This window comes from Notechis scutatus, chromosome Z (genome assembly GCF_049901735.1).
Source record: "Notechis scutatus isolate UNSWTSFEM ecotype Mainland chromosome Z, rNotScu1.2, whole genome shotgun sequence".
Taxonomy (NCBI): domain Eukaryota; kingdom Metazoa; phylum Chordata; class Lepidosauria; order Squamata; family Elapidae; genus Notechis; species Notechis scutatus.
In genome coordinates, this window is record NC_142025.1 from 42,341,927 (window position 1) to 42,414,015 (window position 72,089).

The following is a 72,089-nucleotide window of genomic DNA, read 5'->3' on the forward strand; positions in this document are numbered from 1 at the left end:
TTGAGAAAGCATTTTGTTTTTCAAATTATAAAATATGGTTCTCGGTGATGACAAAGTCCCTATACATGACCTTGGAAAAGACAAACTGTCTGGATACAAAAGAATGACCACTGGATATATAAAAGCATATCCATCATGAATTTTCAGTCTCAGGATCATTGAATAAGTCTTCAGCAAACAGATTGTGTATGCCATCTTTTAGCTAAAACTCTGCCCTATGTGGCCATTCATCTTTACATCACCATGAATCCAGAGGTGGTATTCAGCAGGTTATCACTAGTTCTCGAGAACTGGTAGTGGAAATTTTGAGTAGTTCGGTGAACTGGCAAATACCACCTCTGACTGGAGATTTTACAGTATCCTTCCCCTGCCACGCCCACAAAGTCACGCCCACAGAAGATGGTAGTAAAAAAAATTGAATCCCACCATTGCATGAATCTTATCCCATTTGCTTCTTCCATGGTAGAATAGCAGTCTATATCTACAATTCCAGATGGGAAATTTAAGAATGAAGACAAAATACAGTATGTGATTAATGCAATGGATAGATTGTGCCAGAGTGGGAGGAGTTATGAGCACCTGGGGTGGCTAAACCCATGTCCTTATGTCTATTTGTTTTGACAAGTGTCAGAGCAGTATTAGGGTTTCTAGACAACTGTTTCTTTTGGATTCATAAACAATGAACACTCTAGTGAAAAAGGAACTTTAAGCTTTATTATTAAACATATTTTAAAACATACCATAACATAGCGTACAAACCAAGCAAGACAATACCTAAATCTCTTTCAAGCTGTGAAGAGCTCCTGGTTCTGTGCAGAAGCTGTCTGCCTAAAAACCAGTATAAAATAAAAAGCATATTTTTTTATTAAAATCTGGCACTATGGCTTAATGGCCCTACTTCTATGAGACTACATTACAAGACCTAACTTTGACCGGTAGCACATGACTCTGGGATGGTAACCAAATGTCTAAGACTTTCACAGATAACAAAAGCTTTGCAGCTATGTGAAGATTCCCACCAACATTTCCTTTATTCAACAAGCAAGAGTGAAAAGCCATCTTTTTAACTTTCCTTAATATGAAGGAGAAATGTCCTTAAACTTCTTGAAATATAATGATCTTCCACATTGCCATTACATTACTTCATTTGGATCAGCTCACTGTACCATTAATATGATTGCTAAGCAAAAAATGGAAATATGAGATTCCAGATCATACTCTTTAAACAGCATTAGCTGGATGAAATTATATTATATTAAAATTTAACAAATATATGCATAAATATAAGTAAGGCAATCTTCTATAACAGTATATTTTTGACACTGGAACATGTGCAGAGGAAAACATACATACATACATACATACATACATACATACATACATACATACATACATATCCAGATTTCTGTGTGACATTTCTATGAATGACTACATTCCCTTGATGTTTCCATTGGAAATGGGTGTATTATATTGAAGTTTAAGTGAGTGACAAAATTCATGGGAAACTTCACCTCCTACTTGGTAACAGTTTGTGGTTGCTTAGCAACCAGTTGGAGAAATGTTAAATCTTCAAAACAAGCACATATCTAGATCAATTTGGTGTTAAAGCCTCTCACATATTCCTTTTGAGCAGGCAAGCCTACTCTTGTTTTTCCTTTACATTGCCATGATGTATCCTCAGGTTTTCTTGGTTTGTCACAAAAATATCCACCAAGTCTGCAGATTTCCTTATTACTTCACTTTGAATGCTGAAAATATGTAAAGATGTGCTGTGCATTTCAAGGCCAAAAGGTCTTGGGAACAGCATATTAACAGGATAGCTAAGAGTGAAGATTTTTTCATCTCAAAATATTTTTCAAAAATTTAAAAATATGTACTTGCTTACAATCTTCCAGCATTCATATTAATCTGAACTATTCTGAGGAATGTTTGTATTTTCACAATAAATCTATAATTAACTTGTGTGAAATTAATATTTTAGTGCTTTGTTCAATTACTGTGGTGATAGCTATGGTGAAAGTAGCATACCCGTTTATTTAGTCAACTATTTAGTCAAAGGTATTGAAAATTTCAGAATAACTCAACTACTAACTTGGCTAATTCCAGGTTAAGCCCAAGCTCTTTAGCATGCCCTGACCCCAGCTATACCAACCTTCTGCATTGTTACTACCACTCTGTTTATTTTCTGGCTTAAAGTTATCCATTAGGCATGACAGTGACATGACAGCTTGTTCTATGGCCACCATTTCATATATAGGAACAATAATACCTATGAATTCAGGCACCAAGTTCAGAGCACTTTATAAGAACTCATTCCTCGAGACACCAGGGAACGTGAACAGAAATGTCCAAATGCCATCTTATTTGGTCTCGAAGACACCAACGAATCAGACGACATCACCAAAGTTCATGATATCATAAGTAACTCAAATACAACAAACTTCTCTCCTGAAGATATCATTGAAATAACCAGAGATGGCCCTGGGTGCAAATACAATGACAGCTCTGTGGCCCCAAGATTTTATAGAGTTGTATGCAAAAATGAATCCAGCAAACGCATATTCATTCATACAATAAATGCCATTGCAAAAACCAATCCCAACCACAAAAAAACTTCACTCAAGACCAGACTTATCCATACTGCAAAGAATCCGCTCCCATGAACTCCGCGCAGAACTCAAAAACCGTCTAGACAATGGAGAAAAGGACCTATACTTTGACTACAGAGCGGATTGCATCAAAAGAAAGTCACACAACCCACAACTCCGCATCCAACCCCACCCCATCCAATCGAACATCACTCAAAACTAGGCATGCATGCCCCTAACTACCTCTATTCCAACCACAATTGGCCTTAAATGCAAACTACTCAACGCAAGAAACCTTGTAAATAAAATACTTGAATTTCTCCTCTTACTAAATACGGCTAAATTCGACATTATATTTGTCTGTGAAACATGGCTCAATGCATCTCTCCCTGACTCCATTACCACAGACTATCATGTTTACTGATCAGATCGTGAAATCCGTAGAGGAGGTGATGTTGCTATCTTCTATAAAAAGTCCCAACATCCAAAAAAACATCCAAGTTACCCAGGAGTTTGCTATTCCTGAGACCATCGTCTGTGAACTGTCCTTAAATATCACATTTTGGTTCTTACTATGTTACAGAGCCCCTGATTATGACATCGAACATGCAAACAAGCTAAATACACTACTAACATGGGCAGCATCCTGCCCACACACTTTTATCTTTCTTGGTGACTTCAATCTACCTCATATTAACTGGACCCTTAACAAATGTACAACTGAACCCACACATGCAACCTTCTACAATGCAGTAACAAATCTGGGACTAGAACAACTAGTAACCAACAACACTAGACGTAACAACTGCCTCGATCTCATCTTCTGCAATAGTTTGAATTCAATTTACGGAATACAAATTAAAGAACCCTTTTCCAACAGTGACCACAACATGATTGTCCACACAAATTGTCCACTTTTGTCCACACAAAAATCATCACAATGATGGAATCCCCAATTATAACTTCAAAAAAGACAACTATGATCTTATAAACAACGATCTCTCATCCCTTGATTGGCAATTTCTATTCTCTGGATGCAATACTATAGAAGACCATTACAACATATTTTTACTTGAATTCAAAAGAGTCATCAAACTATATGTACCATTAACAACTCCCAAAACCAGAAAAAACAAATTACCCATAACAATAAGGAAACTTCAATCCAAAAAGAAATCACTTGGGTGGAAAAACAAATCTGGTCATGTTGCCAACTTCAAAAGCTGATACAAAAATTTATGCCACCAAATAAAAACCGAATGCACCAATTATCACATTAAACGAGACGAAAACCTTCTACGCACCAATTCCACCCGTGCTTTCTACAATTTTGTAAACAAACTAAAAGACTCAAGGTCCATCCCACCCCTGAAAGGACCTAATGGTAAAGAATGCAGTGACGACACCATTAAAGCCAACGTCTTTAACACATTCTTTAGCTCAGTATTTGTAAACATGCCCAGTATTTCCTAGTCGAACCACAGACAACTACAATGATCTAATACATATCAATTTTACAGAAGACAATGTTGAAAAAGCACTACGCAATCTAAAACCATCTCTATCTATTGGACCAGATGGAATATGTGCCTACTTCTTAAAAAAGCTATCCACTGCCATAGCCAAACCTCTAAACATAATCTTTGAAAAATCTTTCAGGACCAGCTCCTTGCCAAAACTATGGTCACAAGCATGGGTCATCCCCATCTTCAAAAAGGGAGACCCCAGCCTAGTTGAAAATTACAGACCAATTTCTTGGAGGGCGGAGCTTGCGTTGCAGCGGTACAGCATGCGATCTTTAAGCTCTAAGATCGCTGCTGATATCTCCATTGCAGGACAGTCCCAATAGACCTAAACCGTCCCGTAGAGACGGTGACAGAGGAGGGCATATCCTGTTGATCCCAGGGACATCACAAAGTCCCTGGTAGATCCAGGAGAAGCCCTTTTTTCCCGCGGTGGAGAGGCAGCCATTAAAGCTGCTGAAGCTGGGACAGCTCCGGAAAGGAAGAAAGCTGGAAAGAAAGTGTGTCAGTTTGGTGAGATAATTTTCTACTTATTTTTTTATGGAGAGAACACCCTAAAAGACTAAAAATTAAATTTAAAAGTGAAGATAAAAGTGCTTAAGCAGCGAGATTAAGCAAAAATTAAACCTGAAGGTTTTTTATTTCTTCTTATTGGAACTTTGGATTTTGTTAAAACTTTTCAACTTTTAAACTGGACTGGTCTTTAGCCTTTTTAATTTTTATTTTTTCCTTTCAAAATAACTCTTTGGAAAAGTTTTTTTTTCTCGTTTTTTCTTTTTAATTATTTTAGATTCTTTTTATTTTTTTATTCCTGATTTTAATATTAGAGGGGAAGGGAAAGGAAAGGGAAATAAGTAGCGCTGCCACCTGGAGGCTTGGATACATTGTTTTCCTTTCTTTCTTTCTTGTTAATACATTTGCTGTTACATTCAAGGACTCTGTGCTTTTCATTGAAAAGATAGTGGGAAGAGCATGTAGATTGTCTGCAGGTGCTCTTCTGTGGAACTACTGATAGCTGGAGTCTGGATTTGAAATTGAAGAAAGAAGATTGAAGTGACCTTAAAAAGAGAACTGGATTTTTTTTTTTTTATTTAGTAAAGAGCCTCGAACATATAGTGGCAGTGCTTTGCTTATTGACAGAATTGCATTTTCTCTTCCCCCAGTTGGATTTTTATATTTGGACTTGAGTCCTTTGATGCAAGACTAAGACTACTTTTCCCCCTCCCTCCTCCCTTTGTTTTACCTTTTTAGCAAGGGGAATATACAGATTTCTGTCTTTTTAAATTTTTTCTTAATTTTTTTTATTTTTTCATCCTTTTTCCATTTTATATATTTTTCTTTTTTTCCCCTTTTTTCCTACATAATTGGAACCAATTGGATTAAGGTATTCAAGTGCCTGAAGATTTTTTCCCTTCCCTTTTTTATTTTTATCTTTTGCTTTTATTTGATTTTTTTTTTTTTTTTTTTACTGGAGTGGCAATTGGCTGCTCTTGCTTTTTCTTTTCAATTTTTCTATTGTACTCTAAGATGAGCAGAAAAATACCAGCCTCAGCTTCTTCAATCCCGACTTCTTCTTCCTCACCATCTGGAGGACAACGATCAATACAGGTGATGTTACAACAAGAGAAGGAGAAAGAAGTGACACTGCAGATGGTTATGCAAGGAATTCAAAAGATACAAGTAAAAACAGATAATATTGAAAAGAGAATGTAGAATATTGAGCAAAGAATGGAAAAGACAGATGAAAAAATTGAAAATATTCAACAGATGATGATGCAATACGAGGACAGAATTAAGAAAATTGAAGAACAAGATGTACAAAGAGATAAGAAGATTGGAGATATGGATACCCGATTTGAGTGAAGTGGAAAGAGATAAGGGCAGATCTCTTCAATCATTGAGATGGGAAATTGATAGATCAGAATTCTATCTTAGATTTCAAGATATAGAAGAAGAAAAGGGTGAAAACCTTGCTGAAATGATGACAGAAATCCCGGCAGAAGCATTAGAGGTAACTAAAGAGAAGATGATGGATGGAATGGATGAGGTTTTTCATGTTTATACAAGATATGCAATGAGAAATAAACTGCCAAGAGAAGTTCATATCAGACTTACTAAGAAAATAATTAAATCACAAATACTGCGGCAAGAGAAAAAACACTAAAGTACAAAGATAAAGAAATAGTGGTACTGAAAAAGGTACCGAGAAGAGTGAGAGAGATAAGAAGAGAATATTTATTTTTGACCAAAGAGTTACTTAAGAGAGGAATAAATTACAGATGGCTGATACCTGAAGGTCTCATGTTTACCTGGCAGGAACAAAGACACAGAATTGATACAATTGAAAAAGCTGAGTTATTCTATCTGGAATATTTTAGAGAAAGGGAGGAAGATACAAGAAAAGAAGAGTCGTTAATTGAATTTCAAGAGGAATGTATAGCAGTAATTGAAAAAGAAGGAACCAAGATCTACTAGAGCAACAAATCCTTCTTATAAAGTCTAAAATGGATGAGAAAAAACTGATTACAATTAATATAAATGGGCTTAATTCAGCTATTAAAAGAAGAAAGGTATTTCATAAATTAGAGAAATTAAAATTTGATATAATCTGCCTACAAGAAGTAAATATTAAAAAACGTGATTATATTTTGAAACAACAAAAATTAGAGAAATTATTTACAGCGTTGACACAGTGTAAAAAGAGAGGAGTGGTGTTATACATTAGCGATACAATCCCTGCGGAACAAATATATACAGATGATGATGGAAGGATTTTGATGGTGGAGATAATGGACAATAATCTAAAGACATTTTTAATAGCAATTTATGCTCCAAATGATAATCAAGAAGATTTTTACAGGAAATTACATAAGAAAATAGTTGAACTGGACATCTGTCTGATGGGAGATTTTAATGGAATAATAAATGACAAATTGGATTATAAAACACAAAAAACAGCAAAGAAAACTAGAAAGACATTGCCAAAATCCTTCTTTCGAATGGTAGATGAGGTAAACTTAAAAGATGCACGGAGAGAGAGAAATGCGGAAAATAAACAATATACCTTTTATTCAAATAGACAGGCATCATGGTCTAGAATAGATATGATTTGGATGTCAACAGAATTGCTTTCTAACATACAAGACATTGAAATAGAAGCAAGTACCTGGGCAGATCACAATCCAATAACACTTGTATGGAAAAAACAAAAAAGGAGATCTAGATGAACTTTAAATAATACGATATTAAAGGAAAAAGACTTTAAACAGAAAATTGAGAGAGAATTGACTTTTTTCTTTAAATAAAATACAAAAGAGGATACATCATTACAGAACCTCTGGGACAAGATGAAGGCTTATACAAGAGATTTGATAATGGACTATACAAGGAAAAGAAATATAAAACAGAAAAAAATCCTTAAAATATTGGAAGATGACTACAAGAAGTTGGAAAAAGAACTACAGAAATTTCCACAAAAAAAGGACATTAAAATTAAAATGGACATAACTAAGCATAAAATGGGGCTAATGGAAAAAGAAGAAATAGCACAAAAAATTAAAAATGCTAAGCAGAACTATTTTGAAGATGCAAACAAACCAGGCAGATGGCTACCATATAAACTGAGAAAGGAAAGAGACTCGAGAAGAACAAATCAATTGATAAATGAACAAGGACGTGTATGCTATGGAAATGCGGAGAAGAAAAAAAATATTCAAGATTACTATGGAAAACTGTACCATCAAGAGAATGCTCAGGAAGAAAGAATTCAACAATACTTACAGGAAGCAAATTTGCCCCAGATACCCAAAGATATTGAAACAATGTTAGAAAGTAATATAACAATGATGGAATTAACAGAAGCTTTAAAAAAGCAAAACATTGGAAAAGCACCAGGTCCAGACGGTTTGCCAGTGAAATTTTATAAGACATTCTAGGAAACATTGAATCTTCACTTATTAGAAATTATGAATGAAGTTATGACAAAGAAGAGAATACCCGAAACATGGTCAGAAGCATATATCACACTTGTACCGAAGGAGGACACAGACCCACAGCAAGTTAAAAATTACAGACCTATATCACTATTAAATTCAGATTATAAAAATGTTTTGCTTCAATTCTGGCAAAAAGACTGAAAAGATACTTAAACAATTTTATTCATCCTGAACAAAATGGATTTCTGCCGAAGAGACAGATTAAAGATAATATGAGAATAATTTTAGATACACTGGAATACTATGAGGCACATCCTGAAAAACAAATAGCTCTGATGTTTATAGATGCACAAAAAGCCTTTGATAATGTGAATTGGTGTTTTATGCTGTTACAATTGGACCAAATGGGCTTTGGTAAAAAATTTACTCAAGCCATCGAAACGATATATCATAAACAAACTGCAAAGTTTATGATAAATGGAGAGTTAACAGACTTTATAGATATAAGGGACCAGACAAGGCTGTCCACTGTCGCCTCTGTTGTTTGTGTTAACACTGGAAGTGCTGAATAGGAACATCAGAGAAGAAAAAGAAATAAAAGGAATGAAAATTAAAAAAGAAGAGTATAAATTACAAGCTTTTGCAGATGACCTGGTATTTATATTAGAGGATCCATTGGAGTCTGCACCCAAACTGATAGAAAAGATAGAAGAGTATGGGAAAGTAGCAGGTTTGAAAATAAATAAAGATAAAACAAAGATTTTAGCAAAGAACATGTTAGTAAGACGAAAGAAAGAATTGGAGGAAGTTTTGGGGATCCAGGTCACAAACAAGGTTAAGTATTTAGGGATACATACAACACCAAGATGTAGCACACTTAAGGAGGACAATGATCTTAAACTTAAACAACAGATTGCGACAGATTTTATAAAATGGGAAAATTTACAATTATCACTGATTGGGAGAATATCTACAATTAAGATGAATGTATTGCCTAGAATCTTATACTTATCCAGACAATTCCAATCAGATTAGGGAAAGAATTTTTTGAAGATTTAAACAAAATAGTGCTAAAATACATTTGGCAGGGGAAGAAAGCGAGAATAAAACTTAAATTGTAACAAGATGCAAGAATAAGAGGAGGATTTGCTTTGCCCAATTGAGAATTATACTACCAAGCGACGAGTCTGATGTGGGTAAAGGAGTGGATAACACTAAGGAATACTAGACTTTTGAATTTAGAAGGAAATGACCTGCTGTTAGGGTGGCATGCCTTCCTCTGGTATAAGGGAACTAAAACACAGGAGTATTTTAGAAGACATTATATTTGAGAAGCATTGTTTCTAAACTGGGAGAAGTTAAAAAAGCAATATTATTTAAAAATTCCGCTATGGTTATCTACTATTGAAGCTTTTTCCTATCCAATAATATATAAAAGGAATAAACAGTTAGATATGGTGAGATATTGAATGAAAAGGGTGAACTTAAATCTATGCAAGAGTTGGAAAAACAAGGTGTAAAAATGAATTGGTTTTCATATTTGCAAATACAATCTAGATTTGATAAAGATGCTAAAACAGAAGGTATCTATGATAAATTGACTGATTTAGATAAAATTTTGACAGGTACTGATGAAAAAGTAATAAAAAAACTTTATGGACATTTACTAGAGTTTAAATTAGAGGAAGAACAAGTAAAAGAAACAATGATTGTGTGTGGGGGGGAATTCGGATATGGGATTGATTTAGATAAATGGCAAAAATTGTGGTCTCAAAATTATAAAATGACAATGTCAACTGCATATAAAGAAATTTTGTATAAGATGTTTTACAGGTGGCACTTACCCCCGACGAGAATTGCGAGGATGATCAAGAATAAATTGGATAAATGTTGGAAATGTCATCAGATACCTGGTCCATATTACCACATGTGGTGGACATGCTTGGATGCAAAAAGATATTGGACTATAATCCACACATGGTTGGAAAAAATGAAAACAACACATAGACTTTAAACCTGAGATATTTTTATTGGGAATTATACCAGAAATATATTGTAAAGAATTGAAATATTTGATTGTAAATATTTTAACAGAGGCTAGAATTGTATTTGCTAAGAATTGGAAAAATGAAAAAATACCTATGCAGGAGGAAATTAGTTAAAAAATCATGGACTGTGCCAAAATGAGTAAATTGACATTTGAAATTAGAGAACAAGAGGATAAACAATTTTATATGATATGGGATTTATTTTATCAATGGTTAGATAAAAAGACATGGTAAAGAAATAGATTAGCAAGCCTTACAATTAAAGTTAATAGGCTGATAAAGAATACAATATAAAATATATAACCATTGGAACAATGTATAAGATTAAATCATAATGAAAATTAGAATATCTCATATAAAATGATGGAAAAATAGTCAAATGAATGTTTAATAACTGATATTATATAAGTACAAGCTAGACCGATAAGGTGAGAATTTATATAACTTGTGAGTAATGGTAAAAAAAGGATAGCATGAAAGATTGTAACCAACTGACACACTGTATGTATATAATTGAAAGAGGGCTTTATGGTTTTATGTTTTGTTTGTATCTTTGTTGTAAAAAATAAAAACTTTGTAAAAAAGAAAAAGAAAATTACAGACCAATCTCTTTATGCTGCGTCACCTGTAAAGTCATGGGATCAATTATTAACCAATCCATCCTCCTCCACTTAGAAACAAACAACCTACTCTCTAATAATTTCTAATTATTATTATTAATTATTATGTAATTTCTAATAATTTCTCTCTAACAATTTGGTTTCAGGAAAAAACTATCATGTAATCTGCAACTCTTACACTGCAAAAACATATGGACTACACAACTTGATCAGGGCCAAGCAATAGACGCAAGCTACATAGACTTCTGTAAAGCCTTTCATTCAGTGGTACACGACAAACTACTCTACAAACCTACAACTACGCTGCCTTCAGTCCAATCTAAGTATAGTATATAAAATCATACATTGCAGTGTCCTACCTGTCAATGAATACTTCAGCTTCAGCCATAACAACAAGAGCACACAATAGATACAAATTCAAGGTTAATCGCACCAAACTTGATTGCAGGAAATACAACTTCAGCAACAGATTGGTCAATGTCTGGAATACTCTACCTGACTCTGTGGTTTCTTCCCCAAACCCCAAAAACTTTAACCTTAGACTGTCTACTATTGACCTCACCCCTTTCCTAAGAGGTCTGTAGGGGGCGTGCATAAGCGCACCAACATGCCTACCGTCCCTGTCCTATTGTTTCTTTTTTTATTTTTCTTATATGTATCCATGTATTCATAACTATGTTTTTACTTATACCTATGATCTTGTAAACAATTGACAAAAATAAATAAATAAATTTTACTTAGCAGCCTCGTGAAATAGATAGATCAGAGGTGATGAGAGATGATGAGAAGAGTGAGGGGTGGAGATTGTCTGTTCCTTTTAAACTTTTGAGCAATTTCAGATTTCAGTCCTAATTGCTTTCCTATAATGCCTTTCCTATTTTCTGTCCTAGATCTGCAGTGTAGACAAGAAAGGAAAAATAACTCCACAGAATCATCCTTTATTGAGATAGTTTATAGTAACAGATTGTCACTTTTAGCAACTGTTTGCAGTTACAATTATGATGAAAAAAATAACTAAAAGAAAATATTGAAAATAAGACCATGTTAATAACAATAGCACTTTATAATAGTACTTACTTATATACCTCTTCACAGTACTTTACAGCCTTCTCTAAGCAGTTTACAAAGTCAGCATATTGCCCCCAACAATCTGGGTCCTCATTTTACCAACCTCGGTAGGAGGGAAGGCTGAGTCAACCTTGAGCTGGTGAGATTTGAACTGCTAAATTGCAGTCAGACAGCAGACAGCAGAAGTAGCCTGCAGTACTACATTCTAACCAGTGCGCCACCAAAGCTCTTAAACTAAGTTGTGATGTCAGGATGTCAGCCAGCCAATACTTTACTTTACTTTTGGTCTAACATGCTTTTGCATCTAATGGTTTCTGGAAGTCTTCTCCGTGATGATTTTTCACAAGATTTTAACTTCCTGACTTTCTCACAAGCCTTCTGATTGGATTTTATCTTTTTGTATTATGGACCAGTGTTACAGTCACTCGTATTCTTTCTTTGAGATATGTTGTTTCTTTTAAATTCTTTTCTCATTCTAAACTGGCCACAGTTGTGGATTTGGATGGCTTCAGAATTAAAACAATAAGTTAAACAATCTCAGTCTCTGTAGTACTTTTCTGTGACAGTGCAATGTGTGCCAAATGTGTTTTCCTGGGACTTTTTAATTAACAGTAAAATAAAATCCCCCCCCCCCCGGATCTTTGTACTTTAAATGTGTTCCTGAAATATGCTGAAATGGATTAATTTTGTAATTAATTAACAAAACTTAGTTTGTACTAGTGGTTATGCTGCTGGCATAGAAACCAGGAGACTGAATTCTAGTCTCATCTTAGGTATAGAAGCTGGCTGGGGACTTGGCAAATTACTCTCTCTTAGCCCACCCCTCCCCATTATTGTTGTAGGAAAAATAGGAGACAAATAATAATTATATATTATTATTTCACCCTGTCCTGTCCTGTCTCATTTTTTCTATGTTGTCTGTCTGTCTATCTCTCAGCTCCCTATCCCTCCCCTGAGGTATAAGAGGCAGTGAAGTGAAAACATAGGCAGATTTGCAAGATTCTGTTATGGATAATCCTTTTTGAATACTGGAAACTTGGTTATTAAGAGAAGTAGTCACTAACTTTATTAGATACATTGCTTTATTATAATCAAACTATATTTTTATGATTACTTGTACTTTTCAAGCTTATTTATTATTTTAAAAGCACACCCCCTCACAAACACTCAAACCTATACCTGAAAGATTGAACTGCCTTTATACAAAATTACAAACCTTTTTGAATTTTCCATTTAATATACTGAATAGGAAGGTTATTAAATAAATTCAGCAATTGGTCAGGAGCCAGTCAGGGATTGGGGGGTGGGAGAGATTAATGTAAAACAGGGAGTTCATCCTATTCTACCACTTTTCTTAACCTTCCTCCTGAAGCAGGGATTCTGCAGGAAGAAAATCTAAGGATATCAAAGTAATGGGGAGGAAGATAGTGACAGAAGCAGGATACAAGCGGTGTAGAATCTTAAAAGAAAACAACAAACCACCTTTGCACTGGGGTGGAAACAAATAGGAGACCAATACATTTGTCCAAATGAAAGATGCATGAGAATATTACTCCAAGTTTGTCAATAAATGGACTATCACAATATTAATTATTGTATTTAATGTATACCAGTATGTCCTTTTTGGGATGCAGAAGGGAAAATACATTTCCTCTTCACTGGTAATAACAGCAATGGTCTTGTGTGTTCTTGTGTGTTCAAACATTGAAGCTTTGATTTACATTCTAACCTACCTATGGATTAAAATGAATAAATTGTGGCCTGGATGCAATTAACAGCTGCCTAAATATCCTTTGATTGGTTAGTTTCTGTTTCTGGTTTGTTTGTTTTTGCTAAAATAAGGGCTTAACTCCAGGGTAAATATGCTCATTTAGTTTTAAAATTTCCACCATTACCCCAAAAGGACCAGTATTTCAGCCCTACCTACTGAAGTTATAAAGCTTGAAACTATCCGCGAATTGTCCCTTAATAGAAAGACCAAAATGCTGTCTATCCCATTCTAAAATAAGAAGTAATTCAATATACAGCTTGTAAGATGAAATTCTAAACTAAATGTACAAAGTTCTTTCTGTTGTATATTCCAATTGGTATTGATGTCTCAGGAAATATTGTGATCTTTCTCTAGTTGACGAAATAGGGTATCTGGATCCTGTTTATCTAATTGGTAAAGAACAATAAAGTCCCACTAAAATGGCAAATAACTAAAATTGACTTAGGTAAGAACAACTTATTTAGCTAACACTCAAAGTTAAAAGAAAATTGAAAACTGAATTACTTAGTAATTTTCAGGAGACATGCACTTTTTGACATTTTAATGGAAACTAATGTTATATTCAGCTATTTTAATCATTGTCACTTCTATTGTAATCTTGCACCAAATCATTTTTAAACTAGGAATTCAAAGTGAAAATATTGTTTTTGAGAAAGGTCAAAATAATATACAGTATATCGGGAAGATTGGAAATAGGTGATTACTTTTTTTAAAGCTGGGGAAAAATCTTCTTTCCATTTACAGCAGTTGAGAGGTTTTTAATAGATGTTTGGATGATAAAGGACTCAGACCAGACAAATGAGTTTTCATTTCTTTTTTTCCATGATCTCTATATAATATATTGGGCAAAAAACCTTCCACATCAATTGAATGTCAAAACAGATCCCAAGACATGAAACACATGGGAAAATATTGCTGCCATTCTCCAGGATACCATCCACCAAACAGTGAGTACATACAAATCAACAACCTCCTGAAATTTGTGACCAGATCATGCTTCTGGGTGTGGCATTAGATGCAAAATGGTGACACTAAATGCACTAATTATTTATTGCACCCATAAACCTGGGTTATATAAATCAGAATCATACTGGTGTCTAAAAGTGAAAATATGCATTATGTTTGTCATGTAGTGAGATTTAGCTATCCTTTCTTAATTAATATCAATAATTAATTACAAGGCAGAGATTTTTATTCCAAAAACATGCACCTTCTTGATCCTCATTCACATTTTAAACAAAACCTATAACTAGTTTGCAGCTTTCTTTAAAAAAAATTTTTAGGAACTCGTCCTAAATCTTCAGACCATGTTCAGTCAGCATGGGGTGTTTTTAATTGGAATGCAATAAAGAAATAGAGTTAAATCTTGGATAAACTATTGTCAAAGTAAAAATGCTTTTTTTTTCTGCCTGTTTTTAATTTACCATGTTCATCATGACAAGTACTTTAGTGTGACTCTTTCAGTGAGCTTTCATGGCTGAAGATGGACTTCAGAAGGTCTGGGTGCTCCAATACTCATGGCTTTTAAGAGGAAACCGGCCAGCCACTTGTCTAAAATAATATAGGGTGTCCAGCTTGAGCAGTGGGTTGGACTAGAAAACCTCCAGGTTCCCTTCCAACTCTGTTATTCTGAATCTAGATCTTCTGGGCCAAAGTCATCACTATAGTTACCCTAGTTCTTATCAAACCCTACCAGGTATCCTCCATCTAAAAATTATGTGTAGCATTATTTATATAAACAGAGATCAACTTCTTTTTACTTCCAGTTACCACTTATAAAACCTGATTGTTTCATCTACACTGAATTCATATTTGATTTGTTTAAAAATGGAAGCATATTTTTAAAAATATCCAGAGCATAACTATTTTTAAACAAGGAGAGTCTTATTGGGTTCTGGAGAACTGTGCATATTAAATAAAAGCAAGGTCCACCTATTCAGTTTAACTTCTCTTCTTAAAACTGTTGGATGCAGAATTTCTTTGGTTTGTTTTTTTTTTAGTTAAGAAGCAGCTGGTCTGTGTATGCAGATTTTCTTCTCGCATTGAACCATCTTTTTCCCAGCAGTCTGGAGCTTGCTTGGCTTGTTATATCCCAATTAAATCTCAAGGGAAGACATAGCAAGAGAACTTTTATTAGAACACAAAGCAAGAGCAGCATGGGAGGCGGAAGAATGATACAAAGGTGCATCACAGTAAGAGTAACAATGCCATCAGCTACCTTAGTGCTTTAAAATGAAATAGAAAAAACAAAAATTCTTTTGCAGGAAAGAAATATTGGGCAAAAGAAGGCAGATTTTAGTATTTAAAAGTAAGTTCAAAAGCAGAATTTGATATGATCTTCAAGACACTTGAATTAAACAATAAATTATGTTAAATACATACAACTATATTCTATTTTTTAAAAAGCAAAACAACTATTAAACTTTAAACTTGCATCAATATGCAATTCAAAGTTCTTCCCTTTCTGATGTTCCGACTATTCACAAAATACATTCTTAGTACAAAGCCATTTTAATTCATTTCCTGCATATAGTAAATTTAACATAGCTGAAATGTTCCAAAATATTGAACTATTCTGCACACTTAGTGCAGGCTGTACATAATATATAAATGCCACTAGTTATTTCTGATCATTTGTTATGCATATCTTTACCATCTTCCATTATTCTTTAGAATAAAACCATTTTTGGGGGGAAATACAAAAAGAAAAAGAAAGAAACACCATAAAATGAAATTCAGAAAATTTGTTAATGTTTGCAGTCTCCATCATCTAAAATACTGAACTGTCTCTTTGGTTTGGTGGCCTCTTTCATTAGTTCATTTAGCTGTCCAATTTGCTCATCTCGAAGGGCATTAAATTTCTCCTTTGTGAGATGTGCTCCAAAATCAGGCTGATCAGTGGTGTTTTGCACATGTTGATTAGCCTGCTGCTGAAGCATCATTGCGTAGTTCTAGGAAGAGGAGGAAAAAAAAAAACAAATGAGTAAAGTTGATGACAATTTGGTGGAAGGCATACTTTTTCAAGCTAGAAACTGTAGGGATGATGGATGATCTTATCATATAGAGAAAGGTTTTTTTTTTTAAGTACTTCAGTATTTTAAAAAAATAGAAATGTAAAATCAATCCAAAGAAATATAGACTTCATCTTTTTTTATTTAAAATCATAAGCTAATCATACTTCCATACCTTAAAGAAGAATGGAGAGATAGTTTCTGAAGCATCCCCAAACTTTTATTTAATCAACACGACCAAGATATATTAGGTAGATCAAATGAATCTGACTGCCAACCAATACCAGGTAAAAAGATCTTGCTGTAGAAAAATTAGTGTTTGAGCATCTTCTTTTGTAACCTGACCCAGAAATTCAAGTCCAATTTTTTAAAGCTAATGCTAGAAATGTGAACTACTTTGTCATCCTAGTTTGTAACAACAATAAGCATTTAAGAGCCCCACTATGCTTAAGGGGTATTTTTTTACAAAAGCCCCTAGTCTTTAATTTTTCTGAGCAAGTATACATCTGTTTCTGTCTTTGTGGACCAGGGCTTAAAGAAGCTCTGGTATTATTTTTATTCTACCCTTTTTATTTTAAGGTCAAAATCTATTACTTTAACCCTGTAATATATAACAGGAATCTCTAAAGCAATTATTTACACATTCAGAAGCTTGACTGGCAAATTTCAACCTCATTTGATTTGAGAATTAATTATATTTGGAGATCATCTTCACTCAAGAGCACTAGTAGCTTTACTGTCTCATTTGCTAGCCAATATTTTTTTCACTTCTGCATCAACTCAACCTGATAGGAACTTTCATACAATCACCAATTTCAAAGATTTTCAAAATATTAACTGAAAAAGTTAAGAAATACAGTCTTTAGAATTAAGAAAGCTAATAAAAACTGATAGTATTTTTACATTTCAGTTTGAACTCTTGACTGCTGTACTCTGCAGCAATGAATCACTGAACCACTTCAGGCTGCATTTGAAAGTGAAATACCTCTGTTAAACATCTTCTCTCTTCTTCATGCTTTTTGATACATTTTTTTTCTACTAAATTTGAATTAAAAATACCTGTGTTCAAATCACTTATTTGCTATATCAAATCTAACTGGCTCAATAGCAGTAACTGAGAGAAGGAACTTGGAGTCCTAGTGGACAATCACTTAAATATGAGCCAGCAGTGTACTGCAGCTACCAACAAAGCTAATACAGCCTTAGGCAGCATTAATAGAGGGATAGGATCAAGATCATGTGAAATGTTAATACAAATTTCTAGAGCCTTGATAAAACCACACTTAGAATTCTGCATCCAATTTTGGTCACCACAATATTAAGAAAATGTTGAGACTCTAGAAAGAATGCAGGGAAGAACAACAATAGATGATTAGAGGATTTGGAAGCTAAAACAAATGAACAGTTGTGGGAATTGGGTATGTCTCGATTAATGAAAAAAAAGGACTAGGGATGACAAGATAGAGTCTTCTAATACCTAAGGGATTGCCACAAAGAAGAGAGGTCAACATATTCCCCAAAGCACCTGAACACAGGACAAGAAGCAATGAATGGACATTAATCAAGGAGAGAATCGACCTAGAAATCAGGAGAAATTTTCTGACAGAACAATTCATTTAATGGAATGGATTGCCTTCAGAAGTTGTGGGCAACCACTTGTCTGAAATGGTTTAAGATCTCCTGCTTGAGCAGGGTCTTGGATTAGAAGACCTTCAATGTCCCTTCCAACTCTGTTATTTTGTTAAATCATCACAAATAAGACTAGAAAAATCCTTTAAAATAAGTAGTTTAAAAAACATTGGGGTGCCTGCAAGAACACCTCCTTTGGGATTATTAAAATAGCAGTATATTTTTTTAAACTCCTGGAACCGTTTCAGAATCTACTATCAGCTGTTTCTGTGCATGAGTGAACATACAGTCTGGATGTGGGGAAGTACCAAGAGAAATTAAAAATTGAAGAGGTCCTGCATGCATCATGCATATAAAATCAGCAGATGCGGTTCTGTTGCACTAACATGAGAAAAAGAAGAAAGTCACTTACTTTCATTATTCAAGAAAGTGTTTCACCTGTGCTTCCACATGTTCAAAATCATATTTCAAACAAATTGAATAGTACTTGTTATTGATCTTTGGCTTTTATCCAGGTAGAAGTAGACCATAGTGTTAAACTTGCATTTAGTAGATTGATCCCTTAAAGCGCTTTTTTTCTTTGGGTTATGAGCATGCAGCAATTCAAGGAGGCAATACACTTAAAATATTGATCCAGCTAGGTATCACATCCTTAAAAATAGTGGAATCAGAGACTGGATAATTCACATAGAAGGAAATCTATTTCTTATCTTCTCTCTTTGTCTTCTCCAAAATAATTTATTATAAAAACAATATTTGGTATGTTATTATCTGCATTTCTATAAGACAGTTAAAGGCATTCTATACAAAAAGCATTTCTGCCCTTGTAGATCTGGAGTAATTTAAAATATTACCCACACATTTTTATATTATATTTTTTTTCAGAAATTGTTCTTTACAGAGGTAGTACATTACTCCCTTTTTGTTGAAAATCCCAGACAATTCAGATCTGGTATTTTTGTACATTTATCAGATAAGGAAAAGATGTTATCATAATGTGGCAAATTTTATGTAATAGCTTCCAGTGTCAGAAAGGAGATAAAAACGATTGAAAATATGATTGTAGTCCATGCTAATGGGATATCACTTTTTATCAGAGTGTAAAGAGCGTAAGAAGACAGATGTAAGGAGTTTTGTTAATATAATTAATATTACAATCAAAGGCCAATCTGGTAATATGGTTGGCCTTTAGCTAGTGCAGATTTTGTTTTGTACAGATCAAGCGATCTTGAGAATCATCAATCATACATGTGAAATATGCATATGGTAAAGTATAGTAAGTATTTTGTAAGCAAAGATTAATGTTGATGCGTAGTGAGAAGGAGCAAACTGTAACGTGACATCTCAGATTCAACTCCACTGTACTAAAAATGTATGAAAGCAATCTGAGAGCACTTATTTCCCCCATAGCAACTGTCTACTTCAGACTTGAAGAAATGTAGGTCTAATAAGAACCAATGAAAATGATGAGTGAGTCTCATCAACCCAGCTGCTCAACAGAAGCACTTTTAAGGCAGGGACCAGCTTTGTTAGCAAAGAAATCCCATCATATTACATGTCATCTCATGTTCTAAATCAACTCAGGTAGTGGCAAAACAAGCCCTATCAATGAAACATGATCTTCACTTTGAATATCATTATCCTAATTCATCTTGCTTTTTGAAAATGCTATGTTCAAGGTTCGAGCAGCCTAGAGATCCAAAGTTAAACTACTTTATTTCTTTTGTATAAAATTTATCCATTCCAATTCCTATTAATGTGTGTCTACAATACAGTTGTTCTAATTTTGATAGTAACAATAAACCTTGGTTCACAGCTAAACTTAAGCAGCTACGTTGTTCCAAAGAGGAAGCCTACAGAAAAGGTGACAGAATGCCATACAATCAGGCCAGAAATATATTTGCCAGAGAAATCAGAGGAGCAAAAAGAAGCTATTCTGAAAAGTTAAGGAATCAGTTCTCAACAAATGAACCAGCAAACATGTGGAAAACTCTTGCAAACATCACCGGCTACAGTAAACCTCCTTCCCAGGCAGAAGGAAATCAACAACTAGCAGATGACCTGAATGTGTTTTACTGCAGGTTTGAAAGGAAACTACAGCCATCTATCTCCACAACCCCCATTTCAAACACATCAATAACAGCCAAGCCTCCACAATTGACCCCAACCCATTGGGTTCACAACCTCTGGTGATCACAGAAAAAGAAGTGCAAGATCTATTACACAGACAAAAGCCAGGAAAAGCACCAGGGCCAGACAAGATAACTCCTTGCTTAAAAGTCTGTGCTGACCAACTGGCCCCCATCTTCACCCGAATCTTCAATAAATCACTACAGATGTGCTGTTCCTTCTTGTGTCAAACTCTCTACTATCATCCCAGTGCCAAAGAAACCCTCCACCAGGGAAGTGAATGACACAGACCAGTTGCTCTAATATCTGTAGTTATGAAAATCTTTGAAAGGCTAGTGCTGTCCCACCAGAAAACCATCACGGATCTGCTGTTAGATCCCATGCTATTTGCATACCGAGCAAATAGATCAACATATGATGCTGTTAATATGGCTCTGCACTACATCCTACAACACCTTAAATCTCTACTTATGCAAGGGCCTCTTTGTAGGCTTCAGTTCAGCATTCAGTACCATCATTCCAGACATTCTTCTAATTAAACTAAATCTGCTAGAGGTACCTGAACACACTTGTAAATGGATCATAAGTTTTCTAACAGACAGGAAGCAGCAGGTGAAGCTAGGCAGAATCACATCTGATACCTGTACAATCAGCACAGCCCCCTCTCCTAAGGCTGTGTGCTTTCTCCACTTCTTTTCTCCCTATATACCAATGACTGCATCTCAAATGATCCATCTGCTAAAATACTGAAGTTTGGAAATGATATAACAGTGATTGGTCTCATTTGAGACAACGACAAATCTGCATACAGACGGGAGGTTGTACAACTTGCCTCGTGGTGCAATCAGAACAATCTTGAACTAAACACACTCAAAACCGTAGAAATGGTGGTAGACTTTAGGAGAAACCCTCCTATACTACCACCTCTTACAATACTAGACAACACAGTATCAGTAGTAGAAACCTTGATATTTCTAGGTTCTATCATATCACAAGATCTAAAATGGACACTTAACATCAAAAACGTCATCAAAAAAGCACAACAAGGAACGTTCTTTCTGCGCCAACTCAGAAAGCTCAAACTGCCCAAGGAGCTGCTGATCCAGTTCTACAGAGGAATTACTGAGTCTGTCATCTGCACCTCTGAAACTGTCTGGTTTGGTTCTGCAACCCAACAAGACAGACACAGACTTCAGAGGATAACTAGGACTGCAGAAAAAACAATTACTACCAACCTGCCTTCTATTGAGGACCTGTATACTGCACGAGTCAAAAAGAGGGCTGTGAAAATATTTACAGACCCCTCACATCCTGGACATAAAATGTTTCAACTCCTACCCTCAAAATGATTCTATAGAGCACTGCACACCAGAACAACTAGATACAAGGACAGTTTTTTCCCGAACGCCAACATTCTGCTAAACAAGTAATTCCCTCAACACTGTCCAACTATTTACAAATTCTGCATTACTACTACTATTAATCTTCTCATCACTCCTTATCACCCATCCCCTCCCACTTGTGACTGTATGATTGTAAGGTTGTTGCTTGTATCCTTACGATTTATATTGACTGTTTCCTAGTATGATTTGATTGCTTATTGTACCCTATGATGATTATTAAGTGTTGTACCTTATGATTCCTGACTCTTGACAAATATATCTTTTCTTTTATGTACCCTGAGAGAGCATACGCACCAAGATAAATTCCTTGTGTGTCTAATCACACTATTCTATTCTATTCTATTCTATTCTATTCTATTCTATTCTATTCTATTCTATTCTATTTATACTGCTGTTTATTTTGTTAGACAAATACATTGGATTTTATGTATGTTTTACAACTGGTATAATCAATTTCATTTTGGCCTGACATTAGCATGTGAATTTCATTGAAATATCTGAAGTATGGAAAGGATGCTTTTCAAAGGCTCATATGGCAGAGACCTTTCAAGCTTCACCAAATTAGCTTTGCATTACATGCATTAAAAAAGGACCACAAACTCTTTATTTTTATTTGTTTTTCTAATGTAGTTTAGAAGCAAGAACTTTTGCATATTAAGTCTAACAGATTTATATACACAAGCATTGCTTTGTGATTGTCAAAATGAAGAATAAAGCCCTTTGAAAGTGTTTGCAATTTTATAATTGATGTTATTGTAGAACAGGGCTGAAAGAAACATTGCTAGATAGATTAGAAAATGTATGTCGGAAGGGTGAATCTAAAGGAAACTTTTTATCATCTTTGATGGTTTTTTAATAAAGCAAAGAAATACTGGGCTCATTCATGTCATAATGCAGATTTTTAAAACAAGCATAAAATTGAAACCTGAAATTTTTCTTTTAGAATTATTAGATAAGGAGTTGGGGAAAAGATTTGGAGCTTTGTTATTGTATATACATGTCAACTGCAACAAGAATTCTATATGCACAGAAATGGAAAGATATATCAATTCCCACAACAGAAGAATAGATGGAAAAAATGATGGAGCTAGTAGAAATGGGAAAATTGATTGTTTTAATTAGAGAAAAGAACATATCCAGCCTTGTTTTAACTTGGAAACCATTTCTGGATTTTGTGCTCAAGACAGCAAAAAAAATGAACGCTTAATACTGGGCTTTGCTGATTAATATAGTTTCTTGTTATAGAAATGGTTAATATTTGTTAAATCGGTAAAGTAAAAAGTCGAGGTGATAATTTTATTCTGTATTTTACTGCACTGAAAAATGTTGGAAGTGGATGCTTTTATTCCCCTCCACCCCCAATATCTAGAGCTTTCTCTCTGTCTATCCCATTTTCTATCATCTTTATTTACATTTATATTTAATATTATAATTTTAATTACAAATTTAAAAATAGATTGGAAAGAGAATGAGTCAATCATCCAAAGTGATCACTGTTATTATGGGAAATGAAATCCAACATAGTTGGATGGTTTCAGATTGGAGAGAGCTCAAATCACTACATATGGCAATGGCACTGAAGTTTCTATATCAGAACTAGGCCTATTTTTATTTACATTGGTACCAAACATTGCATACAAAGGTATTATATAACTGAGGTACTATGTTGATGGTAAAGACCCAGAATCACAAATGGGCAGTATACAACTTTGATCATTAAATAACATTATTATATTTGAAAGCTGCCCCATGCCCAACTTCTAAAACAAGGTATCTGAAGGCCCATTTCAATTGATACTGCTTATATACACTTAGCCCAGGTAGGAAGAACACTGAAGATTTAATTACCGTATTTATCGGCGTATAACACGCACTTTTTTCCCCCTGAAAATAGGGGGCAAATGATGTATGCGTGTTATACGCCGATATAATGTTTAAGAAGCCAGCGGAGGCCGGGCGGTGCGAGCAGAGGGCAAGCGGAGGCCGGGCGGTGCGAGCGGAGGGCAAGCGGAGGCCGGGCGGTGCGAGCGGAGGGCAAGCGGAGGCCGGGCGGTGCGAGCGGAGGCCGGGCGGTGCGAGCGGAGGGCAAGCGGAGGCCGGGCGGTGCGAGCGGAGGCCGGGCGGTGCGAGCGGAGGGCAAGCGGAGGCCGGGCGGTGCGAGCGGAGGCCGGGCGGTGCGAGCGGAGGGCAAGCGGAGGCCGGGCGGTGCGAGCGGAGGCCGGGCGGTGCGAGCGGAGGGCAAGCGGAGGCCGGGCGGTGCGAGCGGAGGCCGGGCGGTGCGAGCGGAGGGCAAGCGGAGGCCGGGCGGTGCTTCAAAGTTTTTATTTAGAAATTTAAATTTTTTTCCTGAAATTTCCCTCTTAAAATGAAGATGCGTGTTATACGCCTGTGCGTGTTATACGCCGATAAATACGGTACTAGCAAAGTAAGAGAAAGCCGGAGGAAGCAGTTTCAATAGTATACTGCTAAGTGCAATCACAGCTGGCACAGGCATTAAATTCAGGTAATCCTAGACTTACAACCACTCATTTAGTAAGTATTCAAAGTTATGGCACTGAAAAAAATGACATGACAATTTTTCACGCTTATGATCATCTCCATCATCAAATGATCAAAATTTGGACATTTGGCAACTGGCATGTATTTATGATGTTGTAGAGTCCCGGGTTCATATGATTACCTTTTGCAATCTTCTGACAAGCAAAGTCAGTGATGGGAGCCAGATTTACTTAATGACCATACAATTCACTTACCAATTACACTGATTTGCTTAACAACTGTAGAAAGAAAGGCTGTAAAATGGGTTGCTCACTTAGCAACTGTTTTGCTTGCAATGGAAATTTTGGGCTCAACTGTGGTCGTAAGTCAAAGACTGTCTGCACATGTGTACCAATTCTGATATATTTATAAACATACAAAAATATTATTTCTCATCCAACATTATAACTTTCTAGCTGCACAGTACAAAAAATTACACATTACTATTTCTAGGCAACATTTTCAAATCATGCATTTATTTGATACTATTGTCAGTATCTCTAAAATCTTTATTTCCCTGAAGGATTTGATCCTGTTATGTTTTATTGTCATAAAGATTCACTGCCAGAAGGGAAAGAAACATCAAAGCATGAAAAATGACCACAGCTTCAAGGATAGCTAATTCAATGGCAATACTAAGATTTTGTTTAAGACACAGTGCAAAAATAAAAACAATGCTCAGCCTGCAAAAATACAGAGTGTTCCATTTATTCTCACAATATGTAAAAACAAGGAAATTTTTCAAACCAACAAGTCTAAATTGTAGTTAATACCGTTTTTGAAAAAAGTTATATACAGCGCTGAAATATCATCTACAAGAATGGCAACCTCTGTTTCTGAATTCAGGTCTTTATGCTGCCAATCAGTGCAGATAGTCTTTGACTTACAACAGTTCAGTTAGTGAATGTTTGAAGTTACAATGCCACTGAAAAAAGTGACATGATCATTTTTCACACTTATGACCATTGCAGCATCCCTGTGATCATGTGATCAAAATTCAGACACTTGTTAACTGATTCATATTTGATGGTTGCAGTATCCCAGGGTCATGTAAACAGCTTTTGTGACTTTCAGACAAGCAAAATCAATGGGGAAGTCAAATTCATTTAACAAGTGTGTTACTAACTATCAACTGAAATGATTCACTTAACAAATGAAGCAAGAAATGTCATAAAATTGGCAAAACTCACTTAACAAAAGTCTCACTTAGTAACAGAATTTTTCAGCTAATTGTAAGTCAAGGGCTACCTGTATATCACAGTATATTGATGATAAAGGTGGTGAATGTATGGTATTAATCTACGCTTTATTTGGGTGTTGTCTGCTGGAGAGGATATATTATGGTCTTTTTGCTTACTTCTTAGTTTTACTGCCTTTTGGTGATGTATATATGTGGTTTATCTCTGTGTATCTATTGATGGTCAATTTGTCTGAATGCCAAGCTTCCAGTATTTCCCTAGCTTGGGTTTAGCTTTTGGGTAGTCACAGTTTCCCAATTAAAACTATGGTTGAGTCTGTCCATGTTTTGGGATATTAAGGAGTTTTCATTGTATCTTCTGACAGCTAAGTTGGTGTTCAACTCTGCTAGTCTTCTACCTAGTGGTTGTTTTGGCCTCTTACACTGTAGATGCTCCTGGGTCCAATTGTTCCACATCACTGTTGGTCTTAGGGAGACAGTAGACTATTTTTCAATAGACTTGCATTCTCATTTTTGGCCATGTCCTTTGCTGATGAGGATACCCATGAAGGGTAATGTATTATTTCCTTCTATTGTTGTGAATATTGTTCCTTTGAAGATGTTATTGATTATTTCATGTATCTTCTCAGGTTGTTCCTTTTTTATGATGATGGATGTATTGGATCCATACTTTCTTTGTATATGTGGAAGTACTTACAATTTCCAGATGCTACATTACAATATTTGCTATAAGCTCTGAGAGTAGAGATCGATGTTCCTCTGACTTGTTGGCGTATTTGTCCATCAAACTGAAATAGACAATTAGGCAGAGGCTGATAAGGGCTGATGATACTATTTTCATGTCAGTGTATTTGGTTGGGTCAACTTTATTGTGTAGTACTGCTGTCATGAATTTTTTGCTACTTCTGGATCTATGGACATAAAAATGTTTTGACACTGAATGAAACCATAATTTAATATTCTTCTATTTTTAAATATTTGTTTTGTTTTGGAGGAACTATATTGGCAGGTTGATAGAATACTCATTCCTTTCTGTGAAATATTCAAGCTTTTTGTAAGGTGTTTGGCTATGTTGTATGCTGGGATTCCTAGCAATGAAACAAAGACAAAGGAGTACATCAGACTTGTATATTTTGAGGTATGGACTGGGATATTGACAGGAGCTGGGTAGTGGATGTACATTCACCACTGTTGTACTTTTGTGATCTGATCTTTGTTACCTAGGCGGTTCTCTTGATTATCTAGTTTCTATATTGGCTTGGTGTTTATTTGGATGCAGTTCTCTTTGTCCTCTAGTAGATGTAGACCGTCTTTGAATGTGTTGTGATTAACTATTTGTCTTCTGGAAGGACAGTGATGGTTTGGTCTTTTTTAGTTTCATTTTAGTTTTTTGAGGGATGCTTTCTCCACTGCTTTGATTTTATATTCTTCTGGTCTGCAGTATGATTGCCTGACAAATATTTTCTTGGATTTCTATGGCACGTTCTGTGGTTTCAAATGCTGCTTTTAAGGCTACAAAGAATTCTAGCTGCTTAGCATTGTCTATGTTATAGCTTAGGAAGCCAAGGAAAAGCCAAGGGAAATAATAAAAACCATAAAAATGCAAAAAAGTTAAAATATTTTGGACATGTGATGCTACACCCACGAAAATACAGCATAGTTCACTTAATATTTCAAAGAAAGATTGAAGGCAAACAAGGTCCAGACAGAAGAACATCATCATGGCTTCAAAATCTAAATCTGGTTTGAAAATTCAACAGCACTTTTTCATGCAGCTGTTGATAAAAATAGGATCGCCAACATGATCGCCAACATCAAATGACAGATGTGGCACAAGAAGAAGAAGTTATAGCTGAGGCCTTTCTGGGGAATATTGGGTTCAGTGGATAGTAGGTACCTAGTCATATTGATTTTCCATTTATATTCAGGTATCTCTTTGTTTCCCGGGATTTAGTTTAAACAATTTGCTTTGGAGTTTTGTTTTTCTTTTTTTAGCTTATCTTAGAGACATATATTAGTGAATGCTGTCATGTTGGAATCCAGATACAATACAAAACTGAATTTCCCACAGGAGTCTTCATTTGAACCTCCTTAGCAAATGCTGATCACTGTCCTGTTTATAAGTCATGAATACATAGCCATCCCAGTTTCGTTGCTATGCTGATAACTAAAGCTTTGTCAAAAATAATAATAATAAATGGTACATGATTAATGAAGCTAGCAGGAGAAAAGCTACTATTATTCAAAAAGCAATGGAATATATATTCTGATATTTTTTATCTTTAAATTGTTTAGCCAAGCACTCTTTATCTATCCCTAGATAAATGACATGGCATTCTTCAGAATTTCCTTAGTAAAGGAACCAAATAACAATTTCCAGAGGATACCATGTTGTGGCAAGCATATTAAAAGCATGTTGTGGCATCTTAAGGAAAAATGGAATGAATAAAAATATATCTTATTTGTTTCTGAATAATGCATTAGCATCTAGGTACTCATTCAAATACTACAGAAATCCTGTACTGCTGAAATTTATGGAGGAATAAATCATCTTATTTTGGAAAGCAAATATTCTTCTAAAGCCATTGTCCTGTGCATATTTTTCACACATGATTTTCAAGGAGTAGTAGAAACACTCACAGAGGTAATTTTAATGTAAATTGTGGTTCATTTATATTCAGAATTCCATTTACTATACCTAGATTTCAATACATATTTTTAGGGTTAAACCATTTTTTCTTTTTCTTTTGATAGCAAAGCTTTAAAATCCTCTTTAAGCTCTTCACAGAAATCAAACAATGTGGCAGCCAGCCTTGCTTTCTTAAAAATCATGCTATTCTGGTAATCAGAAATAAAGGATGGCTTAAAATGAATACACTGTTTTAGAAATAAATATGGAAACTCAAGCACCCTTTTCTATTTTTGTTGCCAGGGCAACATTTCTATCCCATAATAACAACCTCTGTATCCTGAGTTGAAAAAGTTAAGTAATGCTTAATTTTTCGATTAGGAAACAAATGCAAATCTTTTGGTTATTTGAACAACAAGCCTTGTGGTGCGACCAGAACAATCTTGAACTAAACACACTCAAAACCGTACAAATGGTGGTAGATTTTAGGAGAAACCCTCCTATACTACCATCTCTTACAATACTAGATAACATGGTATCAACAGTAGAACCTTCAAGTTTCTACAGTAGGTTCTATCATATCTCAAGACTTAAAATCAAGACCTAACATCAAAAACGTCATCAAAAAAGCACCACAAAGAATGTTATTTCTGTGCCAACTCAGAAAGCTCAAACTGCCCAAGGAGCTGCTGATACAGTTCTACAGAGGAATTATTGAGTCTATCATCTGCACCTCTATAACTGTCTGGTTTGGTTCTGCAACCCAACAAGACAGACATAGACTTCAGGGATAATTAGGACTGCAGAAAAAACAATTACTACCAACCCTGCCTTCAATCGAGGCCCTGTATACTGCATGAGTCAAAAGGAGGGCTGTGAAAATATCTACAGACCTCTCACATCCAGGATATAAATTGTTTCAACTTCTACCCTCAAAATGATACTATAGTGCATTGCACACCAGAACAACTAGACACAAGGACAGCTTTTCCCCGCATGGCATCACTCTATTGAACAACTAATTCCCACAACATTGTCAAACTATTTACTAAGACTGTATCACTATTATTCTTCTCATTCCTATTACCTATCTCCTTCTACTTATGACTATAACCTTGTTGCTTATATCTTTACAATTTATATTGCTTTAATTAGTTTCCTAGTATGATTTGATTGCTTATTTAGTATCCTATGACTAAGTGTTGTATCTAATGATTCTTAATGAATGTATTTTTATGTACACTGAGAGCTTATGCATAGAAGATAAATTCCTTGTGTTCAATCACACTTGGTCAATAAAGAATTCTATTGTGTTCTGTTCTATTCTATTCGGGAAAGAAATATAGACAAATACAACCAATGTTCTCAAATTATTATATACTATATAATATTATATACTATATATATATAATTATATACTAGATATGCACAGCAAAAGACTGAATCTCTCAATAAAATTTTTTGTTTATCTACAGGTAAAATAGCTCTCCTTAAACCAGCAATCTCTTGTTTTGGATGATGCCAATGCTTTGTAATTGAGCTATCTTTGCAACTAAGTGCAGTAATAGCCTAAATGTATCTTCCACACTCCTCAAAAATACTTTGCCTAGGTTCTTTTAAGAAAAATTTCCAGAGATTTTATCAACTTCATCTTAAATTTTTGTTACATATTATGTAACAAAATTTTTGTTTACATACTATGAAAAAAAAAAATTTAATCCATTTTGAAGGGCTACCAATGTCAGTTATGGATATAACAGATACTCTTGCACATACAGCTATTGTGTAACTGAGCTCTGGTTAACAAAAAGCGAATGGGGGCTGATATAATAATCATAGTACAAGGTGCTATGTGATCTATATTGCTTCCAAATTGTTTCTAGGTCCAGTTCAAATTGTACCAATTCAAATAGCTGCCCAGCTATTATTATTCATACATAAATTGTTCTGCCATTAAACTGCCATTGTCATTAATGCTGATTGAGGAAATTTGCAATGCTCTGCATTAGATTTCAATTTTCTTAAAAGTTAAAAAATGAATTATTGTTCTTTATCTTTCTTGTCATTGTGGAACACTCCAAAGCAATTCATTGCATAATAAATACTAAGATTACCCTGTATGGAGGTCTTCTTTTGCTAACTTTTCAAACTACTGCCTAAATAGGAAAGAATAAGCCTGACAAAAGTAGTTTAGAAAAGCATTTAGATATGCAGGTCAGATTCCACAGAAAGCAGACTTGCATTTGGAGAAAGCTATATAAATGTGACGGCTCCTGAGAATATGACTGCATGAGGCAGGAAAGAACAGAGTACGGCATCTGATAAAACAGGATAAAAACAACTGAACAATATATAACAATAACTGGAGGCCAGTTGCATCACTGGATACAAAAACTAATTTTAGCATGTTTGCTTTGGAGATAAAGCTCACTTTTTGTAGGTTAAAGGAACCTAGGACAAAGACAAGAGCAAAAATATTGTTCTAAATATGTGGATGGTAAATGGTAGATTTTTTTATTTGATTGTTCAGTCTTAACATAATCATCAGAATTTACCTACATGTGACATACCATATACTACGGAACAATCTTTGTCTCTGCCAGTCCCATCTGGTCAGGCCAGAAAAGCATGTTGCAGACCCCAGTTAAACAACTTTGAGAGGTGGAGTCCTGGAAGAGAGCTTTCTCTGTCATTGTCCCCAACCTGTGGAATAATCTGCCCCCTGGAGATGAGGGATATCTCCCATCTCCTGGCCTTCTAAAAAGGAGTCAAGCATGGCTCTGTGGCTTCATGTGAGGAGCCACACAACCATGGGTCTATCTGGTGCCCTGAAAAACCTCCCTTCACCTTTTAAATTAATTTTAATAGTGTTTTAGCATCCTTGCCTCTTTCTAACTTGTTAAATTTTTATACACTGTTTTATCTAAAGCCCAGAATCTATCTCAAAGGAAGATGGTCAATTCAAATCTGTGAAAAATACATACCAGCAAAAATGCATACATATATACTCCTAGTTTCAAATGATAAACATACCAAATTGATTTATTGTTATAATATATATTAGCTAATAGCCAGCTATCTCCATTCTCATGCCTTCCAGATACTTTGGACTTAAAGCTCCAATATCCCATGTGCAGGATAAACTTGTTTTTTACTTGGATCATTTATATTTCTTTTTCTTTTTCAGATTTAAAGAAATACTTAAACAATATTTCTGAAATTTACTCCATTAACTAAGTGATTTGAAACATTGTAAAGATATTAAATTAAAAATGCATTTTCTTGAGCTGTATAAAATAATTAAGATAGATTAATTTTAAAATTAATCTATTAATTTAACTTTCATACATTTGTTAAATAAAAATTATGATTTCATATATTATGTATATATCTAAAACTATTCATATAGGCATTCTTACCTCATTTAATTATTTTATTTAAAGAACTTTCAATTATAACATAGCAGTACATCATCTATTCTTATGTTATTCACTCATTTCAAAAATAACCACTGATTTTGATGTACGGTACATATTTTATTGTCAAACTTTTCAAAGATCCCAATTCATTAAAAGTAATATAAATAAAATATATTATAAAATGTATTATCAATAATAATATGTAGGTATTTTAAACATTCTAACCTTATAGTTAACATACCAGAAATAGAAATATTTTTCTTAAGAAATATCATTGATATTTGAATGAAAAAAGGTGTACAGAAAAGGTTAAAATCAAAACTGTTAAAGTCTTCTCTACAGAACTATAAGAAGAGATTCACATATGAACAGCGATTCACTTATGAACAGTTAAATTAACTACTGTATTGCTCAGGCGTATAACACAGCAATTCTCTCAGACTGATGCTTTGCAACTGGACCAGACTAGATAAGGTTGAGGAGGATCAAACCTTGCCCTCTTATGCCTATGTAGAGATTTCATCCTAATTCCCCACTTTACTTCTCCCCTGCTTGGCCAGTTTCTTACTGAGCCATCAACACCCATTACAATTTTCAAGATAAAGGAAATTATTTTAGAATGGTGGTCCCATTATCTTAAATTTTTATAGCTGTTTCATTCTACTTGCACATCCCAATTTAGAGATGGGGAGAAAGATTGCTTTATCTCTTGTCATTTCACATAAAATTTTGTTGGATGCATTTTGTGTGAAGTCTCAGTTGAACATACTCCAGAATCAATATTCTTAGTTATTTATATTCTAAATAACTTAAGAACATGATGCTGGTAAGAATGTAAAATTAACAAGAAGATGAATAAATGATGGATAAATAAGTATAAGACTTGCTAAATGGTTATTTAATAAAATTGAATGATGAATGATTCAAGATTGAGGAAAATAAATTCTTATTCATGCGAAAAACAGTTAAAAACAGGTTCAGTACTGTCCAAACACAGTGGCTGATTCTATTTATTAATTCAAGTAATTCACATTATCTCTTAAAGCCTCCATCCAGTATGTGAATACAGACAATATGCTTATATCAAGAATGGCCAGAGAACCTAGTTTATCTATAATCAAAAGGCACTGCACCTTGATCATTAGAGTACCTTTCCTCAACTTGGTATCCTCTTATGTGTTTGAGCTATAATTCTCAGGAGAGTTCAGAGATTTTAAAAAATTCAACAGGTTCCCCCCAAAAGAAGCAAAATAATTAGTCCCTTATCCATTCTTATATAAAAGTATATAAGGAACTATGCAGTTAGAAAACTTGGCCTTTAAAAAAAATTCAGTTCCATTCTCTGCCATTTGCTATTTTTGAGTTGTTTCCATTAAGCAGCCTGTATACTGAATAAACAAACAAAATTTAAAATCCCTAATGAATATGATGTAAGTAGAATGGCTAAGCCTTTATGTTTTATGTCAAGGAGCCCTGATTCAATTAGTGGCCTTTCCATTTGAAAGGATAAGGTAATGGAAAAGATACACTACCTAGCATTTTATCAAGCCATTGACCTGCTAATAGGCAGTGTCCTATGTTGATAATATTTAAGATATTTTTTCCAGTCAATACTCTAATATTTATTTCCTGCTTATATTCACGGGAGTCTTTAAACTATTTGGTGATGTCTGGTTTTTGTACCACTACAGCAATAAACAATTTTGTAATGAATCAGTTCACAGAGCCAGGCTAATGCATTTTACCATAAACCTTGTGACTACTTACTGCCTAAACAGAAACTAATCAAAATTTTTTTTCAAAAAGTCCTGAAGCAAGTATTTGGTGCCATCATGTGGGTCATTTCAGAAAATGCAACCTTATATTAAAAAGACAATAAAATTGCCATGAAATGCCAATTTTCATTCTGCAACTAGCAGATCCAACATGAACTGACAAAATGATTGGTTAGATTTTAGTGGCATGACTATTTTGACTGGAAGTAAAAATCCATTTTATTGTTCTGAAGTTGTTATGTGGAACAGTTTGCCTCCAGAAGTTGTAGATTTCCCAACACTGGAAGTTTTTAATATGAGATTGGATAACCATTTGTTTGAAATGGCAGGAGTCTGCAACCTTAAACACTCAAAGAACCATTTGGACCCATTTCCCATAGAAAAAAAAAAAACACCAGAAACCACAAAACCTGGATGGGCATGGCCAACTCGATGTCACTCACTGCCACCCATTCACATGACCCCTAGCCTGCCTATCCAGCCACAAAACCCTTCTCTCTCACTCTGTGTCTCTCTCTCCCCTCTCTGTATCTCTCTCCCCCCCTCTGTTTCTCTCTCCCTTTCTTCCCCCTCTCTGTATCGCTCTCTCTCTCCCTTTCCTTATCTTATCCCCTCTCTCTCTTTCTCTCTCTCTCTGTATCTCTTTCCAATCCCTCTCCCCCCTCTCTGTCCCCTCCCCCCTCTCTCAGAAAGCCATGGCTGGGAAGTCCTGGGATTGCAGTCACTGAGTGAAGGAATCATTTGGGGATTCTGCTTAACAACCACTTCACTCAATGAATGATATTCTGGTCCAATTAGGTTTGTAAGCTGAGGACTATCTGCATCACTTTAGAAAAATGAAGAATTTCACCTCAAACCACCCAACTCTTCCTAAAATATTGATATGCAACTCCTGACCATCATAAGATTACCCCTTATTAGCTCCCTTCCCAAACTTGTTTTTACCATTATTCAACCAGGTACATAAATTTATGGTGGACATGACATATAAGCCAAGCCATTGTAGTTATTTAAAAAGCCATGATTCAGCAAAAAATTGTGTCATGAAGATAAAAAGACTCAAGCCAAATCAATGCCTGTAGGTAATATTAATTAACAAGCATTATAGTCTTCCCAGGGTATTAAAGAAATCTTCCCCATTACCCATGAATTCTAAATCCTTATGTATTACAATGACCAAATCAATGTAGATAGTGAAGGGACAGAGATATAGGGAGAATGAAATAAATTTATATAATAGCTGCATATCCATCTAAAATAGTACAATTGTACATTAAAAAAGAGATCCAACCTGTTCAGTTAGGTTGAGCCCTGGTTTCTCTCCATGATCCAGCTGTCTGCCAAGGCATTTCACTATCGTAACTTCTTAAAGAGAACCAAAGGGTCATTGTGAATAACAGCCGTTGTTTAAATGTTTAACCGTCCAGTGATTTCACCATTTCAATATTAATCAGAGTTTCAAAGAATCATCTGTAAATTCCACAAAGCATGCAAGAATCCTTTTAAGATCTCTACCTCTTCAGACATCCAAAGCCAAACCCTATTTCGTAGTTACTTGTTTATGACAACTGACTTTTGTCAACCCTTGTCCTAATTAGAAAGATAAAGGTAAAGGTTCCCCTGTCCAATCATGTCTGAGTATAGGGGGCAGTACTCATCTCCATTTCTTAGCCAAGGCAGCCATCATTGTCCAAAGATGCTTCTGTGGACATGAGGCCAGCATAACTAGATGCCAAGGCACACAGAATGCTGTTACTTTCCCACCAAAATGGTACTTGTTTAGCTAGTTACATTGACATGCTTTTGAACTGCTAAGTTTGTTGAACCTGGGGAAAGTAATGGAAGCTTATTCTGTCACACAGCACTCAGGTCTTGAACCCAGATGGTAGCTTTCTACTAACAAACTGAGCATCTTTAATCCTTGAGCTATTATAGCCAACCTGTGTGGCCAGATCCGGAGACGTGACAAACTAGCTAGCAGGAAGCAGCAAGACGGCAGTGGACGAAGAGGTGGCGATCGCATGAGGTTGGAAGCTTTATTTGGATTACAATTTATTTGGATCACAATTGAGATAGACGATCATTTGAAAAAACAATCAAGCGGACTAAGAAAACCCAGGGTGAAAGGAGGGAGAGGAAATAAGCAGCAACGTTCTAACCTACCATCCCTAATGCTGGGACAATAGTGAAATTAATAGTGAAAATAAGAAAATAAAAGGAATCTCAACAGAAAATCGGAGTGTGGTGTGAGAGCCGAGAAGTTATTTTCAGAAGGTTCTGTTTCCTTTTGACAGGTTGAAATGAATTTGTTAAAATTAAGTGAACTGAAAAAAAACGATCTGACAAGAACCTAAATGGAAAGAAGAGTGACTGTGCAATTCTTAAAGATGGCCATTGAGAAATCTAAACTCTGGTAAAACGTTTCATTGTGAATGAAGAAACTTATGAACTTGTAACTGGAAAAATATTGTTTTGAACTACAAGAACGTTGGTATATATTTAATTAGTTTATTGTTATATTATAGATAGAAGGAACATTGTATCAGATAACTTATATAATCCTATTTACTGATTTACTTAATAGCTGATTACCCTAGATTTCCTATTTTTCTTACATAGATCCTTTTCTTTGGTACCCTCATAATTCACAATTCTTATTTTAAGTATTGAAGTGCGGGTATAATTAAGAGTTATATATTGAAGATATCATATAGTAATGTGTTTGGATAACCCTAACTGATTTTGATAAAAGGAAGGTGGTAATTAATTGTCCTACTTAACCCTTTTCCCAGTGATTTATTGTGATGGAATGAAATTATTATAGTATTTATTATAACAACACTATAGGTATTTTTTTCTCTAACATAGATTGCTAAGAGTTAAAAATTGATTAAGTATATACTGATTGTGATGGAATTTGGTGAGTAGTTAATCAAAGGTGATATTGTCTGATACGTGTCTGTATTGAAAAATAGTGGTTGATATTGATTAGGAAAACTTCAGCATTAATAATTAAGAGACTCTATTTATTACAAAATCATAGAATTGATGGTAATTTGGGATAGTATATACAGGATAATAGATAAACAGGCCAAAATTATAAAAGATATGACAAGTATCACCACCACTAAGACAGGGAAAAAATCTGTGCCAACGGTGGCACCAGCCAGTCCAGCAGTTTCAACCCAACGAACAATTGAAGGAATGTTGGCCCCCGAGAAATCAACTACCACAACCAGCGCCCAATCAGTGCAAACCTCCCTATTAGCAATCCAGAATACGATGCTAATGCTACAAGAATCTATGGCCAAAAATCACATTGAAAGTAAAGCAGACCGGGAAGCAATGAAAACTGAACTGAAATCAGAAATAGGGGAAATGAAAACTGAAATCAGAAACCTGGGCGAAAAAATAGGCTTGATCCAGGAATCAACTAAGAAAAATGAAGGAAAAAATCAAGATAATTGAACAACAATCCAAACAAAATGAAAAAAAGCTAGCACTTATGAACCATAAAATTACGATTCACAACAAGGAAACTGTAGAGGCCTTAATCCACCTTGAGATGGATAGAGCCTCTTATTATTTGAGATTTCAGAACGTAGAGGAAACTAGAGAGGAGGACTTAACATTGGTAATGGCTAAACTTCTAGCAAATTTCCTTCAAAGAGATAAAGATGAGATGATAAATGAATCTGATGATATCTACAGAGTCTATACCAGTTATGCGGGACGGCACAGACTCCCTCAAGAGGTCCATATTAGATTTGCCAGAAGGAAAGTCAGAGATATTATTTACAAGATTTCTAGAGAAGAGACAATAAAATATAAAGATAAAGAAATAATAGTACTGAAACAAATACCAAGAAGAGTCCGGGAACAGAGGAAGGACTATTGATTCCTCACTAATTATTTAAACAAAAAAAATTTTTTTTAGATGGATTACCCCAGAAGGTATTCTGACATCCTGGAACGAAAAAAGAGTGAAAATTGATAACCTAAATAAAGCACTAGAGTTCTTTGAACAGCTGGGTGGATCAGAGGAGGAAACAAGCAGCAGAGACGAATTGGAAATGCCAAGTCAAGAAGAAATACAACAAAGAACTAAAGAACAAGAGGAAAATCAAAACAAAGTAGATGTGAAACATCCACCCGAGAAGAAACAGGAAACAAAACCAGAAGTCAAACAATAGCCAAAACCAACAAGAGGTAACATCTAAAATAAAAAAAAATGGGGAAAGGATTAACACTGATTTCTATAAATATTAATGGTTTAAACAATCCATCAAAAAGGAAAAAAGTACTTTTGAAACTTGAAAAGTTGAAATTGGGTATAATATGTCTTCAAGAGATTCATATCAAACCACAAGAACAGAAATATTTACAAAACAAAAAGTTAGGGAAACTATACACATCGCTAGCAGAGGAAAAAAAGAGATGAGTAGCATTATATATCAAAGAAGAATTAGAATCAAAACTGATTTATAATGATAAGATTGGAAGAATATTAACTGTAGAGGTGGTTATACAACACAAAAAGATATTACTAGTAGGGATATACGCCCCCAATACAAATCATAGTGAGTTCTATAAAACTCTATATGCAAAATTAATAGAATTAGGCAATCCTGTGATCTGCATAATTAGCGACTTTAATGCAATTTCTAACAATAAACAGAATTATGCCAGTGATCAAAAATATCAAAAAAAAAAAAAAAAATGAAATACATTGCCTAAATGGTTTTTTTTGATATGGCTGAGGAACTAGATTTAGTAGATGCATGGAGGAAATTAAATCCAGAAGTGACCCAGTTTACCTTCTACTCTAATCCACATAAATTCTGGTCAAGGTTAGATATGGCATAGATGAATAATGATCTACTTAAAGATATAAAAAATATAGAAATATTAACCAATACTTGGGCAGATCATAATCCATTGCAAATAACTTGGAAAAACCAAACTTACAAAAAAGCTACGTGGACACTTAACCCACAACTATTGAAAGAAAAAGGATACACTCAAAAATTAAGGAAGAATTGAAATGATAGAGGAACTAAAACTAAAAGATATATGGAGAGAAAGAAATACTAAAACTCAACAATATACTTTCTATTCGAATAGACATTCATCATGGTCCAGAATAGATATGATGTGGACGTCAACAGAATTATTATCTAATATTCAAGAAATAAATATTGAAACAAGTACATGGGCAGATCATAATCCAATGACAATTAAATGGAAAGGACAAAAAAGAAGATCTAGATGGACATTAAATAATACTATTTTAAAGGAAAAAGATTTTACACAGTGGATGGAAAAAGAACTGGCCTTCTTTTTTAATGAAAACAGAAAAGAAGATACTTCAATACAGAATGTTTGGGACACAATGAAGGCATATGCAAGAGGATTGATAATGGAATACACAAAGAAAAAAAATATTAGAAAGAGGCAAATGATTAAAACTTTAGAAGATGATTATAAAAATTGGAAAAAGAATTACAGAGAATGCCACAGAAAAAAGATATTAAATTTAAAATGGACATAATTAAACATAAAATGGATCAAACAGAGAAAGAAGAATTGGCGCAAAAAATTAGAAGTGCTAAACAGAACTATTTTGAGGATGCAAACAGACCAGGTAGATGGTTAGCATACAAACTGAGAAAAGAGAAAGAATCAAGGAGAATACTACAGTTAATGGATGAACAGGGTCTAGTCTGTCATGGTAATAAGGAGAAAAAGAGAATTATTCGAGATTTTTATGCACAATTATATAAGCAGGAGGATTTTGATGAGGGGAAAATTAAACAGTATTTACAAAATGCCAACCTACCCAAGATATCTGATGAAACTGGGAAAATGTTGGAAAATCCTATAACAATGATGGAATTAACTGAAGCACTTAATAGACAGAATAACGGGAAAGCACCAGGACCAGATGGTTTCCCGGCAGAATTTTATAAAACATTACAAGAATCATTGAGTATTTCATTGTTAGAAATTATGAATGAAGTTATGATAAATAAGAAAATACCTAAAACATGGTCAGAAGCTTATATTACGCTTATTCCAAAAGAAGGGACTGACCCATTACAAATTAAGAATTATAGACCTATTTCTTTATTGAATGCAGATTATAAAATATTTGCTTCAATTTTGGCAGAAAGGCTTAAAAAATACTTAAATAATTTTATTCATTCTGATCAGAATGGATTTCTACCAAAGAGACAAATTAAAGACAACATGAGAGTAATTTTGGACACTTTGGAATATTATGAGGCACACCCTGAAAAGCAAATGCCTTTTGATATTTTTAGATGCTCAAAAGGCATTTGATAACGTGAATTGGAGATTTATGTTATTATTATTGGAACAGATGGGTTTTGCTAGAAAATTTATTCAAGCAATAGAAGCTATATATTATAAGCAAACAGCAAAAGTGATGATAGATGGAGAATTTACAGACACTATCAATATTAAAAAAGGCACAAGACAAGGATGTCCACTATCCCCTTTGTTATTTGTATTGACTTTGGAAGTATTAAATAGAAATATTAGAGAGGATACAAATATAAAAGGAATGAAAGTTAAAAGGAGGAATTTAAATTGCAAGCCTTTGCGGACGATTTGGTCTTTATTCTGGAAGACCCTCTAGAGACAGCTTTAAAACTACTGGAAAAGATAGAGACGTATGGTGAGATGGCTGACTTGAAAATAAACAAAGACAAAACAAAGATTCTGACAAAAAAATATGTTATTAAGGCAAAGAGAAGAGTTGGCAGACTTATTGAAAATTCAAGTTACGAATAAAGTTAAATACTTGGGGATAATTTTGACGTCAAGATGTACTACACTGAAAGAGAATAATTATATTAAACTTAAACAGCAGATAGCATCTGACTTGAAAAAATGGGAAAATCTACAATTATCTTTGATAGGTAGAATCTCAACAATTAAAATGAATATTTTACCCAGAATTTTATATTTGTTTCAAACAATACCAATTAGGCTTGGTAAAGACTATTTTGATGAATTAAATAAAATGGTGTTGAAGTATATATGGCAAGGTAAGAAAGCGAGAATAAAACTAAAACTTTTACAGGATGCTAGAATTAGAGGAGGATTTGGCCTTCCTAATTGGGAGTTGTATTATCAAGCTGCAAATTTAATGTGGGTTAAAGAATGGATAACGTTAAGAAAGTCTAGATTATTGGCATTGGAAGGACATGATTTATTATTGGGTTGGCATGCTTTTTATGGTATAAGGAACTAAATCGCAGGGTTATTTCAGAAGGCACTATATACGGGAATCGTTATGGTTGAATTGGGAGAAAATTAAGAAACAATGTTATTTGAAAATTCCAGTTTGGTTATCAACTATTGAAGCTTTTTCCTATCCCATAATTTATAAGAAGGAACAAACAGTTAGATATGGGGAAATACTGGATGAAAAGGGTGAACTTAAAACGATGCAAAAGCTAGAAGAACAAGATATAAAGATGAATTGGTTTTCATATGCGCAAATACACTCAAGGTATCTTAAAGATTCTAAAACAGAAGGATTTTATGATAAATTGACTGATTTAGATGGGATTTTGACAGGTGCTGATGAAAAAGTGATTAAAAAACTATATAGTTATTTGTTGGAAATTAAATTAGAGGAAGAACAAGTCAAAGAAGCAATGATTGTTTGGGGGAAAAACTTTGGATATGGGATTGATTTAGAAAAATGGCAAAAATTGTGGTCTCAAAATTATAAAATGACAATGTCAGTAGCATATAAAGAAAATTTGTATAAGATGTTTTACAGGTGGCATTTTCCCCCGACAAGAATAGCAAGAATGTTCAAGAATAAATCCGAAAAGTGTTGGAAATGTCATCAGATCCCTGGCTCATATTACCATATGTGGTGGACTTGTGAGGAGGCCAGGAAATACTGGACTAGAATTCGCATATGGTTGGAAGAAATGACAAAAAAACATATAGATTTGAAACCAGAGATTTTTCTATTGGGAATCTTACCTGATACATTTAATAAAAACTTAAAGTATTTGATTGTAAATGTGTTAACAGCGGCTAGGATTGTATTTGCTAGAAATTGGAAGAGTGAGAAAATACCATTAGAGGAAGAAATTATTAAGAAAATACTGGAATGTGCTGAAATGAGTAGATTGACATTTGAAATTAGAGAACAAGAAGATAAACAATTCTATGAAGTTTGGGGTCTTTTTTATCAATGGTTAGATAAAACAATATAATAATAGAATATATATATATATTGGTTTTGATAATATTTTTAGAATATTATATTAAGATAGATTTGGTATGATTTTACGATTTGTTATAAATTAACTAAATTATAGTTATCTCGCTCAAGCATGAATTAGTTAAATTATAGTCAAATGATTGTTTAATAAGGATATTAGGATATATAATTGTTGATTGATAATATGAGTTATTATGTAACATAATTATTATGATGACTATGAAATAGATGCACAAAAAGGAGTGATAAACCAACCGATACACTGTCTGTAAATTTATGAAGAATGACGATGTTCTTATGTTATGTTTTATGTTTTATGTGTTTTTATTTGTTGTTAAAACCAATAAAACTTTTATAAAAAAAAAAAAAAAATTAAGGAAGAATTAGAGATATTTTTTAAATTTAATAAAAAACAAGATACCTTGTTGCAAATTCTTTGGGACACAGTGTAGGTGTACCTAAGGGGTATATCGATAGCCTATACAGCCAACAGAAATAAAGAAAAGTGGAAGAAACAAAACTTGTTAATAAAAAGATTAAAAGATTTAGAAGATAGATTAATGAAAGCCCCAGGGGACGAACAAATTAAAAATGACTTGATATTACTTAAACATGAATTGAATATATTAGACCAGGAAGATTTAATAAAGACAATGCTATACACAAAACAAAATTACTTTGAATATGCAAACAAACCCGGAAGATGGTTAGCGTATAAATTGAAAAAAGTAAACCAAAAAAGAATTATATACTAATTGCAAGATAATAATGGGATATTAGAGACAGAATTGGAGAAAAAGAAAACAATTGCAAGAGACTATTTCGAGAATTTATATAACCAAGAAGAAATAGATGTAAACAAATTAGAGGAATATTTGAAAGAAAGCACATTACAGCCATTAACGGAGGATAAAAGGGAGATATTAAATAAGGAAATAACTTTAGATGAGTTAAAAGAAGCAATTAAAAGACAAAAAAGTAATAAAACTCCAGGCCCAGATGGGTTGCCAAGCGAATTATACAAAGAGATTGGAGAACTACTAGAAAATTTGTTCCTAGATATTTGCAACGAGGTATTATTAGAGGCAAGAGTCCCAGAATCATGGAAGGAGGCCCATATTACATTGATCCCTAAAGAGGGTGCAGATGCTATCCAGGTAAAAAATTACAGACCAATATCTCTTTTAAACACAGATTACAAATTTTTTATGAGTGTGATGGCAGAAAGACTGAAGCTAATTCTTAATGAAAGAATTCACCCTGACCAGAATGGATTTATTCCCATGAGACAGATTAGAAATAATACAAGAATGATAACTGATATATTAGAATACTATGAAACACACCCAGGAAGCCAAGTTGTTCTTGTCTTCCTGGATGCACAAAAGGCATTTGACAATCTAAACTGGGAATTTATGAAACGCCAGATAAACTTGATGAAATTCAGGGATAACTTCGCAAAGATGTTAGATTCGATTTATTTAACTCAGAAAGCAAGGCTAATGATAAATGGAGAATTTACCAATCCTTTTGAAATAAAAAGGGATGTCAGGCAGGGATGCCCATTGTCGCCTCTGCTTTTTATTACAATATTAGAAAAATTACTGGACAGAATTAGAATGAATGAAGAAATTAAAGGTACTAAGATTAAAAGACAAGAATATAAACTACATGCATTTGCTGATGATGTGGTCGTTATTATAGAGGATCCAATAGAGTCAGGACCAACGTTATTAAAAGAAATTGATAAATTCAGTAAACTAGCTGGGCTGAAAATCAACAAGGAAAAACCAAAATGTTAGTTAAAAATATAACAAATAATAAACAAAAAGAACTAGAAGAAATAATGGGACTACAAATTGTCAATAAGATTAAATATTTAGGTATATGGTTAAGACCCAAAACAATAACTTTGAAAGAAGACAATTATGTTAAATTATTACAACAAATAGGAAGAGATATGGAGATATGGAGCAAATTGCAGATTTCTTTACTAGGCAGAATTGTCACAGTTAAAATGCATATTCTACCCAAATTGCTCTATTTATTCCAAACGATCCCTATATTATTGGATAAATCATTTTTCAAAGAATTAGATAAAATTACTATGAAATTCATTTGGGCAGCCAAGAAGTCAAGAATTAAGAAAATTTATTTACAAGACAATAAAAGCAGAGGCGGCTTTGGTCTCCCTGCCTGGGAGACCTATTATAAAGCAGCAATGTTAATGTGGATAAAGGATTGGATTAAATTGGAAAACAAAAGAATTCTAACATTAGAAGGATACGGCTTACAAATAGGGTGACATGCCTTCTTGTGGAACCCGAGTAGTAAAAATCACTCATACTTTCAGAGACATACTTTACACAAATCTTTGATAAAAACCTGGTGTGATATTAGGAAAAACCATTACATGGAAGTTCCGTTATGGTTGTCAACAATGGAGGCAATGTTCCACCCTAATACAATGGACATCAGTAAAAAGCTCAAATATCACCAAATTTTAGACAAAGAAGGAAAGCTCAAATCAACCCAAGAATTAGAAAACCAAAAAATAATGACTGATCGTTGGTCCTATTTCCAAATAGCAATAAGATATGAGAAAGATTTGTCCGGTTTCACCAGGCTTCGGAGGCGGCAGGGTTTCGCGATCTCTGTGATCCCCGCCGCGCTAGCCGTTCTTGGTTCCTCCGACCCAGACGGGTCTGGAGGATAAGGTTGCCCCATAGAGGCAACTGAAGACAGGAGGATCCGGACAGGGGTTGGGGTGTTCGCAGACCCTTCCCCACCCGGTACAACCTCCTTTTCTCAAGTCGGTCCAGCGGCGGTCAGCAATGGCCGCCACAAAGAAGCCAGCAGCCGGACAAGATCGTGCTGGAGGAAGAAGGAGAAAGTTTTGAAGCGAAAGTTTTTTTGGCTGAACTGGGACTAGAAGATACATTTAATACCCTGAAATCTAAGATTTGGGGGTTTTTTTGAAAGATACTTTGTTTCCAGAAGAGATTTGCAAGCGGCAAGTGAAAGTGTTTAAAGTGAAAGTTTACTCTCCTTCCACATGGAATTAATAAATGAATACTGAAAATCCTACTATTTTACAAAAGGTAAAAATTTAAAGCTTCTTGTTATAAATGGGAAGGGAGAGGACAAAAGGAAAACTTATATTAAGATTTTGTTGAAGGAGATGCCTGGAAGATTTTGGAGATTGGAGGTTACTGTAATAAGAATTTAAAATACAGATTGGCTTTTTTTTTTCTCCCTTTGCAACTGAGATATTAACCCAGGAAGAAGGGAAGAACTTTGTGCTTTGTTTGGATTGTTTGATGACTTTGGGACTTTGGGAATTGTTTTAAGCTTGGAAATATCTTTGGCTGTTTTAAGAAGAAGAAGAAGAAGAAGAAGAAGAAGAAAGAGGATTTACAATGACTTTATCTGCTGATGAACTGAGAGAGGAATATGGCAAAATAAAGAAAAACGATGTGGGAGAAATTTTTTGCTTTTTAGAAATGGCGCTTGCTACTTATCAGCAAATACAACAACTGATGGAAGAAGAAGAAGAAGAAGAAGCCATCTTTAACGAACCCACAGAGTTGATTAAGAAAGGAAGGAGAAAGAGAGGGGGAAAAAGGATATAAGACTTAAAAAAATATCTAAGAAAGTGAAAAATAAGATGCAAAATCAATACAAGGCTAGAAAGCAAAAGGAAAGAGAAATACAACAGAGAGGGGAAGTTAAGGGGGGTAAAAAGACCAGATGGGATAAGACAGGGAGGAAGAAGTGGGAAAAAGGCCACAAGGGTATGAAACAAGATGCGAAAAAGAAATTGTTTTTCAGGGACAAAGGGTAATATAATTTTGTTTTAAAAGGATTCTGCAAGGTACATAAGATAGTATTGTAGTATTTGTATTAGAAATAGAAAATTATAATTTTATAAGACTTGAGTAAAGACTAAAATATTAAAGGTTTAATAATGGTAGAATTTAAGATTTAATAAAATATTAAAAGGAAGGTTTAAAATACTTAGTTTAAATATAGATTTTAATTGACTATTGTGTGGATGTTAGTATGAATATATTATTGTAATATTTGTTTTTGAAATAGATAATTGGAATGTTATGAGATTTAATGTTTAATTATATATTTAATTATGTTATGGATTTACTATTTTCTTTTTGTAAGTAGTATGTACTAAGCAGAATCAGATAGGGAACTTGGTGTTACCTTAAATGTTAATTTAGAGGTGCGATGGAAAGGCATCATACTTTGATTTGTGATTTCAGGAGAAATTCTTTTATTTTATTATGGGGAATGAGATAAATAGACAATTGGAAAAGAATGGACAAAGGATAGAAATATAATGATTTAAATTAAGATAATAAACAAAATAGAATTAAGAAGAGTGGAAAGCGGGGAGAAGTTATAAAGAAGACACAGAATGGTAATTAAGATAGGTAATGGCATATAAGATGAATATGAATTTAATTGAAGTCCATACAAAGAGAGGTAATCCGGGGCCAAGCTACTTTTTGAAAAAGAAGTTTTACTTTATGTGTTTTGTGTGTGTATGTTTATCTGAGATTTAATAAAACCTTGGAGGAAAGCGGGAGGAGAATAATTGCAAACAAGACAGAGGGAAATATGAATAGGATGACTAAATTTAAAGAGAAGAAATGAGAGTGTTAAAAGATATTTAAGTAGAAATGGGATATATTAAAATCACACTGTATAAAATAATGTATTATCTGCCTTGTAAAAATTGACAAGGGAAAGAGGTTTAATGTCTACAAGCTTTATGTTTTGTTTGTCTCTAAAAATTAATAAAATTTGTTTCAAAAAAAAAAGATATGAGAAAGATTTAAAAGAATTTGGAATAGAATCAAAAAGCACTAAATTTGATAAGATACTTTTGTGCCCAGATAAAAATATGATATCTAAATTATATAATTATCTATTGGAATATGAATTAGCTGAAGAAATTGTGAAAGGACCAATGATAGCGTGGACAAGAAATTTTGGCCATAATATAGACTTAGAAGACTGGGAAGAAATCTGGCAGAGAAATCTTACAATAACTAAATCTGTGTCTTATAAAGACAACTTATATAAAATGATATATAGATGGCATCTTGCACCCTCCAGATTAGCAAAAATATACCCAACATCCAATCCAACTTGTTGGAAATGCAAAGGGAATCATGGAACCTACTTCCATCTCTGATGGACATGCCCAGTGGTCAAAAATTTTTGGATTAGAATTGAAACTTGGTTAGAAGAAATTGTCCAGGGTGGATTGGAGTGGTAACCTAGATTGTATCTTCTGGGTATCATTAAGGAAGGTCATCCCTCCAAAATAAAATATTTGATTATCCATATCCTAACAGTGGCACGTATTTCACTGTCTCAATTTTGGAATCGCCTAATATACCACCAATACAATTTATTATTTTAAAAAAATGTGAATGTGCAGAAATGGAAAAACTCACATTAAAATTAAAAGGAAAAGAAGAGGTGGAATTTTACTCAATCTGGAATAGGTGGTACGGTTGGCTAGAATGTAAAAAAAATGAAAAGGGGAATCAAGGGGGGAAAACAAATTTATGAAACAGATTATGATACATACAATAACAAACAGAAATTGTTAATGCAAGACTTAGACTCCCTCGTCCTTTAAACAATTAATAAAAGGAATTCACCGGTAAAAATAAATAAGTATAATCCAACAATAAATATTAATAGCAGAACATTATGTTTGATAGAACACAAATAATAGAGAACCTATAGGAAGCAAGAAATAACTGCCACATAATATAATCTAGGAAATATTTAACTCACTGTCAAATGTATCAAAGAAAAGCTTAATTAGTTTTAGCACAGAGATTATTGTGACATTTGTCTGTATGAATCTTTGTCGTTTGAGTTTGTATATTTGTATATTTTAACTTTTTCTATTTAATAAAGTTTATTTGAAAATTTTAAAAAAACCTGAGCGTCTTTAATCCTTGGGCTATTGCCCCCTTGTCCTAATTGTCAAAAAAAAAATGAAGCTGGTGCCCTGCAATATACATTATTTATGGAACAAGTAAAACACATTATTCTGATTTAAGATTACCAGAAAGACTGCACAGTAAGATAAAGTCCAAATTTTATTTGGATAAAGGACCACATTTAAACTTAAGTAAAATATAAAAAGATGTACTAAAAGTCCAAATATCCAAAATAAATAAGGTGGTAAGCTTAGGAGAAAAACTGCATCATCTGATTTCTTTTTATGTTAAATTTCCTTAAAATTATTTTAATTATTAAATACAAGTAGCATGTTTACTTGCTGAACACTTAACAATTTTCTACTGATGTCATATTAAGCATTTCAATTCAACAGCAACATTTTAAGGAGGTCAGGGGTAACTGGGAGAATTGCAGATGGCCTTTGGGGTGCAAATGATAAAGGCTCAACACCAAAACCAAAATTAAAGCAAGGTAACTCCAAGTGAAGAAGAAATCACTTGCCTCCCATTCCTGTAGGAAGTGCTGGGCCTCCTGAAGACTGATGGATTTGTGTCGCCTGAATTCATCTTTCACATATTGATCTCCCAGTGCTTTCAGTTCCAGGGGCAATACACGGTGAAGCTGAAGGATCTTTTTGTACAGTGTCCTTACTTGCGACACATGATGACACACACTGCCTGGCATAATGTTCAAGAAAGAGCACTGGATTATCTTCTGTTTCTACTAGCTTCAGTATTCGTTCTAGGGAAGCAAAATAAAAATAAGTAAGACAGATAGATGCGTTATGTAGCCACTTGGTTAAATACTACTACAATGCTTGCAATGGGTGTAAAATAGATACACAAGGGGGAGGGGATATGTATGGGACTTTGAAAATGTTTTCCACACACAAAATCTCTGTAATCGATGCAAACAAAAAGAAGGGAATATTCAAAAAAACCAGTATCACATTCAGCCTCTGAAACTTTTGAGTTTGGCCTCTCCATTTGTTGGAAAATTATCACTAAACTGTAATTCTTCAAGTGATGGGAAGGAAAAAAACCAGTGTGTGTGTGTGTGTGTGTGTGTATGTAATAATCAAATTATCATCTATTTTCATACAAATAAATAGGAAAAGAAATTAAAACATAATAAGATAAGAAAAAGTTAAGATAATTAATATCAACACCACACACTTTTCCTTGTTCATGCTATTTTCTCTTTCAGGTCTATATGCTTCATTGCATCAAACATTTGTTGCAAATCTACCCAATACATTGTCTGCATATAAAAATATACATACATACATTCATGTAATGAATACTTCCCTAATTTCATCACAAACATTCTTCATATTTTTTATCCATAAATGTCTTAAATAGTGAATAGAACATTACGTTTTGTTGTCCTAGTCCCTACTGAACAATTCACTTAGCATTCCTTTATTCACAATGCATGCATGCTTTACTTTCATCATATACCACACTTGCTACACTTAGAAACCATCCTATTGTATTTCATATTCATACAAAACATGTAATCAGTCAAGTCCATGTACTTTATCATATGCATTCTCTAAATCAGTGGTCCGCAACCTTTTTAGCTCCATGGTCTGGCAGAAGGGCAGAGGTGATGTCAGTGGCGGGAGGTGGGGTTGGTTTTACATGCAACTTAAATCCCGTGCATGCGTTAATGAAGCTTCATGTGCTCGCCCGCAGTTTGCATGGCCCAATTCCCAATGGGCCTGAGACGTACCCCTGCTTTAAATTATAAAACTTTTCTTCTCATGTTCTTATATTTCTTAGATTTCCTGCTAAGACAAAAGTCTAATCTATAAACTCCCTGTCTGGCAAAACTTGCACTACACTTCTCAAATTTTGCTTAATGTCAACATAGAGGCAGTCTACTAAATATGACAAATTGATCTAAAATGCAACATTGTTGGAAAGATACAGAAATGCTTTCCAAACTTAGGCCTTCTAGATGTGTCAGAATTTTGTTGAGAATTTTCAGTCAGCATGATGGAAGATCTATATAAAGAAATGAAGATATATGTCTATTATGCTGCAATGATACAAGGTTAAGAATTCAGTCATGTTTTTCCAGTTCTAGGAACATTCAAGATGCCCAAATTTGAATACTGGAGCTACCAGAGAAGTACAATCAGATGGCAATAGAGTGAAACATCAGCTAAGTTACTAGCTGTTGCTCAGTAAATTGGCCAATCTCATTCAGTTTGGGTGAATATGCTTTTGTATTTCATGGTTAATGTTCCATTAACATTTTGAATGTTTACAGCTAGCATTTTCAAGCGAGAGAGTAGCTTGGATTGTTACAAATACTATTATATTACTGATGTTTAAAACAACTAAGTTTTGGTGTGAAATACGACAACATTTAAAATAGTACTTTAGTTTTACTATGTATCTACTATTAAGTTCTATTCATGAGGATCAAGTCTGAGTTAGAGAATAATTAAAGGAATCCTTAGGGACCCTAAATGTCAATAAAGCATTTATCTGCTGAATTAGGACATCAAACTGAGGGGGGAAGGAAGGGGGGGGAGGAGGAGAAATAATATATTGTTGAACATATAAGATCTGACATTACCTTTAACAGTATCTAGAGTAGCCATAGGATTGTATTCAATAATTTTTTGAATGATTAAAAAAAAATGTTTTGCATTAGGAACACATATACTACTTTCATGACTGTTCATATTAGAATAGCTTAGTACAATGATTCCCAAATTATAACCTGCAACACTTCTGGTGTAAGATAGACATTTTTATTTCTCTGTTTTCCATTTTTCTCCTTTCTTTTCTTTTCCTTTTTATTATTAACTTTAAGGATTTATTAAATTTATTTTCCACCCATTTCGCTGTGGGGCTACTAAGAGCAGCTTACAACAATAAGATGGGGAATAAATGATAAAAAATGTAGACATCACAATAGCAAAGGAATATAGAAATGCAAATAAACAATGGAAACATAGTTAATATGATTTTTTTCAAAAAGTTTAATTTATTTTGGTATTTTGTCTATATTTTGTATTTTTCTAAAATAAAATAATTTCTACAGTTTAAGAGTGGGCTAACGAAGAGAACTTCCAGATCAGATCTCATTGACTACACTGCACAGGATGGAATTCTTATGAGAGTGTTTTGACCTTATAGGTCGAACATCTTTGTTTTCCAACTTCTTCCAGCCTTTCTAATCAGTAAAAAAAAGACAGAACTTGGGAGTACTGTTCATCTAGAAAAGGGATATCAAACTCAATTTTATTGAGGGCCGCATCATGGTTGTGTTTGATCTTGGGGGGACGGGGTAGGTGTGGCTGGGGTAAACGTGTCCAACTCGATGTCACTTGTGTTGAGGGTACCTGTGGTGACCCGAGCACTCTACCAGGTAAACGGGCTCCCAAGCTCTGTTTTTGGCTGTGATGGCTTCCTGCAATCCTCTGTCAGCAAAAATAGAGCTTGCACACGGCCATCCCAAGCTCTGTTTTCACTGGCAGAGGGTTGCAGGAGGCCATCGCAGTCAAAAACAGAGTTCAGGAGCCTGTTTTCACCGGCAGACGCACCGTGGGCTGATCCTTCACTGTTTCCAGGGTGACCCTGCAGGCCAGATCTAAGCACCCCACAGGCTGGATCCAGCTCCCAGGCCTTGAGTTTGACACCTCCTGATCTAGAAGCATTCCTTTATACACTAAAGTACAAACAGTCCTCCTCTTATGACCACAATTGATCCTAAAATTTCTGTTGCTAAGTAAGGCAGTTGTTGAGTTTTGCCCCACTTTATAACCTTTTTGCACTGTTATTAAGAGAATCACTGTGGTGGGTAGGTTAATTATGCAGTCATTAAGCAAATAGATACTGGCTTTCCCTGTTGCCTTTGCTTGTCAGAAGCTAGCTGGGAAGATTACAAATGATGATCACATGATCCCAGAAGAGTGCAGCTGTCATAAACACATACCAGTTGCCAAGTGTGATCACATTATCATGAGGAGAAAACCAGTAATGTCACTTTTTTCAGTGCTTTTATAACTTTGAATGGTCACTAAACAAATGGTTGTTAAGTCAAGGATTACCTGTAAACTGTGATTTCTAGTTCTTGAATAAACTGGCTGAGAGCATACAACATCCTAATCACCATTCCCAATGGCTGGGTTTACTCCTACAGTAACCAAGGAAACCACATTATGACTTCAGGATAATATGACTCAGGCCAACAGTGAAGTATTTGGCATCTGCAAGTTGCATTGATCTCATTGATATTCATATCTGAACTGAAATGAGTAATCTATGTATGGTGGCCAGAGTTTCATAGCCCTTTCTTTCTCATACACACAAATACACATATACAGATACATACACATCCATCGATCCATTCATCCCATCCATTCATCTATCCATTCACACATATGCATAAATATTGATGGGGAAGATTCCTGAGAGTTCTGGACAGCCAAAAAAAAAAAATAAACAAATAGATCATAGAACAAATCAATCCAGAATTCTCATCCCAGGAGCAAATGTTCAGAAACAGGTTATTTTACAAATAATAGGAAGACCCAGCTCTTTGGAAAAGATCCCAATGCTGTGAAAAGTAGAAACAGGAAAAGAACATCAACAGCAAGGTGGATGGATTCAGTTACAATGGTGAGGGGTGCACCATTGGGAAACTTGAAAGAACATGTTAGGGACACGTTGGCATGGAGAAAATCAATCTATTTGGTCACTAGGATTATAAATCTACTTGGTGGCACATAATCACATATAGACACAGAATCACACACAAATAAGCGCACCATAAGCATAAGCGCACCAACGTGCCTACCGTCCCTGTCCTATTGTTTCTCTTATTCTTTTATTTTTCTTATATGTACCCATTTCATGTATTCACAACTATGTATACACTTATACTTATTATCTTGTAAACAATTGGCAAATCAAATAAATAAATAAATAAATACACAGAAAGAGAGAGCGAGTATCTACCTATCTCTACCTACCCCTAACTCTATCTATCTACCTATGTATCTGTGTGCCTGTCTGTCTGTCTACCTATGTCTATATCTATCGATCTATATCTATCGATCTATGTCTGTCTATATCTATTTTCCTATCTACCTACCCACCTATGTGTGTGTGTATCTATCTCTTTATCTAACGATCTATGTCTATCTACCTATATACTTATGTGTGTCTGTTTATCTATCTAAGTATCTACCTATGTGTGTGTGTGTCAGTCTATCTCTCTCTCTCTCTCTCTCTCTGCCTACCTATATGTCACCTCGCTATTGCGGAACGCGTGTCCCCAAGGCCTCATCGGCCCCATCAAACTCTGTCCGGAGAGGTTCACTGCTCGTTGCCCAGGCGACAAGGGGAGGGGGAGGGTTCTACAGAGAGACGCGCTGCTCTACCTGACGTTGCGACCGAAAAAATGCCATGCGACTCCCGGAGCGTCCCCTAGTCTCCGCCCGGTTAAAGGGGGAGGGGTTGTTCAGAATGGAGGAGACGGTGGCCGCCAGGCAACAAATCGCGGAACGCTGGACGTCGGCGGGTTTAGTCCGGAGCACCGGAAGACCGCGCCGCGCTGCGGCCTAAGCTGCTCTCTCCTTCCTTTGGGGCTCCGTGCTTGGGAAAACAAGTAGATGGGCGAGGCTATTTCTCCGGGTTAGCGGCTCGTCCTCGCGAAAAAGCTAAGCCTGCCGAGAAAATAAGCTGCGGAGGGGAAACGCGCGTTTCCTTATTCGCCCAAGAGGGCAAGGGTCGGCCCACCGTCTCTTGGCCCGGGTCCACGTCCTCCGATATGCCTTCCCTTCAAGGCCTTGAGAAAACCTACACCGCGTGAGCATGACACGCGCACTCTTACACGCGGGGTTGTTAGCTCAGACCTCTGTTAAGCTCTCAGAATAGATGGTAACGCCATGGAAAAGTTAAACTCCGTGTTAAAGGCCGCTGATTGTTTGGAGGAGCATCTCTGCGTCTGCATCCCGACCCTCAAGTGATGGGGCAATATCTGTGACCAAAGAGCCAAGCCCCGCAGAGGAGGAGATGAGCAAATACTCACCTGGAAGCTGGTGGGGGGCAAATGGGTGGGGTGTCAATAAAAGGCTGGTCAAGAAAGGCTCCCAATCCTTGTCACAATAAAAGACTTTCCTTTTAAAATCATTTTATAATCTGGGCCATATAATGTTCATGTTTTAGTTTTGACTTTAGATTATTCTTGTCTGCAACAAAATTGTGCTTATTCGCCTGTCAAAGTTATGGCTAGAAAGGCATAAGAGCCCTCCTGTCCGGTATCAAAAATTACTTGATCCCATCATTTCGTAAATAGTATTCTCTGCCTTTCCTTCATCCTTTGAAAAAGTGTCATCTTTTTACAGTCTTTGAATTCTTGGTGTTTCCTGTCACTCCAGCACCGCAGTATTCTTGGAATGGAATTGAAAGTGGAGGAGGAGGGAGGGAGAAGGAGAAAAAGGACTTTTACCAGTTTTGTCAGATTGATGGATTGCACAGAATGAATTGGATAAAAGATAAAAGATAAAAATCAAAAGGTGGAGATATGTTTGGAAAAATGGAAACAGGCAAATAATTAGGATATACTACATAGGTTTAATACTGATGAAATAAAATATTGAAAATGAATTATGTGTCACATATATGGTTTGCTTTATACCACTAACTTTAACATTTTATTTAATTATAATCTAGCTATTTAGATAATATCTCACACTAAGGGTGGTGTGTTTAATGAAAATGCAGTGTTTTGTGGGCAATCAAAGGGTAAACATTAAAGTAACCTAACATTGCCTTTTCAGTGGGTTAAGTTTCTCTCTTTTTTTTAGTATTTATCATTTTTATTTTTATTATATAAAATACAAAAAAGAAAAGAAAAAAGTGGGAAAGTAAGGGAGGGAAACGGGAAAGGGGATGTGAGATACAAAGGGAAAGAGAAAGAAAAAAAAAGGTGGCATTGACTTCCAACTCCTCGTAGCACAGTACAAGATAAACACACTCCAATCTCAACTTTTTGCTTTAGTGGGTTAGGTTCCTTTCTTGAAGCAAATACTATTAGAACTCAGACTAGATTCATACAGATATTTATCTTTTCCATTTTTGAAATATTTGATAGTGATGGTTGTTTTTTTCTTAGCTACATTAGCTACATTTAGCAATAGCAGTTACAGAGGTGGTATTCAACAGGTTCTGACCAGTTCTTCGATGAACTGGTATTGGAAATTTTGAGTAGTTTGGAATAGCACCTCTGACTGGCCCTGCCCCCATCTATTCTCTGCCTCCCAAGTCCCAGCTAATCGGCTGGATCTTCTTTTGTTGCCCTGCACAGGAGAACAGAGCTGAAAGGCAGGTTAGCGGGGTGGGGAGGGAATGGGGATTTTGCTGTATCCTTCCTGCAGGAGTGGGAAGGTAATGGAGATTTTACAGTATCAGCTTTGTTCAGGTATTTTCCCACGTCATTATAGTTGTGCTTTTAAAGTTGTAGCAATGTTTCGGCAGAATCTCATCTGCCATCATCAGGCTTCTGTATTGTGTTCGTCTGTGAGTCAGACTTTCACAGCTGTTTCTGTTTTAAATTTGGTGCTAGCCTACGCTGTGCCAGAATGGTTTTTTCTTCATCCTGATTGGTTGGGAGTCTTGGTCTGTGTTTATTGGTCTTGGAGTTTCATATAAACGGACAGCTATCATTTATTAGGAAGCTAGGTTTCATCTGGGTGCCTGGTTGGGGTGTGTTTGAGCTGGAGGTATCGGGGAAGTCTGTTTGTGCCCAGGTGTTTGTTTGCCTGGCTTGTGGTGTGGAGATTTTTTTGTTTGTGAGTGCAGGCTTCCAGATAATTGACAGTCTGGAGGAGTCATCTCTTCTATTCATGCTTTCAGGTCTTTTTTCAATCTCTATGGCTTCTCTGATAATTCTGTAGCTAGGGTTTTCTATAGTGGCTAGGGTTTTGGTGCCATTGGCTGGCAACATTGTGTTTCCTGTATTGGAAACAACTACCATTCCTAGATGTACTAATCTACAAAAAAACAGATGGCCCACTAGGACACACCATATACCAGAAGAAAACACACACCAACCGCTACCTCAACACCCAATCCCACCACCACCCAGCACAGATAAACTCCGTGGCTAAAACACTAATTGCCAGAACCAAACGCCTGGCAGACAAGACACACATTAAGACTGAACTATGCACCCTGACTAAAGTACTGACAGCCAACGGCTTCCACAAAAGCAAAATCACCGGCTTGATCCACAAAAACACACTGAGACATAATGGAGACCTAGAAGATGAACAGACCTATGGAACAGCTGTCCTGCCCTACATAAGAGGTACTACAGACAAAATCAGTAAGATACTACACAGGCATCACATCAAGACTGCCTTCAAATCAGACAGAAAAATAGCAGCCATCCTTAGAAACTCCAAAGATAAAACTGACCTGGAAAACCAAGGCATATATGAAGTCTCCTGTGCATCATGCCCTGCCACATACATTGGACAGACCGATAGAAGAACAAGTACCCGCCTCGATGAACACAAAAATCCAGTAAAAAAGCTGGAACACACTTCCTCACTAGTCCAACACATGAAAGCCACAGGTCATAGCATCAACTTCAATGGCACCAAAACCCTAGCCACTATAGAAAACCCCAGCTACAGAATTATCAGAGAAGCCATAGAGATTGAAAAATGACCTGGAAGCATGAATAGAAGAGATGACTCCTCCAGACTGTCAATTATCTGGAAGCCTGCACTCACAAACAAACAAATCTCCACACCACAAGCCAGGCAAACACCTGGGCACAAACAGATCGCCCCTAATACCTCCAGCTCAAACACACCCCAACCAGGCACCCAGATGAAACCTAGCTTCCTAATAAATGATGGCCGTCCATTTACTCGGAGCCAAGCCGCACTAAATGCCTCCAATACAGGAAACACAATGTTGCCAGCCAATAAGACAAAAAAAGCTACAAAACAGACAGAAGATATTAGAAACATCAATCAAGCAGAACACAGCAAACTCCAAGACCAATAAACACAGACCAAGACTCCCAACCAATCAGGATGAAGAAAAAACCATTCTGGCACAGCGTAGGCTAGCCCCAAATTTAAAACGGAAATGGCTGTGAAAGTCTGACTCACAGACGAACACAATACAGAAGCCTGATGATGGCAGATGAGATTCTGCCGAAACGTTGCTACAACTTTAAAAGCACAACTATAATGACGTGGGAAAATACCCGAACAAAGCTGAATACTATACATATAAATACCACCGAAAACTTAAGAAATATATATATAGTGTATATATGTAATGTTTAATCTGATCACTGTCCAGATTAGTATTATCTTTCTACGTCCCACCAGAATTAAGCCTGAAACACGAGAGAGTTTATGGCAAAAGTGAATTATACAGTGTAGCCACTTGGGGGCAGGAGAATACCTTCTCCCAGCTTTGTCAAACCTAAACAAAGAACATTTTTAGAGCCATTCTACTGTTTTTAAAACAGTACTTGATTTTATGAAGCAATTATCTCACTTGCTCTCTGTTTCTTATTGTACAGCTGCTAGAAAACACATACATACCTGGTAGAAAATTTCAGAACTCACTCTTAGGGAAATTACTGTACTCCCAGGATGAAGAATGGTGCTGCTGTTAGGATGCTAGGGAATATTGCAAAATGCTGGTACTGCATTTCCATACATCTGATACTTCTGTATTTACATTTTGTTTATTTCTTTCTTGGGATAGGTGGAAAGCTGGACCTGTTTTATTTTTGATCATCACATTGCTGCTATAGAGCTCTTGGTTTCTGGTCAGCTCCCATATATAGCCCTGACTTGACCTCTGTGGTTTTAAATACTTTTTGAGTCATTTCTTTACCAACTCACACATATTTTGAGAGTCAGCAAGCCTAAGTATAATGCTGAAAATCAGATGATTGAAATAAAATATATTTAGTTTTTTTCTCAGCATATATTTTGTTATTTATTTATTTATTTCTCTTGATTATTTTTTTGTGGGTTTACATTCCACCTTTCCACCAGGAGTTCAATATGGCATACTTAATACATTTTCCCAGAAATGAATCCTAAATTTACATAATAATTTGTCATCCTATGCCCAAAATTACGTTTCTAAGCCTTATTGGTTAGGGGACACTCCCAAAGAAGTATTCTAACTCCCTGAAATCCGCAAAATTGCTGAAGCATCTGTCTTCATTAACACTTTTTTGCAGTGATCATTCCTTCCCTTAAATCAACCACCAATCCTTCCAGTTGACCAACAAAAGAATGCCAAGTTTGGCATGCAGCAGTGCCCTAGTTTCATATCAATGCTTTATTGCAGAATGGGCCAACTCACCTCAGCCCCCTCGGCATGGCCTATTCAGGCAACTTGCTATAGCTAACTTGTGGCAACACAACTCGCTGTAGGACAATTCAACAATTCAATTTAAGCCATTTCTATAAAGATCTATCAGACTAATCGGTAAAATCCAGTCAGAGTTTCATTCTTTTCCACATCAAGCACAAAGTTCAGAAGCCATGAACTCCATGTGGAAACAAAAATACTTATGTTCTTTTCTTTAATCAAAGTGGTCAATTTTGCCATTTCATCCAAGTCCATCAATTTGCTGCAGTCAACATATATAATAAAGTTCCAAATGTTTTCTCCAGTTCTTTTTCTATTATGCCCAAGAGGAAAAGTGCTGGTTTCATTTTTATCTCCATTTTCACAATTTTCTGTATTAAAATATGAATCATACTCCTTTTTTTTTTGCTTTATCTCATGTCCATCATAGATGGTTAAAAGTCCCCTCTTTTACATTCATTTGACATAGTTTTATACATCTTAGATAACTTATCTGGTGTGAATATGAATGTAACTCTTATCCCACAGTGAGTTGTCCATGGCAAGTTGTCATAGATCCACTTTGTTGTGCTATTTTTTTAAGGAAGAAGAAAAAAAGGGGTCATTTAATTTAAAAAGCAAGATTAAGAAACCATTTTTAAAAAGCATGGTAGCATATCAAAGTAGCTGCCTTCGCAGCAGGGAGATGGGATGAAATGAAGAATTCTTGCTGATGAGAAGCAGCCCATATTTCAGTTCCAACATTAATATTGCAAAACTATACCCTAATGGTGGAAGATAAGCTAATTGATTGCAGAGAATACTAATACTGTGAAAATATTCAAGCTCAGTCAGTACCAATGTTACATCAGCAAAAATATCTCATGTGGAGGAACCATGAGTTGTTTTTTTGGGGGGGGACACTTTATATTAGCAGATTTTTTACTAATGGCAGAATTGATTATGTTACTGGGCAGTAAAGCAACTGATTCAAAGGGCAAATGCTGGAAAGTAACACTAGTTAGCATTTCCTATCTCTTGGACACAATGATATGACACACATTCTCTTGCAATCTTCAGTTAGCTGATGCTGCCAGGATAGGGCCTTACTGTTGTGTAATGCTGAAGCAAAATTCAAGTAACAGTTCAGTTGGCTTCTGTAAATATAATGGAAAGCAGTGTTATTTTGTCTTTAACCTCATACACCAAATGCCTTGGGCTGGCCTTCATTCATTTCCATTGTTGCAAGATTAGGGCACATCTTTTGCCATGTTATTCCATCATGCATTTTAGTGGATACAGCTTATTACTTTGACGGGGAAAAAGCATATCACTTCACAAGTAATAAAAAAGCAATGTGGAAGAACTTGATATTAATATTCTTAGATATCATGCAGTACTTTTTTTTCTGTTGGAGATGATGGGATCCTATTTCAAGACGGATGTATCACACAAAGTTGCAACACAGAGTGCATTTCAGCATGATGCCAAACAAGTACTGCCTATAACTAGTTCTCTCCAAACTAGTTTTACGTTGATTGAAAATATGTTTTAAGTCCCTGTATTTGATCAGTTGCATAGATTTGTTTGAAAGGAAAAAGAAGCTCTTTATTTCCAGAGGCTGTTGGAAATTTACCTTTTCCTCTGAAAGACCTTTATAGTTGTGTGTCTGAATCCTGTTACTGCCAAGGACACATAATGTCAAGCAAAGTTCAAAGTACAAGTAACTGGTTTGTTTCCCTGAAGCTTTTGTTTGAATCAGATACATTTCTCCCTTATTGGCAGATAATTCAAGTTATTCACAAACAGATGGTGCTTGTATACATAAACAAGCAATACTGGAACACAGGAAGCTGCCGTCTTCCAAATCAAACCATCTAGCAGAATACTGTGTCATGACCAGCAGAAGTTCCTCAAGATTTTAAGCAGGGAATTTCCCAGGTTTATTTGGCAATGCTTGGAATTAAACCTCAAATCTTCTGCATCCAAAACATACAATACATCATTGATCTAAGCTGTTTCCCTCCCCCACCTTTTTTTTTTTTTTTTTTTGAGAAAAATGTTGGTAGGGATTGCTTTTCATATTCTGATTATGCTTAGCAAGAATCAGTGGACCATCTCTTGAACTTTGGGAATTAGACCATTACTCACCTATGAGCCATGATGGTGCAGTGGTTAGAATGTAGTACTGCAGACTACTTCTGCTGACTGCCAGCTGCCTACAATTTGGCAGTTCAAATCTCACCAGGCTCAAGATTGACTCAGCCTTCCATCCTTCCAAGGTGGGTAAAATGAGGAGCCAGATTTTTGGAGGCAATATGCTGACTCTGTAAACCACTTAGAGAGGGCTGTAAAGCACGGAAGCAGTATATAAGTATATTTGTTATTGCTATAAGTGCTATTAAATGCCAGGTAGTGAGCTTTACGAGGCATTTCACTCTCCATGGCTGATTGGATTCAGAAACTAGTTCTTAACTAAGAACTTTTTTTTCTTGCCTTCTTAACAATCCATCCAACTGATAGCGTGAAGGACAATGCTATTTCAAACCTTCAAAGAAAACAAGTCCAAATATAAATTAGACTTATTGCCATGTAGAAGACAAGCCATATTTTGAAATGGAGGGCAATAAACTCACTGGCCAATTATCCAACAGAGTAGGCATTAAAAGTATGGCCTTCATGCAGAGATGACATCTCAATTAAAGAACAATTGATTCCTGACTAGATAAGAGACAAATCAAGTTAAAAGAGAGGCTAGTGAGGCCAACATGCAGAGTTGGTTTTCCATAGCCTGGGGATTTTCGCCCTTCACATTTGGCATCTAGAGAATAGGAAGGCACCTTGACATGTATTTGGCCCTAGAAATTCTAGACTGGACTGGTATTGTTGGCATTCTACAGGCTGTGCTTTACTCTTTTAGCCCTTTACTCTTCAGAACATGCTTGCCAACTTGCCTGAGAAAGAGGAAATGTAAATTAAATTACCAATCTTAGTTGAACCCATGTCACATTCAATATTCTCTGCTAACAGTAAGAACAGTAGTGGACAGTTTGGGTGCATTTTGGACATTGTGCCAGAAGCACAACCAATCCCAGTTTTATCCCAAGCACAATCATGCTATTCAGTGCAAGCTAATCCAGAAACTACCTTGCAAGCCAGTAAACTATAATCCCATTTAAAGGGTACATGAAAAGTACTGACATGCCCTTGAGGTACAAGACTCCAATATTCTTTAGAAAATATTAAAATAAGAGACACCAGGCAAAGTGAAGTGTCTTCAGTTATTCCTCAAATTCTTCCTACAAATAGTGGACAGGATCAAACTCAGTGGTGGGATTCAGTTTTTTTTTACTACGGGTTCTGTGGACATGGCTTGGTGGGCGTGGCAGGGGAAGGACACTGTAAAATCTCCAGTCAGAGGTGGTATTAACCAGTTTGCCAAACTACTCAAAATTTCCACTACTGGTTCTCCAGAACTGGTCAGAATCTGCTGAATACCACCTCTGATCAAATTGTCCTTAGAGTACTGCTTCAGAGCTGTTGCCCTGGTAGTCTTTAACAGAAAAAAAAAATAACAAGGAACCTTGATGGCTAACTTGTTTATTATTACATAAGTTTTGTCAACCATAGTGCATACAGTATTATTATATAGTCATTAAAAAGATATGTATTTTGTTCCTTTTCTTTTCAGAATAAATGCAGATGAAGAGATAAATGAATGGTCAAACAGACAGAACGTCATGCTGGCCAAACTATTTAGAAACCTCAAGTGAAGAAATATAGCCTATTAAATTTTGCTGTACTACCAACCGTATTAACTAAGAAAGCATGGCTAATATTCAGAATTACTTCTCAACATGTTTCCTTATTTTAGCAACTATTTATTTCTGCTCTTCAGTTGTGTGTGTGTGTGTATGTGTGTGTGTGCGTGCACGTGTATATCACTTTCGCTTTCATCCTATGGATAGAGAAAACTAAAGGACTAGCATCAGGGGTGGTATTCAGCAGGTTCTGATCAGTTCCGGAGAACCGATAGTGGAAATTTTGAGTAGTTTGGAGAACCACCTCTGACTGGAGATTTTAAGTATCCTTCCCCTCCCATGCCCACCAAGCCACACCCACAAAACCGGCAGTAAAAAAATTGATTCCCACCACTGACTAGCATAGTTTGGTGGACTGGGTTTGCTCTGTCTACTAAATTAAAAGTAGGAATGCTGCATATTTTATACATTTGCTATTTGATCTCTAGCAATAAGTTTCTTGGATGGCCTCTGTTATATGTTAATACTGATCTCAGTTTGAGAAATGTATTAAAAACAGTTTTGTTCATCAGAACCAGGAAGTGTTAGCTTGATGGTTTATTTACTATAAGTTTAAGTCTTATTCAGGATAATGAATAAACTCTTCAGAGAGAACATTTCCCCAGTGGCTTAGTTAGTATTAAGCATCTTCAACAAGTATAGAATCTTCATTGAGAGTTGTGTAGTAGTAAAGAAATGGGAAAGCTGAAATTTTAAAAATGCAGTAAGCAAATCATCTGAAAAAAGATATACTTGCCTTCAATATGTAGTTCTCCTCAAGGCCCAAGTATTTTCTTTTATCCTTCTTACACTGAGAACATCTTGATTTCAAAATCCAATCCTCTCACCTCAGTTAACCCATCTCTGTTTGCTTTAGATGGGGAAATCCCAATCTTCCTTAACCAGCAGCAGGCCAGAAGAGTAGGACTACAGTTCCCATTACTCCCAATCACTGTTATCATTTAAGGAAAGTGTAGTCCAGGACATGGGGGAACCACAAGGGAAGGGTAGGCTGCCTTATTCATGTTTATTCAGAAATGAAGCCCCTCTCTATAAATCAGGATTAACTTCCAGGTGAAGCACTCATGGAATAAAAGTTTTGATTGTTTTAGTTACAGGGTTTTAGTCTAGAAGGCTGACTTTAAATTAAATTCAGAAGTAACCTGCATTTAACAAAATTAAAAGAAAGCTCATTGCCTGGTTTCTTGTTTTAATTAAACGCACATTCAGTGAGAGATGGTTAACTGAAAGTTATGGGACTGCTTTGGCAGGATCATTGCTCCCAGTAAAGAACTGTACTATTATTTTGTTTACTTTTTTCCCCATTTCTAAATTTTTATGTTTTCCTTACCTCTCTGTGTGGCGGCTTCAGTTTTGGCAATCAGATTTATGGCAAAAAAGAACTGGAAAAGTTCTGGGTTTTTTTGCTTTCAAAGAAGTTGTCTAACATAGGTCATACTCTTTTCCTTCTTCCTTTTAATATAACAATCAGGAAAAAAAATACATAAATGGAAATAAGATCATTAATGATGGTCAAGTTAAAGGTTGCTAATACTTCCATTATATTTTTTAAAAGCCTTTAGATTTTTACCTTGCTTTCTTTCCAGGAACTCAAGGCCAAGTATTGGGTGAGCGCACAGGAAAATTTAAAAAAAACAAGCTTGTGGCCACAACCATACAATCAAAGCAGTAGTGGGATTCAAATTTTTTAACTACCGGTTCCGTGGGCGTGGTTTGGTGGGTATGGCAGGGGAAGGATACTCTAAAATCTCCAGTCAGAGATGATATTTGCTGGTTCTCCAAACTTCTCAAAATTTTCTCTACAGGTTCTCCAGAACTGGTCAGAACCTGCTGAATACCACCTCTGAATCAAAGCCTCAGTGTGATGCACATAATTTAGCAGCAGGCCTTCATTTGCATGGTTGTGGCCATCATCTTGACTTTTTTGACCTTTCTGCAGGCACTCCTAGCTATGTACCAATACATAACCCTATAAGATAGGTTAGATGGGAAAATAGTCACTTGTCCATTAAACTTCCACAGCTATGGCTGCCATTTGAAGTTAAGCCTTCCCAATCTTATTTCATCCTTTTTTACTGAAGCTCCCTAAATGCTCTTTAGCATTGTTTTACATTGCTTAAAAACTTCTGCCTGATCTCCTTATGCCATAATTAAGAAACTGTTGACAACCTAGTATTCTTCGGATGTGTCATACAATTCCCATAATCTATAAACCAGCATGATTGTAGATCAGATAGGTTGGGCAATGTGGGAATTGAAGCAATACGTCTGAAGGACCCTTAAAGGAAGACTGATGGTAAGATCTTTTATTAATATTATAGATTTCATTCACTTTGAGTAACTTGCTAGTTTAGCCACTTGCAGCAAAGACATGCGAAGCCCCAAAATAGGCAGAGGTGGAATCTAGATGAGTGAACCTATATACCAGCCTGTCGCCATCTCCCAAAATGGAAAATAACCCTAATGGTAGATTACATACACTGCTTGTAAAAGAGCCCAGTTTCATTTCCTGAAACATGTAAGTCTGTGAAAAATTCTTGAAAGGTAAAGTGAGATAAAGTCAGATGAACCAATCAACTCAATAAAAAGAAGCCATCTGTATTTCTTTATTCCACTACTACCACCACTATTTTGTGGGTTTTTAAAGGATGGGATGAAATGGGAGCCAGAGGCCTCTAAAATGAAAATTGCTTCCATTTACACTATTGAAATTTCTTAAAATACTGAATAAACACATCCTGAAATCATGTCACTAAAATTTCTTGGGAGAGTGGGCTTAGTTTTAGCAGTGCAATTTGAAACCAGGAATGGGAGATCATTTAAGGAAGGAAATGGGAGTGACTTGTTTCCGTGGTGGTGCACTAGTTAGAATCAGTGGTGGGATTCAAATTTTTTTACTACTGGTTCTGTGGGCATGGCTTGGTAGGCGTGGCAGGGGAAGGATACTGTAAAATCTCCAGTCAGAGGTGTATTTTCCGGTTCTCCAAACTATTCAAATTTTCCACTACCAGTTTTCCAGAACTGGTCAGAACCTGCTGAATACATAATGCTAAATACATTATGACATACATAAGCGCACCAACGTGCCTACCGTCCCTGTCCTATTGTTTCTTTTATATTTTTTTATTTTTCTTATATGTATCCATGTATTCATAACTATGTTTTTACTTATACCTATTATCTTGTAAGCAATTGATAATAAATAAATAAATACCACCTCTGGTTAGAATGTAGTGTTGCAGGCAAACTCTGTCCACTTCCAGGAGTTTCATCCTGACCTGCTCAAGTTTGATTCAGCCTTCCATCCTTCAGAGGTTGATAAAATGATGACCCAGATTGTTGGGAGCAATATGCTGATTCTGTAAACCACTTAGAGAGGGCTGTAAAAATGATATGAAGCCTTATATAAGTCTAAGTGCTATTGCTATTGTCTTCTAGAATCTCTATCTCACCTTATTTGAAGGAAAGGATAGAGAAACTGCAGTCTGAAAAACAGCCATTTTGAACCAATTTTTGAGTTATTGGAAAGCCATATCCTAAGGCTTGAAAGGATATTTGTAATCCGTACAGTCAGGAAATGATATTTCATTTCATCTTATCCTGCTCATGGATTCCCTCCTTCCATTTATACTCTGGTTCTTCTTCAGATCATATTAATCTTTGTATTATGTGCAGCTACAGTTCTGCAATTTTACAAGAAATAAAATACTCTTTTTTAAAAAAAATCCTATATACATGAGGCATCTTTGGTTGCCATTCATTTCTGAATATTGTGGATGATGAGTTGTAGATAAAAATAGTCATTAGTATAATTGCCTTGAACTGAGATTTGCCCATCATTTTTTAGTAATTAGAAAAGACTTCTGGCCCTTTAATTGAGAGTTTGCATAGGGTCTATACTGAGTCACCAAGTCTCTGTAGCAACCTTGCTGTAGCCTCTCTATTGGCATCTGCTGACATGCCACCCACCTTGAACTCCAAATGTGGATCCAAAGATTGCTGAGCTATGAACACAGTATTTGTGTAACTCTGCCAGTATTGTAACCGCCCATATAACCTCAGGAGAGTCAAAGCAAAACCATGCTGAAAAGTACAAAAATAGATTGAACATCACCACTGAAGATGTTCAGGCTAGGCTTCTGAATCCAGATCTTTAGGCATATGTTTCCTAAATGTCAAGAAAGTCTTCCTCCCTTGGCTTCAGGTTCGAAGGTTTTAGTCATACTTTTGGCACATGGTAACAAAAATATGAATACTTTTGACAATTTTACCTAAGAAATCAAATTCTGCCCATCATGCTTCTCTAAATTAGAAGGTGAAGATGCAGCATTATGGCACCATGACTTTACAGCAAGAGAGAAGTACAAACATCTTGGCACAGTTTTGATTCTGGAATATTTCTCCTCTATCTTTCAATCAACCATGTCACCTCCCTCACACTAGTTTATCCCCGATATGGGGGATCCTAACTACCATCTCTTGGTCAGAAGTTAATTGGCCCATACTGCCTAGAAATCTTGGGAGCTATTCTCCTGCACATCTGGAGAATGTTGAGGTCGGCTGGTCTAAAATGATATTACAGTTCAGATTTGGTCTGTTTTCCCCACCCCTCACTTCATAGTAGGTCAGGCAGAAAAAAAAATGATTTTCTCAAGGCCACCCAGTAAGTTTCATAGTAGAAAGGGATCATATAATCCCAAAATGTACCCCATCTGCTCTGTAATAATTAATGCTGGATAACTAAAAATACATTACTATGGTACATTGAATAAAATACATGATACTATTTGCTGAGAGTGTTTCCCCCATGCTGCTTTGTTTCATGGATGACAACACATACTGGAACAGTCAATATATGGTTCAATGCTTCAATATATAGTTTGTCCCTCTTCCTTGTGGAGAACTTGTAAAAACATGGGCCCAGGGAAACTCTATCCTCATGATACAATTCTGTGTTCCCAGGCTCAGTGTTACAACCAGTTGTCACTGGGAAGAGAAAAAAAATCCATCTGTATTGACAGAATACAGGATAATGTATTCTCACTGTAAGGCAATGTCTCCTTAGTTCTAGGTTGGATCTCTCTTTGATAAGTCTCCATCCTTGTCTTACTCTTTGTCTTGCCCTCAGGGGCTTTGGAGAATAAGTTGTCTCCCTCTTCCTCTTCTTTGTGACAGCCTCTCACATATTGAACGCTACTATCATGTCATCTTTAGTATTGTCTGAGTTCTTCTTAATACATTTCTGAGATGACATATCCATAAGTTGTAGGAACCAAACCTTATACCAGCTGCTTTACACTAAATGCTTAACCAGATTAGGAGTAAATTTAGCAGATGCACTTGTACCATGTTCTAAACTTAATTTTTGTTAAACTTTAGTTCATGTTGGTTTTTTGCATATATGTTACAAAATCCAACCTATTTCTAGTTCACTGAATGTGACTGCTGAATAGGGCTTTACTGAATAAAATATGTAATGCAGGGCTATTGTATCTGGGCTACAAAACTCTTAAGGTCACTTAATATTGCAACAAAAAGACACAGAATAATTATGTTGCTGCTCTCTAAAGTTTGGATTTTGGATTTTTGGGATTTTTACAACCCTAATAGAGTAGTAGTAATGTGTGAATGGGGTATGGCATGAAAGTCTTTATAGGAAGTGAATAATCACATTGTTGTTTATGATTCTTGATTTTTGATACAGGCCCAGTTGTCTTGTTTGCTGAGGTAAAAGTACTGTACAAAATTCTTACCAAAAACTTGTTTTCAGAGCTAAAATATTACTAATGAAATAGGATTCTGAAATTAGATCCAGAAGACCAAATGATTTCCCTTGATCATTAAAAAGCTGCCAGTTTATTTAAAGTCCAAATCTATCATCAGAAGCAAAGTGTCATTATCCTCATCTAACTAGCCTAGAAGTAGATATGAAGGCCAATATTTTGAAGAATCTTCTGAATGAAGCTGGGAGAGAGTTCTATATTTCCAGATACCACTGTATAGAAGCCTCTTTATCAAATTCTGCATGTTGGGACTTTGTAAAAACATTATATTCTTGCAAAAATGACATGAAGTTCATATTCCCTCACATTTTTGCCTCAAATATAACTGCACATATCCATAAATATGACAACCAGGCTGCAAAAACTTTTTATTTATTTTTTCATTCCCCAAGTTACAATACAGCCATTCAGCACTAAAATATCAAGAGGCCATGTTCACCAGCTCAGTACATACATACATTCTGCTTTGTTCTTCAGCTTTTGGAATGCCATTGGTAAAGAAATCAGAGTGAAGCTAACTTCGAAAGGACTCTTTGCCTCACATTTCCCTAGTTGCTATTACGAACAAGATCTCCAGCTAAATTGCAACCATGAAGCATGCCAGCGGAGCTATACATTTTGTATCAGAATTTTCTATAGCCATTCCAAAATGATGATCAGTTATTACCATTGTATTATTTTTATATAAATAAATCTCAAAACATGAGGAAAAACACATAAGGCACCAATCAGTGTCTCTTAATTGTTTACTTTCTAGTTTTCTTTTAGTTTTAAGTATAATGAGAAATTACATCATTGTATTTGGTGACATAATTATAACTTCCATCCACTATGTTGTACCTTTGACCATGAAGAGTTTTTAGTAGGAATGGCAGAAAAATCAGCAAGTTTACAAAAACACATACTGGATATATTCAACAATTAAACTACATTTTGACCATGCATAGATAGTGCTACTTTATAATTTAATTGCTAGGAAAAACTCAGATGTATGGGTGGAATCTGATGTCTTTTTCTGCTAGTTCTAAACTTCCCATTCACATTTTAAACCATTCTCTAAATATATTTTCTTGCTTAAATCTTACGAATTAATAATAGCACTATAAATGACTGAAGTAATACAAAATCAAGTTCCAACCTTTTCTAAAATAAATGAAGCTGAATATTAGCTGAGTCTCCACAGATAAAAGAAAGGACTTTTTCACACAGCATTATGGAATTAATTATTATAAGTTACAGTGATAGCTTTAAATAAGGTAAGTAAATGCATGTGGGGTCACACTATTAATACTTACCAATTATGAGAATTCAATAGTATCTCTGGAGCCCAATCAAATATGCCTCTCGATGTTAACTGCTGGAGAATGCAGGTAATAGAAGCCTACTTCATATCCTGGTGAAGACTTAGATTTTGATTTGGTGTCTTGGAGACCAGAATGTTCTGTATTCTGTACAGTGGTAGATTTGTCTTCTGTACAGATGCAGATAGATACACTCAACAAAACATCCATAACGAAGTACTTTTATTGGTTCATCAGGTATCCTCATAACTCACATTTGTGATGAAGTTCTTCTTTGATGATCAATCCTTTGCATATCTGTCTTGTAGGTAAAAAGATGATTTATCCTTTTTCCCTCATGTTGTAGCGATAGAAGTAAAACAGTTACCACGAGTCCGTGAGTTCAGCCAAGAGTAAGGAAAAACTGCCCCAACCCCTCGAGGGTCAATTCAGTGACCAATCAGGATTACAGATGTAGTAATGTGACATGGACTACATTTCCCAGGATACCTTAACTACATTTACCATGATGCATTCCCTTAAGGGGACAGCTCACAATTGCTATCTAACTATCCAATTCCCATACACTGGCTGGACAGCACACAGAATGACTGCTATAAGGGGTATCCATTGGTTGTGGGTATGTGTCAAAAATTAAAGGCATCTGGAACTATATAATTGAAGCCTCGCTTCTTTTTTATGTGTCCTGTATATGCGATGCATAAAAAAAAGAAACAGGGCTTTTCATAACAATATTATGGTGACCATCCTGATTTTTTAAAAATCTATATTCTCATAAACATACTTGCTGTTATGCTACTTTGATCCAGCCCTGTTCTTCCACTATTCTTCCATATGTGCTGAACCATATCTTCCCATTTACAATCTGACCAATTTTCAGCAGTAAATCAATTGTATCATTTATGATCCAAGCATAGGATATGAGTCTATATTTTTGTATTTACATGATCTATGAGGCCCAATATAAATCATGTACTTTGATCTAAATGTCAATTTGATTTGGAAAATAGGTCCAATCCAGTCTGAACATTTGAATTGAATTGGTTCTGTTCTGTTTGGATTTGATTAGGAGAAAATAGTATCTATGCAAACACAATATTGCCTGAATTGATTTTGAGGTATCCTGTTGGCTTCACCAATTCAAATGTTCTAATCATCTCACAGAATTAAACCCAGTACCTGACTAAATTGCATTAATCTCTGAATCAGCTATTTATATAACTCTAATGTTTGTTTGTTTATTTATTTTTATATGCTTTTCTAAATGTGTATCTATGTTCCCTGTTTCACACACATACATTGGTTTGTCAATGGTGAAATGTTTAAAAGAAACACAGTATTTAGTTATGATTCTATTGGAAAGAAGATGCTGAGGGTTTATGTCATACTATGATCTTAACCAATTGATTGATAATTTATTGTTTATAAAACCCCAGATTAAAATAAACGGAGACAAAATCTTAACAGTCAAATATATAGCTCATATCAGATAACCCGAAACTCACCAATCCAAATACTGATTGTTTACACAAAGACCTCCTACAAACTCTCAGTTTTCCTGAAAAATTGCATTTCAATTATGTCCAATTGCATTGCTTTTACCTAAGATTGAGGGGGAAAGGGACATCTTTCAATCTTTGAGAAAATTTGAAGAAGATTCAGCTATTGTGAGTATACTGCTGATCTCTCTAAGGAAAAAAAAAGTAACTTTTTAGTAGTGCAGTCACAGCCATTAACATAATCTAAAGTTACACTTTATGAAACATTGTAGCAGAGCTATGTTAATCTACGATAGCCAAATATTAGAAATCAGCCTGATAAGGTACTATTAGACATATTCAGAGTTTGATATTTATTTGTTTGAGTTTGCCAATCAGAGCACAAAAGTACCAGCAATTAATTAAAATGAAAAATATGAAGTGAAAATAAAATATGTATAACAAAATAAAATGAAATAAAATAAAATAAATATGAAAATAAAAATGTATTAACAAAACATAAATTAAAATTGATGAAAATATCACTTTAGCCTATGAAAGAGGTGGGCTAAATCAGGGGTTGCCAACCTTTTGGATCTCAAGGACCACCAAACTCATAATTTTAAATCCTGCGTACCAGAGACCATGGGAAAATCCCCAAAAAATCTGCAAGAAAATTCCCTACCCCATTTTCCTATCAATTGATCATTCTTTATTTGGGATCGCAGGATACCATCTCCAGCTCCATTCTCAGCGGGAGAGGGAGAGAGAGAGAGAGAGAGACTTTTGGCTTCATGCAAGGAAAGCAGCAGAAGCAGCAGAAGTCTTTTTTTTTTCTCCCCCAAATTCTGCCAGAAATGAGTCTTTGTGAGACTTGTTGCGCTGGTGCAGCCTCCTGGAGCTGGATGCCTTGCAGGGTACCAAAGACTCATTTCTGGCAGAGTTTGGAGGAAAGAAAGAAAGACTTTTGCTGCTTTCCTTGTGTGAAACCAAAAGCAGAAGAAAGAAGTGGAAAGAAGCAGCCTGGTGGTCAGGTAAGGCACATGGGGTGAGTGGGACAAGTTATCCCCTCCGCCCTTTCCCCCTCCCCTCTCTATCTCATGTTGTTCGCAATGTAAGCGACACAAGCCTTGTGTTCCCATGCAGCCTGAATTAATCACTTTGTGGGGTACATTGGGGTGATATTTCTCTGTGGCCCACTGATTGGCAACCACTGGACTAAATGACCTCCCAGATCCCTTCCAACTCTGTTATTCTGTTAGTAAACCGTACAGAGTCTCCTTGTGGGAGGGGGATGGAAATAACTTTTAATAAAGAAGAAGAAGATGAATGAGTGTAGGACATGTGCATTTCCTCCAAAATGCATTCCATAGCCGAGTTCCTATAAGGTTAACATTTTCCCACTCCTGAGATTTTCAAGCTGTGCAGCTCTTCATGTGTTATTCCTAAAAAGTGCTTGGAGCATGCTGGAGTGAAAATATCCACTTGTCTGCAACTCCCTATTAAGGTGCAGATGCTCAGAGTTGCAGAGATACCTTTGCATGTTCTAGAATCACTTTCTGAAAACAAATGTAGACAAACAAGTGTGGCAGAAACAACCTGTGTGGGACACAGACATATATTCTGATTGAACGTCAAATTAAATGCTCTACTTCATAATAGAATAGAATAGAATAGAATAGAATAGAATAGAATAGAATAGAATAGAATAGAATACTTTATTGGCCAAGTGTGATTGGACACACAAGGAATTTGTCTTGGTGTAAATACTCTCAGTATAAATAA

The 72,089-nt window shown here is 35.4% G+C and overlaps 1 protein-coding gene across 3 annotated transcripts; it reads right to left on the reverse strand.

Moving 5' to 3' along the window:
* Positions 1 to 15,665: 15,665 nt before the first annotated feature.
* SDHAF3 (succinate dehydrogenase complex assembly factor 3) lies at positions 15,666 to 53,144 on the reverse strand. Of its 3 annotated transcripts, none has more exons than XM_087948206.1 (4): positions 52,965 to 53,144; positions 51,630 to 51,715; positions 48,062 to 48,301; positions 15,666 to 16,504 (listed from the first exon to the last, which is right to left on the reverse strand). In XM_087948206.1, the coding sequence occupies exons 3-4, from the start codon at positions 48,242 to 48,244 to the stop codon at positions 16,301 to 16,303; spliced, it is 387 nt and encodes a 128-aa protein (XP_087804332.1). In that variant the 5' UTR covers positions 48,245 to 48,301; positions 51,630 to 51,715; positions 52,965 to 53,144; the 3' UTR covers positions 15,666 to 16,300. The 3 variants fall into 3 exon arrangements, with proteins under 3 accessions (XP_087804332.1, XP_087804333.1, XP_026531443.1); XM_087948207.1 differs by lacking the exon at positions 52,965 to 53,144 and adding an exon at positions 49,135 to 49,349; XM_026675658.2 differs by lacking the exon at positions 51,630 to 51,715.
* Between the last annotated feature and the right edge of the window lie 18,945 nt (positions 53,145 to 72,089).

Coding starts and splice junctions, on each gene's coding strand:
- SDHAF3 (XM_026675658.2), bottom strand. CDS start 48,244: ATGCCAGGCAGTGTGTGTCATCATGTGTCGCAAGTAAGGACACTGTAC. Junction 16,505..48,061: donor ACTTCCTACAGGAATGGGAG/GCAAGTGATTTC, acceptor TCCTCTTCCTAG/AACTACGCAATGATGCTTCA.